At 40.8% G+C, this 57,842-nt stretch overlaps 1 non-coding gene and 1 pseudogene across 1 annotated transcript; both read left to right on the forward strand.

The window, feature by feature from the left end:
• The first annotated feature begins 14,816 nt into the window (after positions 1-14,816).
• Positions 14,817-15,189, forward strand: LOC102493016 (small nuclear ribonucleoprotein Sm D3 pseudogene; annotated as a pseudogene).
• A 4,079-nt stretch (positions 15,190-19,268) lies between these two features.
• On the forward strand, positions 19,269-19,431 carry LOC114006502 (U1 spliceosomal RNA). Its single transcript, XR_003548208.1, has one exon. It is a non-coding gene; the product is annotated as a U1 spliceosomal RNA (small nuclear RNA).
• The last annotated feature ends 38,411 nt before the right edge of the window (positions 19,432-57,842 follow it).

A 57,842-nucleotide genomic window follows, 5' to 3' on the forward strand; every position in this document is an offset into this window, starting at 1 on the left:
GCATTTTAGGCAATGTGTATGAGCACTCTAAATCTATCCCTATTGAATTGATAGGAGATTTTGACTATGACTGACAAACAGGAATTGATGCATGCTGTGCTATGGTAGTTTAAAAATTTGGTAATTATTAGATAAAGACAACATTGAACGGGCTAGGACGCATTAAGAGAATTTTCTGCCAGTCCGTGGCATGGTGGTTAAGGCAGCTGTATCCCACATGGCTGACTTTGCAGTTGAAGTCTGGATCCAGTGGCTTGAGAGACACATCAGAAATGAGAACATGTGTGCCCCAGATCCCGAATTGGGGGCTGGGAGGTTGTAGAGGGGAAGGGATTGCAGCATGACCATCCTCATGGGGGTTGCTTTTTCACTCTCCCCCTCCCATTCTAATGAGCATGTATGCCCTCTGGCAAAACTAAAAACAAAACAGAGGCTCTTTGCTTTGCTACCATCAAGCCCTCCAACCATTTCCACCTGATAACTTCACCTTAATATAACATATCCAGCAACTACCTTCTTCATGATGGTTTTCACTGCCTCTTTCTGTATCCTCTGTCCTAATCTAAACTTGGCAAACGTAATGAGGAAATCTAGAATGTCTTACATCATCAAGGATGTCTTGATTCACTGACAAAAACAGTTATTTTCTCTCTTTTTTTTAATTTGCCAGAAGGTGCATGTGCTCACTGGGGGGGAGAGAGAGAGAATGTAAGAAAGCACCCCCCCCCAATGCGGAGTCATGCCACAATCCCATCTCCTCCATCTTTCCCTCCTTTCAGGATTTTGGGCACGCACTCACAAACACTAGAGTATTTCTCAAGATTCAAACTGCACAGTCAACCATGTGTAACCTAGCTGCCTTAACCACCATGCTACTGGCTGGCCTTGTAAAACAATTCTTTTATTGACTGAGTCCCAGGCAGCTGCGGGTAGCCTGTGTCCTGCCACGCATAACAAATGCTTAATATCTAGCCAGATGTTTTGAGCATGCCAAGGATAAACATGTTCAGTCTGTAAGCACTCTTTATCTGTTGGGATGGGGGACCTCTAAGGGTATATTCAAAAACTAAACTAGTTGGACTCAAGAGGTGTAATCAATCTTCCCAAGGTAAAAACTTCGTATTTTGTGATCACCTGGGTCATGACTTTCAGTGCACCTGTACTGGCTAGGACATGATTTAAATCTCATTTCAGTTTGCTTATGCGAAATATATCTTTGACTTTCCTCAAAATCTCTGTTATCCAGATTATTATGGCTTTGTCTATGCTACGTATATTTGCTAAATATTTCTTACTTATTACCAAATAGCTGTTGTCTATCCCAGGCTGTATACTCCTTAAAGGCAAATATAACCAATTATTTTGTGTACAGAATTCTGCCAGAATAGATGTGTATAAAAATCCATTAAAACCTTGTGTACAAGTACTTTATAATCATAATTCAATTTAATTTAGCAAAATTGTATTGACTCCCTTCTGAAGGGCATACCTGTTTCTGCCTGGCACCTTTTCATTTAGGAACTCACCCTCCCTCACATGGCAGTGCTAATAGTCACATCCCCGAGGTGTGAGACATGGATGGACTCAGGCTGACCACTCAAAGCCTCCATTGGGATATACACCACCCTTTTGAGAGATACTGACTGAGAATGAAGCTGTGGACCAGCCACAGCCTGTGCAACCTAAAGAAAATCTGCTGGACATGATTCTAGAAACACTTCTAGGAAAGGAGTCAGTCACAGTCTTTCTTCCCCCAGACTTGAATGCAGGTTTTATGCTGGGAGTTCCAGCAGTCTTCTTGAGACCTTGAGGGAAATATCAAGAGAATTAGACATGTCAGTCCTGGTATCTTTAAGCCACCCACATAATAGCTATTAGTAGCAATTACCTTAGGGTTTGGCAAACTACAGCCCCATATCAGATCTGTGTTTGTATACTACAGGAGCATAGCACTGTGAGTCCTGGAGATTAAGACAGCATGTCCTCTGCCCCTACTTCCCTTTGCATTTGTCCCCTAGGCAAGTGGGCAACCATCCATGCCTGGAACCTACCTGGCTGCACCATTGCAGTAGGGATGTGTGATGACAACTACTGGGCACTGAGTAGTCCAGGAGTTGGTGACCCTGCCAGTTGCCTTGCCTCCCTGGCCAGCTGCCCAAGTTGATGTGGCTAGGCTTGCCAGAAGAAGGGAAGGGTGCACAGGACTCTGAATGTTACTGAAGCAGAGAAAGAAACTGACTGCAGAGGTTGCCATCTTCATTACCCACAAGCCGTCTGGTCCGCCCTCCTTGTCTGGTAAGCTCTGTCTTCCAAGACGGTCTCTTGCAGAAGGTAACTGAATATAAAGCATGCCCACTACCCAAGCAAATAGAGCAGGGCAAGAGTTTTCTTTTCTCTCTCTCTCTCTTTCTATTTTTTTTTTCTAGAGGATATATGCACTTCCCAGACAGAGACAGAAGAGGAGAAAGCACCCCCCCACCCCACCGCAACGTGGTGTAATCATGCCACAATCACTTCTGCTTCATTTGTCCATTCTTTTGGGACTTCAGGCATGCACGCACATATACCTGGTATGTTTTTCAACCTGTTAGAGTCAGGATTTGAACCACTCAGTTGGCCATGTAGGATCTGACTCCTTGAACCTCTAGGTAATGGGGCTAGATCAATTTTGTGTTATACAAGTGCCTACCTTTGACTTTATCTTCTGTTTACTTTTTTTAAGTTTTTGCCAGAAGGTATGTATGCTCACTAGGGACAGATGGAGAGAAAGTAAGAAAACAAACCCTATGGAGAATGGTCAAGCCACAAATCTTTCTTCTCCATTTCTCCCTCCTTCTGGTATTTTGGGCATGCACACACACTTGCCTCGTATGTTTCCCAAGCTGCCAGGTCTGGAACTCTCACTGCGCAGTTGACCATGTGTAATCCAGCACTCTTAGCCCACCAGGCTACTAGCTGGCCCAGAGTTTACCTCTTTACCTTGCAAAGTATAAAATGTTTACTCTCTGGGCCTTTATTCCAAACAATTTTATAGCAAAAGTCTGTTTACCTTTTTCTGGGTAATACCTGTTATGGTGGGAGGGAAAACCTTTTTAAAAAATTAAGATACTGTAGTTGAGTTTTCTGTAACTTGTAGCCAAACATATTCCTAACTTATACTAATAAGGAGGATTTTGCTGGACAGAGATATTTCAGGGAGATCATCTTTGGCACAAAGGACAGACTGAATGGGAGTACAGAAGTGGGGAGTTTACAAGCCATGTGCTTTTGAGGAAAGCCACATCTCAAGAGTATTTGACTACAATGTTGATATTAGTGAAGTCATTGCAGGCCATGCCCATTAGTGGGTCATGAAATCAATTTAGTGAGCTGAAACCTGTATTTGCTTAGCTTGGTTTTCTATATGCATTTTCATGGCAGCTTTACTCATAATAGCCCCCAAATGGAAATAATCCAAATGTCTTCCAACTGAGAACTGGCTAAATAAAATGTAGAACATCCATATCATGGAGTACTCCTCAGCAATAAAAAAAGAATGAATGATTGAAATGCGCCACAATGTGGATGGATCTTAAGGGAATCACACTGTGTGAAAAAAGGCAATCTCCAAAGATTACTTAATGAGTGATCTATTTATAGAGTGTCACTGAAATGGCAAAATTATAGAAATGGAAATCAGAATAATGGATGCTGAAGATTAGGGCAGGGAAAGGTCAGAAGGGGGCTGTGATTTTCAAAGGGTAGCACTATTAATCCTCACACTAGGATTTTCTGTATCTTGACTATGGTGGTGGTCACACCAATCTTCATCTGAGGGAAACTATACAGAACTATGTACACATACACACACAAATGTGCATATACAAAACCGGTGAATTTGAACAAGGTGGATGGATTTTATCAATGTCAATTTCCTGGGTGTGACTTTGTACTATGGTTATGCAATGTGTTACAATGAGGGGAAATTGGGTGAAGGGCTTATGAAATGTCTCTGTATTATTTACTACTGCATGTGCATCTACAAGTATCTCAAAAGAAAAAGTTAAAAATATATATATGAAAAAGAGGATGTCAGAGTAAACTTGGCAGAATCCATTGAAAATGGATATAAGATGTTAAAGATAGCGAAATGTGTTCATAACACATTGGAGAGCTGAGATTCAGAGCGCCGAGAATATGGATGTGTGGCAAGCCAGCTCCTTTCAACTGGAACTTGTTATATCAACATCATTGCAAACTTCCTTCCTATTTGCTTACTTCTATTTCAGTTATCTAAGGACCTGGTATATTTCAGGCAATTTGACAGAACATTTTCTACTAACTTCCTTTGAATTAAATTTAAAAATGAACTCTTCTCAGGAAAAACTTTGAAATGATCTTTACATTGATTTATGTAGAAAATGTTACTTATTTCCTGTTTACATACATAAAAGACAAAAAAAGACCATTCTTAAAATATTTAATAAAACTCACTAAACAGCTGCCTTGAAACAAAAGACAGAAGAGAAACCTTATTACCATCATGCATCCCAGGGTAAGATAAGAGTTCTTAATATTTTTCAACAATTGAACGTAAAAGGCCCTCCCTAGGTGTAGCCTCATTCTCTCCTGCCCAAAGACCTTCTGAATGTCCTGGTAAAGACAGAGTCCAGCAGTCTGAGATGTAGTCTCCCCTCTTCTTCACCTCCCCACTTTTACAAATATAGTGAACTTTGTCAAAAATCTGAATATCAATCCCAGTAAATGACTCTGAGAGTAGTCCCTGCTTTGGTCACAGCCCCCCCCACCCCCATTCCTTATTCTGAAAACTTATAAAAGGTTTCAGAGATTGGTTTTGGTTGGGAGCTATAGAATACCCATTTTAAAGTGCTTTAAATAATGAGGATGATGCAATACTTTTACCAAGAAGAATTTTCAAGGCAGGTTCACATAATGTTGGAGTCTCAGGTAGGTTTTCCTGCTATTCTCTTGACTTTCCCTTCAAGGGCAAGATGGCTGTTCCATTTCCAGGAATCAAACATAACAAAGTTAAGGACAGGAAGAAGCAAGTCCTCAATTTGCATCCATTTTTAGGAGGAAGAATGTCCCGGAAGTGTCCTAAATTTCACGGGATCAGATTCTATCATATGCATAGATTGGTATAGCCAGTCACTGGCTAGGCACATTGGATGAACCAGACTGGCTTGCACCTATCAACCTGCACCCTCTGAGGTTAGGGAGGTGCACCTGAAGTGCATAAGTACCCAATATCTAAAACACAATTAGTGTTCTAAAACAAAGAACAGGGAAAAAGAGTCAGGACATTTGCAACTCACCTATCTTTCAGGCCACGAGAATAAGACACATATTTGTTTTTTATTGCTGCATAAACGTTTACCATCAACTTAGTGACTTAAGACAAGATATGCTTCTTATCTCACAGTTTCCATCTGTTAAAAGTTTGGGCACAGTTTGACTGGATTCTCTGCAAGGCCAATATCAATAAATTGACTAATACTAGGTTTTCAATAGGTGGCTCAATGGGAAACAGGGTCTACTTCTAGGCTCACTCAGGTTGTTGGCAGAAATTATTTGCTTGCAATTGTAGGATTGAAGTCCCTGGCTTCTTGCTGCTATTGGCTGGAGGCTGCCTTCAACTCCTAGGGATTGTCTATTGTTCCTTGCCAAGTGGGCTTCCCAAAGTGGCCACTTATAGGAACAAGACAAGGATGCCCACTGTCTCCACTCCTTTTTAATATAGTACTGGAAGTCCTCGCCAACGCAATCAGAAAAGAGGAAAAAATAAAGGGCATTTGAATAGGAAAAGAAAAGGTGAAACTCTCTCTATTTGCAGACGACATGATTGTATAAATAGAAGACCCAATGGTCTCCATGGAAAAATTACTGGAAGTAATACATGATTACAGTAAAGTTGCAGGATATAAACTCAATATACAGAAGTCAATAGCATTTCTATATACGAATAACAGGCAGACTGAGATAGAACTGAAAAAAGTTATTCCATTTACCATAGCCACCAAAAGTATTCGATATTTAGGAATAAATCTAACCAAAGAAGTTAAAGACCTCCACAAGGAAAACTATGAGAAAAAAAAAAAAAGAAATTGAAAATGACACAAAAAAATAGAAGGATATTCCATGTTCATGGATTGGAAGAATTACTATAATCAAAATGGCAATTCTACCCAAATTAATCTACATATTTAATAGAATGCCAATCAAAGTACCAGACACATTCTTCACAGACCTAGAAAAGATAATCATAAAATTTGTCTGGAATCATAAAAGACCCCGTATTGCCAAAGCAATTCTACACAAGAGGAGTGGAGTGGACGGCATCTCACTCCCCGACCCAAAAATATACTACAAAGCTGTGGTAATCAAAACAGTATGGTACTGGCACAGAAACAGACAGGTGGACCAAAGTGGCTACTTATTTTATCAAATTATCAAGCAAAGTCTCTAGAGCAGGTCCTCTAGCAAGATTAGTCTTATAGGGACCAGTAGATGGTGTAATAGTTACATTGCTGGACTCCCACATAGTCAACCATGGTTTGAGTCCTGGACCTGGTGGCTTAAAATTCATGCTGGGCAATGTGTGTGAGTGCCCAAGATCCTGAGAGGAGACTGGAGGAGAAGGGATTGCAGCATGGCCATCCCCCTTGAGGGGTGGGTGCTTTCTGTCTCTCAGCTCTGAATGTCTCTCTGTCTCTCCAGCAAGAGCACACACCTATAGCAAAAATCTCTCTTAAAAAAAAGATGGGTCTTATATATTATAATATAATTATGGGAGAGACATCTTATCACCTTTGCTGGATAAAAAGCATAGGTGATGAGATGTCTCTCCCACCATTCACACTCAGGAAGAGAGGATCACACAAAGGCACGCACACCAGAAAGTGAGGATCACAGCAAGTCATCTCAGCATCTATCTGCCGCAGACACCACTAGTAGTCAGGCCTGGGTCATATTCCCAGCTCAGTTATCAGCAGAAGGAGGATGAGAGAGCTTTCTGAGAAATTAAAAATGTAGCTCTTTCAGTTCACATAAAAATGAAAAAGACATTCTGAAAATGGAATTGCTGTGACTTGGCAACCATTGAGTATGCTATAAGGAAGGGAGAAAATAAAGATGACTCAGGGCTTTAGAGCCAGTGACTGGAAAGGGGACAATGGAATTACTGATTTTGGGAACTCAAGCAGAATGAGAAAAGGGAGGAAGATGAAGAGATTCATTTGAAGTTCCCATAAGATATCCACATGGAACTGCCTACCTGGAGCTCAGAAAAGAGGCCTGAGACATAGATTTGGACATCATTTACCTAGAAGTAGATAGCTGTGGGAATGATGGCATATTTGTACATGTCGCAGTAGCCCATTTCTACAAAATCCTCTGAAAAAGCCTTTCAAATTGCCACTGAAATTCCATAACTTCCAAAGTCCTTCACGGTTTATGTTTATGTCTGGTCTCAGAAGCAGTGTCACTCTGCCCTTCCTCTGCAGTCTTATCTCTTGCCCCAAGACAAGCCAGGGTAGGTCACAGAAACCAGAGCCCCTATGCCCCAAAGCCAGGCAAAAAAGAGAAAAACATAATGCTCTAACTTCCCTCCACTTTTCTGTGTAAGAGTTGGCCATAAGGAAATTCTCTGATCCACCTTGTCTGGTATTAAATAATAAGACTGTCATTTCAGAGGGATCCTACCCCATTCCTGGGATGAAGGAATGGTTGGGAAAGCCAAAGAGAATCTAAACATACAGGCCTTGCTAATTTTAGCTACTCAGTCTATGTTCATTAGCTCAAACCCTCCTTGTCCAAGCACATTTCTGCATGGATGTCCCGACTTGAACAAACCTAAACATGAAATCAGATAGCTTCTTTTTATCTTTGGCTCTTCAGTCTGAAGGCTTCTGTGTACATATGTCTATGTTAAATCAATCTGTATGCCTTTTTCCTTATTAATCTGCCTATTGTCGGTGATGTTCAGCAAACCTTGAAGAGTAAATTCCTTCACCCATACATACACTTATCTCTCTAGATCCTTGATTGACTTTTTCCATAGAGCTCTATTAAACTCCTCCCAAAATGCCATGTGTTTGTCTATTTTCTCTGAGCCCTTTCTTACATTATTCCCCTACATTAAATGCTTTTTACCCCTCCTCTCATTATTGTCTGGCTATTTTTTTTTTCCTGGTGTCCAAGTAAATTCTACTCTTTGTAAAGTCTTCTGTAATTCCCTGATGCCAGTTTAGGTATCTCCTCTTCGTGTTTCTAGAGCATGTGTAGCCTCTTGCTGTAGTTTTAACCGCACTGTATGTCATCAGCTATTTCCTTTTCTTACTAATTTATATGGAGGAAGGCATGGGGTCTAGCTCACCATTATATTTCAAGTTCTTAGTACACAGGTGGTCAGTAAGCATTTATTGAGAGGAGAAGAGTAGATGTTAACGGATTTCTCTCTCAATTAAAATTCTTTTGCTTTTAAGTGTTAGAAAACCCAATCCAAATAGTGTAAGCAAAAGTGGGATTCAATGGTGCATGTGAGCAAAGATGTCTATATGTTATGTTGGTCTGGGGCTTGGCTTGCTTCAGGGGCCCAAAAGATGACAACAGGACTCATGTTTTCTTTCCTCATTTCTTGGTTCTACTCCCTTTGGTTTAGCTCGATTTTGGGCCTGGGTATTCTTCATGGTAGCAAGATGGCTATAGCGACTTCGGGTCTCACATCTTTAGACATGCAAGTCCAGTGAGGGGAAAATGCTTGCTTCACTCTGAGAAGCCTGAGCAAAAACCTCATGGAATGTCAGTGACTCTGAGAGGAGTCTTATGCCCTTCCTGGACCAATCACTATTTGTCCTGGAGAATCCAAGGCTCTGATTGGCCAGGTCTGGGTCACATGTCATTCCCAGATCTGCTCTACCTAAACCACTCACACTAGGGCTGAGGGATGGAGCTGGAGGTTAGGAAAGCATATACTCCACAAAGGGAAATCTTGGTCTTTCCCTGGAATTTGGTGAGAGAATTCTCAGTGACCTCCTTCCCCCCAAAAAAAGAAATTTCTATTAATTATGCCTATAATTCAAGGGGATATGGAAGACAACAAATCAGCAATGATATTCCAGGTTAAGCAATCAAAGAAATAGGTACAGAAACAAGAATGTGGGACCAGCAGTTGGTGTAATGGCTATTTTATTGGACTCCCACGTAGTTGACCATGGTTTGAGTCCCAGACCCAGTGGCTTAAACTCATGCTGGGTGTGTGTGTGTGTGTGCATGCCCAAGATCCCAAGATGCGAATGGAGGAGAAGAGATTGCAGTGTGGCCATCCCCCCTGGGGGTGATGTCTCACTTTCTGTCTCTCTGTCTCTCTCTCTCTTTCTGGTGAGCACACATGCCCTATAGCCAAAACCTCCCCAAAAATAGCAACAACAATGTGTAATATTGGGGCTGACAGGTGGTGTGGTGGTTGAAGGCAATGGACTCCCACATGGCTGACCCTGGTTCAAATCCCAGACCTGGTGGCTTGCTTTCTCACTTTTCCCCTCTCTCTTTCTTTCTGATCAAACTGGAAAATAATAATAATGATAATAGTATATAAGGATAAATAAAATAATTCTTAAAAAAAAAAGAATGTGTAATGTCATCAAAATAAAGATGAGTAGTATTTGTTCAGCATCTATCTCAAGGCAGAAATTTGTCATACAATATTTCATTTAATCCTCAGAATAATCCTGCTACATAGGCAGCTGAGAATTTTAGGGTAAACTGTGCTTCAGATTGAATATATGGCTTACCCAGGTCACATAGAAAGTGATTTAGCTGGAAAGGGGCTAGTGCTTCTTTGTCTCCATGAAACCATATCAGTAAGACTTGAGCAAGGTGTCAAATCCAGCGAGAAGGTAGATAAGGATGTGGCCAGACATTTGCCAACTGAGAAACCACAGCTGACTTTCATGATGGCTACTTCAGAAGAACTACAAGGGCTGAAGGCACTGAATAATGAACAGTGACTATTCTTCCAGAAAGTTTGATGATAAAAGGAGAAAGAGGACACCAAAATTTAAATGTGTCTCCTCAGCCACAAAGTTGGCTCCTCAAAGGCAAAGATCAAGGAGACCTTAGCTATTTATGTCTCCAGCACAGGATAGCATCTTGCTCATGGTGTCCATCACTACACATGGTTAAATGAGTGAGTGAATGATTGATTGTATGAATGAAAGATGAAGAACTCATATCCCAAGAGGAAAAATGAAGAGAGAAAGAGGGCCAGCTAGTGGCTTGATGATTAAGGTGGCTGAATCCCACATGGCCAGACTCAGTGGCTCAAAAAATGCTCCACATGCACATGCATCCATGCCCAAGGTCCCAGGAAGAGAATGGACTAGAGGGCCATCCCCCATGTGTGTGTAGGGGGGTGCTTTCTCACATCCTGTCTCTCTTTAGCTCTCTCCAGAGAGCACACTCACTCTATGCCAGATTAAAAAAAAAAAATTAGAAAAAATACCCCTGTAGGAATGGGTTAGATTTGAACCTGTTTTTAGGGCAAGTATAAAGAGGTTGACAAGGAAATAAAAGGCTGATGATGAAGCAAAGTCTCCTGTGAAGTTCAAATTCCAAGGAGAAAGAAGCCTTAAATAAAGATTTCACTTTTTTTCCCAAGACCAAGAGGGAGAGAGGACAATGTGGCCTGTGGTCTTTAGAGAGTCTGGGGTGGAGGGGAAGAAAACCAAAAGTACTCTTATCTATTGTCCTTGGTCTCTACTGTGAAAAAATAAAGCTTTTATTTCGACAGCTCTATTGAACGTACCTTCAAGGCAGACTCAATATTTTAATTCATGCCTTACGCCCACAGTTCCAGGCATAGAGAATATGCTAAAATAGATGTATACACTCACTAGGTCAAATTAAATAAAATCAAATGATCTTTTATAGAAATTGGAGCATGGCCCACAGAAAGGGCAGTTAGGATATTAGCAATATTGGGCAGCTTTCAGGGACTTTGGTAGGATGCTGTGGGAAGAGAGAGGAAGGCAATACCAAACAGCCATGTTATCTACTCTACAAAACCCCTTCTCTGGGTGAATAACTCCTGTCATTCTCTTTTTAAAATACAAGCTTACACCCTAGTTCTTCTGAACACCTGGGTTTGAAAAGTGATTACTAGGTTGAGCATTTGTAATAACAGGTCTGTCTTGGGAAATTATAGATGTAAGGTCTCAGAGGCTAGCAATCAGGAGGGATTTGCTAAGCCTCCCCTGGGCCGATACCAGGGCTGTCCCTTTGAGCAGACTGACTCAGCCAGCAATGCCACCTGAAATGCCACCTATTCAGCAGGTCACACGGCTTCTGCCCACATGCTCTATTCTGCCCACCCTCTAAGGGTCCTGACACCAGCCCAGTGAATAAAGCCTAGGGCTGCAGGGGGTGCTGTCAGCTGCAGAATACAGTCTGGTCTTGAATTCTAATAGGCTTTAAATCCTTGACTTCATAAAATGAGGTGCCTGGGAAGATAGATGACTGCTGATTAGAACAGTGTGAGCTAAAAATTTTTAAATAATCTGCAGTGAAAAACTCACTTGCCTGGCTGTATTTCATCTCTAACAAGAATAAGCATAAAATAAATGGACATGGTTAGGAGTGAGATAGAGTGGAGTGTTGATACCAGTGGGCTCCCTTTGGCCTTTATTGACGTGTTCCTCTGAGCTAGAACAACGAAAAGGACTAAAGAGAATGGAGCTTAAGGGGCTAGGCAGTGGCACAGAGATAGCACAGCTGGACCCATGTGGGAGTCTTGAGTTGATGTTCCTGGGCCTTCCTGTGCACGCTGGGTACATGTGTGCACATGATCTGGGCTGGCAGAGGCTGGGAGTGGATTGTGGTGTGGTGAGGGGACCCTTTGGGGAGTGCCTCTCTTTCTCTCTGTGTTGCTCTTGCTCTCTTTGTGTGTGTCTCTATCTGGAGGAAAAGAATAGGTAAGCTAAAAAAAATGAGTGGAGTTTAACTCCACTTCTTTGTGTTTATGGGGTGACCAGATGGGGATAGGGTGAGTGAATAATAAAGGACCTCACTTGTCTGCCTCCAGGGATTTTTTGTCTTGTGTGTAAACATAGGTTGTTTATTTCTAAGTAAGCTATCTTGGAGTCTTATTTTGCACAGTTTGTGCATGTTTTCAGTACAGGCCCAGAAGGGGGCAAGTGGGGAGGATCAGAGACTTTGGCCAGAATGAGATTTTTTTTTTAAGGGAGTTTTTTTGTTATAGGGTGCCTGTGCTTGCTGGAGAGAGACAGAGAAACAGAAAGCAGAAAAAATCACACACACACACACCCCGGGGGGGATGGCCATGCCACAATCCCTTCTCCATTTTCCTCTCAGGATTTTGGGCATGCATGCACACGCGCCTGGTGTGTTTTAAGTCACCCAGTCTAGGACTCAAACTTCAGTCAACTATGTGAGAGTCCAGTTACATAACCATTATGCCATCTGCTGGTCTGGTCCCCAGAATGAGATTTTTGATCTAGAAATTTTTTACCTCATTTCAAGCAATATATCTTTGGCTCTTTTTACCCATTTAATTTACCCAGTTCTACCAGGCAGAGTTTTCCTTTTCCAATACACATATATGTTAAACAATTGCCTGTACAGTGGAGCATCTATTGCTGTAATGAAGGCCAGGCCAAGCTGTGTGATGGTTGAAGTGCATCTTCAGCTTCACCACTTTCTCTTGACCCTGCCCTCCCCATGTCCTTAGCACAATCTAGCTGTCAAGGAACTCAGTGAACTTTTGGTTTAAGGTGTGACCTTCCTCATAGTATATTTTCATCCTAATAATAGATCTTAAATCTTGCTTTCCTGTACATGATATTATTTGACCAGTAAGTAACCTGTGAAAAAAAACAGTAATGGGCATTATCTTTCAAAAACTATCTTTTTAGGTTTCTTTCTTTCTTCCATGAGGGAGAGAGAGAGAGAGACAGAGAAGACAGTGAGAGAGAGAGAAAGAGAGAGCACAAGGCACCCCAACAGGGTCTTAAAGCTGTGATCCATTCCCAGCTGCAACCAACCCCAGATCATGGGTACTTGCATGGCTGGCATACTCAGGGAGATCTCTGGACATGAATCTGGATCTTCCCATGTGGGTTAGCCTCACAGAGTGTTGAGTCTTACTGCTATACCACTGCCTGGCCCAGCAAAAGGCATTGTTGACCACTTGTAAAACAAACTTTCATTTACTGGCTACTTTTTCTTTGCCAATCTTTGCCAATCTCTGCCAGGCCAGCCAGTGGCATGGCAATTAAGGCAGCTGGATCTTACATGGGTGACAGCGCAGTTCGAGTTCCAGATCTGGCAGCTAAAACAAACAAACAAACAAACAAACAAAAAAACAAACAAAAAAAAACACTTTGGGCACGTGTGCATGCATGCCAAAAATCTCTAGAGGGGACTGGAGAAGAGATTGTGAAATGGCCATTCCCCCTTGGGGGTGCTTTCTCAACCTCTCCCACTGTTTTCTCTCTCCAGCTAGCACACGCACCCAATAGGAAAACAATTTTTTTTTTTGGAGAGGTTTTTGCTATAGGGCGCGTGCGCTCGCCAGACAGACAGAGAGAAACAGAGAGACAGAAAGCGAGATATCACCCCACAGGGGGATGGCCACGCCGCAATCCCTTCTCCTCCATTCTCCTCTCGGGATCTTGGGCACACACACACATGCACCCGGAGTGAGTTTTAAGCCACCGGGTCTGGGACGCAAACCGTGGTGGACTACATGGGAGTCCAGCGACATAGCCATTACGCTAACTGCTAATCCCGGAAAACAAATTTTTAAAAAATCATAATTACTCTGTGAAGTTGATAATTTGTTTTGATCAATTATTTATTTATAAGAGGTTGATAATATTATCCCCATTTTACAGAGAAGAAAGCTAGGTATAATACCCAATGTCAAAAAGCTAACTGGGGGCAAAATCAGGATCAAGGCCTGGATCTGGCTAGGTCCAAATCCTCTGCTTTTAGCTTCTGTGCTATTATATAGTGTGCAGAAGGCAGGGTAGGTAGCAATTAGCATGCTCATTGCATAAAGATTTTTTAAATCTTTTACTGTTTTACAGAACAAATGGTACTGCTGGAGCTAGGGCCCTTTAAAGATAATGTTAGCATACAACTCCTGCACTTGGATTGGGCTGCCATGATGGATTTCTAGGCACAATAATAAGCAATAAAAAATTTTCTTGTACCTCTCAAATCATGTAGTTAGTACCTGACTCTTAAACTGAGTTAAAATAAAATGGAAGAATCTCAAGAATCTCCTCAGTATGGCTTCTTCCCCTACTATTCCATTGACATTGACCCTGTTAAAACTACCTGTGTCCTCTTGGCTGAGTCACCTTTACTTCCTGTTTACATCTGTCTTGGTCTCTGCAGCGTTTCATTGAAAATCTTATAGAAAAACCACTTATCAAACATCTTCCTCCCTTGACTTCAGAGTAGTAGTCTGTCCTAGTTTTACTTTTCTGGCTTCTTCTTGACCTCTTTTAAAGGCTTGCATTTCTCTATGTTGGCCATGGTTCTGGTGCCAGTACAGAACACACCTTAGTTAATTTGAGTGGAAAGAGAAAATTGCAAGGTATTCAATGGCTCACAGAATCAGTAGACGAGCTAGTTAACTCCAGGTTGAATTACCAGGGGTGCTGTTGCTTATGCGACAATTAATAAGTGCCTGTGAATAGGGCCCACCATTCGCTTGTGTCACACCTTCACAGCATTCGCCATGGTACCGTAGAGGAGGGAGTAGAGATCTGAGCTGCACTCTTCCTGGCAAGATGTCTATTGGTGTGCCAATCAAAGTCCTGCATGAGGCAGAGGGCCACACTGTGACATGTGAGACTTATACTGGTGAGGTATATTGGCAGAAGCTCACTGAAGGACAACAGGAACTGCCAAATGTCCAACATCACAGTCATATACAGAGACAGCCAGTGGCAGTTGGAATAGGTGTACATCCGTGGCAGCAAGATTTGCTTTCTCATTTTGTCTGATATGCTGAAGAATGCACCCATGTTAAAGAGCATGAAAAATAAGAACCAAGGCTCAGGGGCCGGCCAGGGAAAAGTTGCTATTCTAAAGGCCCGAGTGGGTGTGAGAGGAAGAGGATGTGGAATGGAACGTGGAAATAAACTCTGGAAGCGAAGATGATTTTTTCTGTTGAACAGAACTTTCAGCCCTTCTTTTTTCTTTTGGGTTATCTGGGTTCTTGGGGTTGGGCACTTGTGTGTATGTTATAGGTTTTCTTCTGACATCTTTCTCTTTAGATGAGAAGAAATGTTAAGCTAAATAAAGCTGGTTGTTTGGTTTTGGGAAAAAAAATTTAAAAGTAAGTGCCTGTGAAACTAGGAAACTGCCTTGCTATCTGTCACCTTGAGACCTAGAGTTACTGTACTCCATACTAGCAAAGTGGATGCTTCCTGCCCTGGCTAGCCTCTTGCTCATTCAGCTCTGTAACTGGAGAAGAAGGGAAGTTGCTAATAAACACCTCTATTCTCTTTAGATCTTAAGTGAGCTTTTCAGTTGGATCTAAGAACCAAACTGAGACATGTTAAAAGAAGAAAAGTATTGGGACCAGCAGATGGCATAATGGCTACGTCACTGGACTCCCATGTTCGATCATGGTTCTAGTCCTGGACCCGGTGGCTTAAATTCACACTAGGTGCATGTGTGTGCGTGCCCAAGATCCCAAGAGAATGAAGGACAAGGGATTGCAGTGTGCCCATCCCCCTGGGGGTGATTTCTCGCTTCTTTCTGTCTCTCTGTCTCTCTCTGTCTTTCTGGCAAGTGCACACGTCCTATAGCAAAAATCTCCCCCCCACCCCTAAAAAAGAAGAAAAGTATAGAAGTTTTACTAATTTTGCATGTACATGGAGACCCTCACAATAGAATGAAGATTTTAAAAAATGGCCAAAGCAAGATACTATTATACTTTTTAGACCAAGAACAATACATTTGTAAAGAAATGACAGGACAACGGGACCTCTAGGGCTAGCTGCAGTAAATTCTAGGGAAGTCACAGGACATACACAAGGGAATGAAAAGCTAGTGGAAGATAAGGGTTTCCTCATTGAGTTTCTTTATGTGGGCCAAACAGCCCAGTTTCCAGTCTCTGGGTAAGGAATATTTCCTTGCCCTCTTGCAGGAAAGACCCCTCCCAAAGGAATATTTATGGTCTGCTACATGTAGGAAGAAGCAAGTCAGATGGCCTGTTCTGCAGCCACAGTTTCTCCTATGTTTTCAGCATGGAATCATCAGTATGCCAAGCCTGCATATTTGAGTTAGCATGTTCTTATCTCCTTCAGAATCTTATGAGTTTGTCTAACTGGCAGAACCTAAATCACATCCTTGGATACCCTAGCTGTAAGGAGTCTGAGAAATGTAGTTTTTAGCTTTCCCGTTTTGCAGTACAAGTAAGGACATTAAACGGAGATTGCCACAGGCATTGAGTCACATATGTCCTTAATTTTTTTTTTTTTGGAGAGGTTTTTGTTATAGGGCATGTGCGCTCGCCAGATAGAGAGACAGAGAGACAGAAAGCGAGAAATCACCCCCCAGGGGGGGTGGCCACACCGCAATCCCTTCTCCTCCGTTCTCCTCTCGGGATCTTGGGCACCCACGCACATGTGCCCGGCGTGAGTTTTAAGCTACCGGATCTGGGATGCGACCTGTGGTCGACTACATGGGAGTCCAGCGACATAGCTATTACGCTAACTGCTGGTCTCCGTCCTTAAATTTTGATGTTCTTCAGGTTTACATTGTGAAGCCTTTTTCTTTTCTGGTGCTATCTCTGGCCAATTCATGGCTTTGGCCACCATCAGGATTATGACTAAACTAGATGTCTTGCCTGACCTTTTGACTTGAATGTATAGCTGGCTATGAGATAGATCCACTTCCTCTGAAATCAGCGTCCTCCTTCTGTAATTTCTATGTAAGTGAATGGCACCATCATCTACCCAGTAATCCAAACCTGAAACTGGGGATATTGCTCTGTTCCTCATCTGCCTCATGCAAATGGTATAGACTAGTCTATATTATCCAGCCTTCCTAAAATCAGAGCCACCTGACTACCTCCTGGCCAATATATTATGAACATGGGCGACATGAGCAAAGTCCTGATGAAACCCATGGAATCCCCTCATACATCATCTGTACCCTCTCCCCTCATACATCATCGTTACCCTCTTGCCCTATCTGCCAAATAAATGGAATATCAGGAGCCCAGAGGAGAACAGAGACATTGCTGTGAGGAGCCTGGATCCTTGAATGACTGAATGGAGCTTTGCAACACCCAGAACTAATTAATATTGTACTGTGATATGGGGTTATGGTGGTCAGAAAAATATGCTGCTCAGATCTCTTGCTAAAGGGAGCAAGATGTGTTATGCTACCCCACGGGATCTACCATTATGTTGGAGCCTAGACTACACTCTACCAGCCAATGACTGAGCATGGTGGTGGTACTAATTAATCCCCATTCTTGCAAAACACAAGTAACTTTGATGCATGGATTCTCCATTGGCCTCGTTGAACCTATCTTCACTATGCTGAAGTCCAAGGCTCTTTCTACCCAATTCTACCTGGTTTCCTGTCCTCCTTATTGCATTATACTATAGAGATTTTTGGATTGTTTGCAAATAGTAGTTGGTCTACCATAAGGTAATTATCAAGGTCTGAATATTTCCAAAAGTTGTTTTCTCTCCTCTTTGCAACTGTCTTAGTTTAGGCCTCCTGAGATAACGGCCCTAAGGCAATTTCTTAACATCTGTCTGGAAAGTAAAGCACACAGGCCACAGACTTTCCTTTCTCAGGGATGGAGCACAGTATTTATGAAAGCATATTGTAAACACATGAGTAAGTAAAGTGTCCATTTAATTATACAGATGTCCTATGCATTTTCATTTATACTTTATCTCCTTTTTAAACTAAAAATGTAATTGTTGGGAAAAAAAAGAAATAAAAAGGAAGTGGAAATAAAGATAAAGTATAAACAGGCAATACAACATTTTATTCTCCACTGATATTAGAGGTTGTATTAGGAAACTCTTAGAAGCTCGAACAACGACAAGATGGGATGTGAGTTATGCATGGTATAATATTCCCATGACTCTGGCATTAACTCCATTCAAAATAGCACATTTAAAAATAACTAGTGGGGGGACCAGCAGCTAGCGTAATGGCTATGTCGCTGGACTCCCATGTAGTCGACTGTGGTTGGAGTCCTGGACCCAGTGGCTTAAACTCAGGCCAGGCACGTGTGTATGCGTACCCACGATCCCAAGAGGAGAAAGGAGAAAAAGGGATTGCAGCGTGGCCACCCCCCTGGGGGGTGATTTTTTGCTTTCTGTCTCTTTGTCTCTCTCTGTCTTTCTGGTGAGCGCACATGCCCTATAGCAAAAACCTCTCCAAAAAAAAAAAAAGTAACTGAGGGGCCAGCCAGTGGTGTGGTGGTTATGGTGGCTGGATGTCACATGACCCACTATATGGTTCAAGTCCCAGACCCAGTGGCTTGAAAAAACATGCTGGGTACGTGTGCATGTATGCTCTAAATTCCAAAAAGAGGAAGAAATGAAGAAGGGATTGCAGTGTGACCATTCCCTGTGCAGGGAAGTGGGTGGGAGGGCATTTTCTAACTTTCTCTCTCTCCTGTGAGCATAAATGCCCTCAGGAAAAATTTTTTTTAAAAGAAAAAAGGAAGCAGCAGATGGTATAATGGTTACATCGCTGGACTCCCATGTAGTTGACCATGGCTTGAGTCCTGGACCCGGTGGCTTAAAACTCACCCTGGGCATATGGGTGTTTGTGCCCAAAGTCCCAAGAGGAGAATAGAGAAGGGATTGGGGTGTGGCCATCCCCCTGGGGGGTGATTTCTCAGTTTCTGTCTCTCTGTCTCTCTGGCGAGCGCACACGCCCAATTTAAAAAAAAAATCTCTTAAAAAAAGGGTCAGTCAGGATAGTGTTTAAAAAAAAAAAAGGCTAGATTCCACATGGCTGACTGTGAAGTTCGAGTCCTGGGCCCAGTTGCTTTAAAAAAACATGCTAAGCATGCATGCTGCATACATGCCCCAAATTCCAAGAGGAGAATGGAGGAAAATGGGTTGCAGTACAGGCATTCCCTCCCTCCCCCTAGAAGGTGATTTATACTTTCCCTCTCTGTGTCTCTCTGTCTCTTTCTGGTAAGCACATATGCCCTATAGCAATTTTTTTAAAATAAAAAAAAAAAAGGCAATCAGCATACCTGGTAGGGAAGATACTATGATGATGAAGGTAGTTTTCCCAGGGTGAGGCTTATTCATTACATGTAGGATGTGTTGGCTCTGCAGTTTCCCCAAATGTAGAAAACTTGACTGCACGATTTCTGGTAGTGGGGGACTGTGTTCATGCTTTCCCTTGATTTAAAATAAAGTAAAATATAAAATAAGATAAAAGCAAATGGCTGAGAGTGCTCTATTTTTTTTTGTTGTTGAGATTTTTGCTATAGGGTGTGTGCGCTCACCAGACAGACAGAGAGAGACAGAGACAGAAAGCGAGAAATCACCCCTCAGGGGGGATGGCCATGCTGCAATCCCTTTTCCTCCATTCTCCTCTCGGGATCTTGGGCATGCACGCACATGCGCCCGGTGTGAGTTTAAGCCACCGGGTCTGGGACTCGAACCGCGGTCGACTATGTGAGAGCCCAGCGACATAGCCATTACACTAACTGCTGGTCCCAAGAGAGTGCTCTATTTATCATTTATGTCAAGTGGCTGAGATTGTTTTGTATGTATTCGTGTGTGTATCTATATTCTGGTGCCTATTTAAATTTATAAAAAACCAAGTCATTCATAATTTCAATTCTTTATTATTATTTTCAAATATAAAATGCAATTTAAATATAATTACATTTAAATACAAATTAAATACAAGCAATTCCCACAGTTGAGTGTACACCTCCCATGCTATATGCAAGGCAAATTACACCATGTCCTACTAAAAAGATTTCTCAGAGGCTCTGGTCCCATTGAGATAAGGAGTAAACTCTTGAGAACAGCATTCCAGGCCCTCTGTGAACTATCCCTTGCTTCACTTCTTGTGATGTGTCAATATCTACAGTCAACTCCAGTCCTAGCAAATCAATTGCCATTTCTCCAATGCACCATGGCTCTCTCTTTCTTTAAAGTCTTTGCAAGCACTATTTGTTCCGGAGGGAGCATCTTTTCCCAACTCTTGTCTTCTTCTGAAAACTAAGACACAGTGTATGTGTCCTCTTCTCCAAGAAACTCTACCTGAAACCACTCTTAGTTCATTTCCAAATCCAGATTGGATTTGTGCCTTCCCCACTGCCACCCCCCCCTACCCCTTACTCCTCTTTCTTAAGGCTCCCACAGCATCCTCTGTCATAGCATGCTATTGAAATTGCTGTTTTACCTTTCAGTTCTCCCATGAACTAGTTAGAGTCTTAAAGTTGGGCATCAATTTCACATAAATATGTTTCTCCAAGTAATATTTAATGGATATTTATAAAATCATGCAAGACCCAAAAAAGTGAATGAAAAATAATGCTGAATTCTTTAGTACACAATCTATGTATTTTTTGTACAGTTTGTAAAGATCAGTCATTTGCTAATACCAAAATATTGATTTTTATATTCTGTTGTGGGCATGTAAGTGTATTGAGTTAGCCAAAATTTTAGGGTCAGAATTTCAGGAACGGAGTCAAGGAAGAAGACTAATTAATGAGATTAAGTAGGGCTTGCTCAGGGATCCATGGACTCACAAAAATTATATGCAAAATTATGTATGCATATATGCATAAGCTTATCTTCATGTGTTCTCATAGGAAAGTAAGCAAGGATTTTTTTAAAGGAAGAGTGGAAAGTAGTCAAGTTTAGTCAGAAAAAGCGCAACGGAAGCACTCTGGTAGACAGTGAGGAGAGAAGAGAGGACCTTGGAAATGAGATGGCAGTTCCAAAGAAGGGAATGTCTCTCACCATCAAACATCAAATGTGATTGGATTAAACTGTATATGCTTCCTTCCCCACATTCTGTTAAGAAGTCTATGTCTGCCTTTTGTTTTCTGTTGACCAGAATGAAAAAAGGGGAATTTCAAAAATGCAGTTCCATCATTGTATGGTGGGGATGCTCTGCTCAATGGAAACTGGATCCCACTTGGTGACTTGAGTTTGAGTCCCTGGCCAGGTCAGCCTGAGACACACCAGGCACACTTGTGTGAGTGAACATGATCTGATGGGTTGGAGGATTAGATGAAGGGAACAGCAGCAAGACTGGATCCTCTGAAGCGTGCTTTTCTCTCTCTCCTCTCTCTCTCACCCTATCATAAAGAGAATGATTACAGAGAAAGATGAATCTGATTTACATATAAAATGATTTGTAAATATACTTGTGAATAAATTCAGCAAGTGAAGAAAAAGGGAGACTTGAAGAGCAGCAGCTTAGATGAGTGGAACCCAGGAATGAGATGTCCAAACAGGACTTTTAGAAAGTATAATTTTTCTCAGTGAATGTGATAAAACTTCCTTCTTTCTCTTTCTTTCTTTCTTTCTTTTTCTTTTCTTTTTTTTTTTTTTTTGACCAAACTTTAGTAAAGACATAAGTTATTTTTCAAGCTCTTAGGAATCAGATTTGTTTTCTGATTTGTTTACGTGCCACATGACAACAGGGATTCAACTTACGGTAGAGGTGCAGGTCCCTACTTGTTTTGCTGTGGGGCAGCTTAGAGTTTACAGCCCGACACACCTATTTTTGGTCTGGGTTGAGTTGGTTGAAAGGAGGTGAGAGTCTAATTGACCTCTTATCAGCAGTTTCACTAATCAAGCCACTCCCGGATTTTTATTTGCTTTTTAGGAGGTTTGGGCCAGTCTTCAAGTGGGGAAACATACCTAGGACAAACTACTAAGTCTACACAAAGAACACAGACGGTGTTACCATGTTCTCCTGAGCGATTTTTTTTTTTTTTGAGAGGTTTTTGCTATAGGGCGTGTGCGCTCGCTGGACAGACAGAGACAGACAGAGAGACAGAAAGCAAGAAATCACACCACATCAGGGGATGGCCATGCTGCAATTCCTTCTCCTCCCTTCTCCTCTCAGGATATCGGGCATGCACGCATACACGCCTGGTGTGAGTTTAAGCCACTGGGTCCGGGACTTGAACCGTGGTCGACTACATAGGAGTCCAGTGACATAGCCATTACGCCAATTGCTGGTCCCATCCTGAGCAATTTTTTAAATGACTATTTCTTTTACTATTAAAATGCAATGGAGCCAGCTGAAGACAGTGGTTAGGGTGGCTAGATCCCCCATGGCTGATACAGCAATTGAAGTGCCAGACCTGGAGGTTTGAGAAATACACTGGACATGTGTATGTGCACAAGCCCACCCCAAACCTCCAAAGGAGGTAAAGAAAAAAAAGCATGACTAGTCCCCATAGGAGGTTGCTTTCTCACTTTCCTTCTCTCTCTGTCTCTCTTAGGCAAGCACATGTGCCCTTTGGCAAATTAACACAAAAGCAAAAATAAAAAAACACATTGCTGTTAAAATACAATTTTTAAATTGCAGTGGACACTGGTGTGTGCTGGCCAGATGAGCTGCTTCCTTTCCGGCCTGAAGTTCTCCTTCCTCCAGCTGTGGGAATGTTGACGGCAGACAGCTCCCAGCTAAGCCCTTCTCCCTGAAGTTACACTGAGATGAAAAGAGCCTCTTCATCCAAGGTTACTTCCCCTTCCCAGGGGCAGCACACATGCAATGCCTGGTCAGCCTGCCCAGTTTGGGAATGAGTCTTTAAGGCCATTCCAGTTCCAGAGATCCTCATGGAATCTGCTGCAGCCTTTGTTGTGAGGTTATCACAGTCACACTTTAGTCTGCTCAGTTCTGCTTCTTCACTACTCTTCTGATATTTACCCAAAAGCCCCCTCCTCTCCTACCTCCAATAAACCTCATGCATGTTAATTTTCCTCTGGAAGCAAAACATGCTTCCAAGAAAATCCAGCTTGTAACCTTGAGACAGTTGGTGGCAGAATTGGTGCAAGGAAATGTGGTAGGCAGTCAGCTAGTAATAAGCAAACAGCCCTAAGAAAATAGCAGAAGGACCCATGTCACATCAATCACAATTTATCAGGAGTTACAGCCAGACCCTCCATGAGATGCCTTCTTCCCACCCAGCTCCTGGCGCCGGGAAGGCGCAGCAAATACCATTGTTTTTCCTTGGTACCTGAGGAAGACACATAGGGATGATTGTAAATTGCCCTCTTATCTTTCCTCATAAATATAAAAAGACCTAATCAGACATTTTGGTCAACATCCTGATTCGGGGCAGTTAGGATACACTGCCCAATTAGGCATCCTGGTCACACTGGGCATACACAGTTAGATAATCAAATTCCTCAGATTCTTCACCTGTGAGAGAGATGCACGAACATAGGAGAAAGTCCGAGAGAATTCAAACAAAGGACATAAGTAATATGACAGACCTCCCACTGTTGTTATTATTATTATTATTTTGAGAAGTTTTTGCTACAGGGCGTATGTGCTCGCCAGACAGATAGAGAGACAGAAAGCGAGAAATCACCCCCAGGGGGATGGCCATGCCGCAATCCCTTCTCCTCCATTTTCCTCTCAGGATCATGGGCACACACGCACATGCGCCCGGCATGAGTTTAAGCCACTGGGTCCAGGACTCCAACCGCGGTTGACTACATGGGAGTCCAGCGATGTAGCCATTATACTAACTGCTGATCCCCCACTGTTAAATATTCATTATCACCTCTGATAATAAAAATAACACCTAACCAGTTCCTAATGCAGTTACTACCTGGCAACCTGCCCGCCCAAAGGTCATTTGGGTGTATTTCTTTTCTAAAATCTTTCTTTCCTATTAAATTATCTTTCCTTCTACTTTTATTGTGGTTGTGGCTTTATTTTTGCACCTAGGGACAGGTATCTAATTTTAGCGATCTGGACCCAAAGAACCAAAGACTTCACTATGCAGCTCAACACTCTCCCATCCTATGACAGAAACAGACACTAAAGCTGGTCACTCACCAACTGGTTGAGGATGAGGACATATTATGGGTGGTTGGTTAAGCATAGGTACAACAGGGCACATGGAAACAGTGTGATGTTGACGCATTCTGAGATGGCATACCTTTGGGAGGGAATGCACCAGCTAGGACAATGGAACCAGTATAGCCATGCCTTGTTTAACGAGAAATGTGTAGTTAGGCGATATCATCATTGTGTGAACATCACTGAGCATATTTACATGAACCTAGACGTACAGTTTACTGTATGTCTAGGCTACAGGTACAGCCTCTGCTGGTGACTGCATTTATCAACAGAAAGTATTAAAAAGACAATGAAATCAGAAGATTGTTGCTGGGAGCAAAAGATGTCCTGGGAGAAAAAAAAAAAAAAAAAAACAAGGAAAAGCTAAGGGTGATTAATCAGCCATTAAAGCAGATAAGTATCAAGACCGGAGGGCTCCCTTGGCAGAGTACAGTACAATGAGACTTGCAACTCCTTCAGCTAGAGAGTAGAGAAAGCTGAAGATCAGGCTAAGCACTTAAGTAGGAAAGTTGCAAAGTTCCAGGAAAAGCTGAATTCTTAGTGACAAAAGGAAGAAAGGGACTATACCCTGAAGGAGTTGCGGGACCTGGTCAATACGTGCCAAAAGGGCGTGTAAGGGATTATATTCTGAGAGTACTGATCGGGGGAAGAAGAACATAAAATTGGCTAAGGAGCTGTTGATAGACATGGAAGCATTCTCCTGGGATTTAGGATTTAATAATCTGTCATGAACTCCAGGACATACTGCTGGCACTTGGATAAAATGATGCCCACACTATGTGAGAAGTAAATACTAACTTCTGTCACAAACAGTGGAAAAGAAATCAAATATCTCACAGAAAGGGGCATGCCTGAGTGAATTTGTTATGTAATACTGGAAAACTCATCGGGTGACTCTTTTCTATAGTAAAACTCAGAAGACACTTCATTTATCAAAGCAATAAAGAAAGTTCTGTAAGAGGGACATTTATTTTGACTAGAAGTAACAGATATTCCAGTTCTGAGCTTGCCTTTTCTGCTTACAGAGTCCCACACAGCACCATTATCCCAGGGCTTACAAAGTGATCCACAATGAGAGGACCCTACAAAGAATCACCTTAGATAAGGGACACACTTGATAGTAAATGAGGTGTGACAATGAGAACACGATCATGAGTGTCATGAACCTATCCAATACTGCACCCACAGACAGAGCAATGGAAGGACTTTTTTGTTTTGTTTTTACTTATTTATTTATTTATATTTTTATTTTTATTATCATCATAATCTTCTTTATATTACAATGGATTACATATAACTTTACAGTGTATTACATTGCTTTTTCAAAAGGGAATGCCATGCATGTCAGTCAGTACAGAGACATTAATCTCCCTGCTTCAACATTCAGTATCTTTTCTATGATTTTCCTGATGATTATTATTATTCTAATTATTTTTTAAAACAGTCAATCACTATTTCTCATTTTGCTTGTAAAAAGACTTTACCCATCATGAAATACTTCTCAGACCAATCTAGTTGAGAATACTATACACGTCATCAACAGGTAATAAGCCATATCTGCTTCTCACAACGTCCTGCCTCTCTATTGTTCTCTTGCTATCTTTCTCTATCCTCTTCTCTTCTCCTCCTCCATTCCACATTGTCCTATTGTCGTTATGTACCTTCACTGCTTTTATGTCCTCCAATTTTTTGCTATCATAGAGTGCAGATAGTCGGTATATATTGAGTGGATAAATACAATATCTTTCTTTCATAGCCTGCCTTACTTCACTCAGCAATAGATCCTCCATATCTGACACTTTCTATCAAATGCCAGGGTCTTGTTATTTTTTATGACTTGAGTGTATTCCATCACAACATGGAGAAACCCTATCAAAAATCTCTTCCCCACACATAAAAAAAAAGAAAGAATAGTGTTTTGCCATTGAAGACTCATGCTTCACCTAGTAGATCCACATCCATGCCAGCACTTATCACTTTTTATATTCTTAATCTTAGCCCTTCTAACAGGGGTTAGGAGGTATCTCATTGTGGTTTTTATCTGCATCTCCCTTATGATGAGGGATGTCGAGCATTTCCTCATATGCTTTTTGGCTGTTCGTATGTTGGAAGGGCTTGTTGAGGTGCAACTGAACCTGGAACCCTGGGGTCGGCCATGAGGGATCCAGCCACCTTAACCACCACACCATAAGCTGGCCCAGCACTTCCATACATTATTACAGTCTGCACCATTACAATTCTTTTTCTTTTCTTTTTTTTTTTTTTGAGAGGTTTTTGCTATAGGGCATGTGTGCTTGCCAGAAAGAGAGACAGAAAGTGAGAAATCACCCCCAGGAGGGACGGCCATGCTGCAATCCCTTCTCTGTTCTTCTCTTGAGATCTTGGGAACGCATGCACACGCGCCCAGCGTGAGTTTAAACCACTGGGTCCGGGACTCAAACCCTAGTCGACTACTCAGGAGTTCAGTGACGTAGCCATTATGCCATCTGCTGGTCCCCACGATTACAATTTTAAAGAAAATTTCACCAGAGAGTGTGGTGTGCTTGCCAGAGAAAAACAAAGAGAAAGAAAGCGAGAGAGTACCCCCATGGGGAATGGTCACACAGCCATCCCTTCTCTTCTATTTCTCCTCCTTTGGGGATTAAGTCGACTACTCAGGAGTTCAGTGACGTAGCCATTATGCCATCTGCTGGTCCCCACGATTACAATTTTAAAGAAAATTTCACCAGAGAGTGTGGTGTGCTTGCCAGAGAAAAACAAAGAGAAAGAAAGCGAGAGAGTACCCCCATGGGGAATGGTCACACAGCCATCCCTTCTCTTCTATTTCTCCTCCTTTGGGGATTATGGGAGTACACATGTCCAGCATGTTTCGTTTCTTTTCTTTTCTTTCTTTCTTTTTTTTTTTTTTGAGAGGTTTTTGCTACAGGGCACGTACGCTAGCCAGCCAGACAGACAGAAAGCGAGAAATCACCCCCTGGGGGGATGGCCACGCCGCAATCTCTTCTCCTCCATTCCATTCTTGTCTTGGTATCTTGGGCACGCATATGCACACACGCCCAGCACGAATTTAAGCCACCGGGTCTGGGACGTGAACCGTGGTCGACTACATGGGAGTCCAGGGACATAGCCATTACGCTAACTGCTGGTCCCCAGCATGTTTCTCAAGCCACTGAACCCAGGACATGAACCACACAGTAGGCCATGTAGGATCTAGCTGCCCTAACTGCCCTAACCACCACGCTACTTGCTGGTCTTATCATTACAATTTTAATGTCAGTATAACATTTCCTTCAGGTAATGTACCATTTTGTTACGCCATTTTTCTATTACTGGGTAGTCAGTTTTATTTTTTATTATCAGCTTATTTATTTATTTGGATTTTAAAAATTTATTATCAGATTATTTATTTAGTCTTACGTTTATTTAAGAGTATATGTTACACAGAATTAACATCTTCCTGAAGAGGACCATCTTCTTCAATTGAATTCCTCCTTATATGAATTTGAGTAATAGAACCAGTGAGTAAAAGCGTAAGCACATCCTTAGATCTCTTGATATCTGTTACCAAATTGCATTCCAAAAATATTATAGTTTTAAACTGCTGCATTGAGGAGCATTTTGGCACAGTCTCCCCAACTTTAGAAATAATCACTATAGAATTTGTTGGTAGTTTAATAAATGTAAATTAACCTCATTTTGATGTTACTTTGTATTATTTTTCTGTAACTTCTAGTTGAAATGGTAATGTTTATTATTATTTGAATGTTCTCTTGTGTGTTCATGTTCTTTGGAATGCTTAACAAATTTGTCTTTTAATTGCCAGAGGATGCAAATATTTACAAATTAAAAAAAAAATCCTCTTCCCACCATTGCCAAATTAGAAAAGAACAGAAAACATCTCTGCTTGAGTAAAAACTCCAGTAGAAACAATTCGTTAATACATTGGAAGGAACACTAGTCTTGAAATCAGTGGATGTAACTTTAAGTTTTGGACGAATCAGTTGCTACTTGTGTTATTTTCAGATTATTTTAGATCACTAAGATAGGCCATGAATCTGGCCTACTCTGAGTCTCTTAGTATTTTTTAGTGATCTATTTAGATATCATTCTTTTCATTTCTTCATTTCTTTCTTTTTTTTCTTTTCTTCTTTCTTGCAGAGGTGAAACCAACAGAAACCAAGGTGAGAAGGATTTGAGTTTCTCTTTCTACAAAAATGCTATGTCAAGCTGTACCCAGAAGTACCCACATTACTTTTGTCCTCCATTGGGAGGTTAGGGTCTTCCACTCTCTGGGCTGTCCAAGGACTGGAGCTGACCAGCACCTTTCACTCAGCCTTGAGCAAAGGATTTTTGGTGACAGAGAAGTTACTGGGTATCTGAAGCAGACACTTGGTCAGCAAAAGCCAGAACTAGGCTGAAGTGAGAAGCTGTTCTGATCTAAAAAACCAACTTTTTCTTTACTTTCTTTAAAAATAAACTGTTTTTTTGAAGTTTTATTTATTTTGTTTAGGATAAAGAGTGCATGCACGTGCATGAGACAGAGAAGGAAAAAGAGAGAGAGAAGGACGCACCCTTAACCCATTCTGGCTACACAGTGATCTCTTTCTCTCAATCCTCCAGCTCATCAAGATTCAGGGCCACTGCGCCGACCCAGTTTATTTCAAGCTGGACAGGCCATGGATTCCAACCCATAGCTGGCCATGCGGCTTGCAGCACTGCAGTTTGGTATACTACTCACTGCACTACTAAGAATGGGTCAAAAACATTATTTTTATGTTCCATAGTATCAAGAAATTTAAGAGAAATAGGACTAGGACCAGCAGATGGCGTAATGGTTATGTCACTGGACTCCCATGTAGTTGACTGCAGTTCAAGTCCCAGATCCAGCGGCTTAAAACTTACGCCAGGTTGGGACCAGCAGTTAGCATAATGGCTATGTTGCTGGACTCCCATGTAGTCGACCACAGTTCGAGTCCTGGACCTGGTGGCTTAAACTCACGCCGGGCGCGTGTGCATGAGTGCCCAAGATCCCGAGAAGAGAATGGAGGAGAAGGGATTGCGGCATGGCCATCCCCCCCGGGGGGTGATTTCTCCCCTTCTGTCTGTCCGTTTTTCTTTTTCTGGCAAGCACACATGCCCTACAGCAAAAACCTCTTAAAAAAACAAACAAACAAACAAACAAAATTTATGTCAAGCACGTGTGCATGCCCAAGATTGCAAGAGGAGAATGGAGAAGGGATTGCCATGTGGTCATTCCTCTAGGGGGTTATTTCTCACTTTCTGTCTCTCTGTCTCTCTGACAAGCACACACACCCAGTAACAAAAATCCACCCCCCAAAAAAGAAAATAGTAATGTTCAACATTTATACCAGATGACATTAGTAGACATTATGCAAATTACGAACTATTTAAGTAAGACTAGACTATTTATTTTCCTTTAATTTTTCAACAAACATTGATTTTGGAAGTAAGCTAAGTGCTAGGGATATAAAGGTGAGTAAAAGTTCCTGCCTTCAAGGAAAAATCATAATTTAATTACGGAGATAGCACTTAAAAAATTATAACTACAATATGCAATTTTAACTATAAGACAGCATAGTAACCACAGCTGTAAAAATGGCTTTTTCAGGGCCTGCAGGTGGCATGGTGGTTAAGGGCACTGGACTCCCACATGGCTGATTGTGGTTCAAGTCCTGGACCCGGCAGCATACTTTCTGACTCTCTCTCTCCCCACCTGTATAATCAAATTAAAATAAATAAATAAAGTTAAATTTAAAAAATTCTTTAAAAATGGCTTTCTTCACTTGTCGTGAATTATGTGTTTTAGAATTTCAGTATTTTAAGATATTTTCTACTCAACTTAAGCAAAATTGAGAAATTAGAAGTTTAAAAACTAGAAAAGAGGGGGCAAAAACATCAATACCTATGATAGAATTGCATATTTGGTAACCAGAGGAGAATTAGCTAAAAAACTTTTATCAACAGGAAAATACAGTAAGGTGGTGGTATTCAAAATTAATGTACAGAAATAATGAATTTTCATATATACAGGCAACCAGAATGTATGCCAGAAATGTATAGAAAAGACCCCACTTAAAAAAGAAAAAAATTTAAATAAAATATTTAGATACAGATTTAACCAAAGATGCACAATACCTATCTAAATAAAATTTTAGAACACCAATGAGGAACACAAGAGATATTTTGAACAAATGGAAAAATCAAAGCATATTCTTGGTGAAGATGATGACTTAGTATCATATAGATGGCTATTCTCTTGGGTTAGGTGGCAGCTTAGTAGATAAGGGAGCCAGATCCCGCATGGCGGACCACAGTTTGAATCCTAGCCCCAGTGTTTTGAAAATGTCTGGCATGTGTATGAGAGCATGTGTGCCCAAGATATCCTGATGGGGAGGAAGAATGGAGGAAAAGGGTTTGTGTTGTGACCATGCCCCACTGAGGGGGTGATTTCCCTTTCTTTTTCTCTCTCTGGTGTGTGCACATGTCCTGCCTGCCTTCTGGGAAAAAAAAAAAAAAAAGAAAAAGAAGAAGAAAGAAAGGAAGGAGAAAAGGAAGAAAGAAGGAGAAAAAAAAGAAAAGCCTGCTTTCGCTAAATCATTTTATAAATTTGCCACAGCCCACTTAACCAGTAAGCTGGTCTAAAAGATGATATAGAAAAGTAAGAATAAACAGGACGGACCAGCAGTTGGTGTAATGGCTATGTTGTTGGACTCCCATGTAGTAGACTGTAGTTAGGCTCTCAGGGAGGTATCTGCACAAACAAGAAAATGTCCATGTGGGTCAGCCTCACAGAGAATTGCATTTTACCACTGTGCCTCTGTCGGCCCAAGACCACAATTTTCAGCACAGTACACCAATGACAGATGAAAAAATAGATAAACCGGGCACCAGCAGTTGGAGTAATGGCTATGTCGCTGGACTCCCATGTGGTCGACTGAGGTTTCAGTCCCGGACCTGGTGGCTTAAACTCATGCCAAGATCTCGAGAGGAGAACGGAGGACAGGGGATTGCAGTGTAGCCATCCCCCCTGAGGGGGGATTTCTCGCTTTCTGTCTGTCTCTCTCTTTCTAAAAAATAGATCAATAGAGCAGAATAGAGAAGTTTGGGATGGATCCAGATACATATAGAATTTTGTATGTTAAAAAAGTGGCTAAGAGTTTCATTCATAGATATGGAGACACACAGATGGCGTAGTGGATGCTGATGTATGTCATTCATCCCCCCATTTTGGGACCAAGGCACTGATGCCCCCTGCCAATAATGTGGTTTGCTGTAGACTCATGGTGAGTCACTGCTAAGACTTATGCTAGACTCACTGCTGAGAACTACATCTATTTTATCACAATAAAAATATGTAAATAGAATTATGCTTGGCAAAACCTCTGAAGTGAAAAGAATAAAAAATCAGAACAAAGAGTTCTGATTTTCCTTATTGCTTTATAGGGGGTCCTAGTAGAAAAATTGGGAAATGATAGGAATGGAGAATTCATAAAGAAATTAAAAATGTCCATTAAAATACTCTCAATTTTTCTTGTTTTGAAAGTGAAATTCAAGTAACATCGAAGTGTCATTTTTGCCTATTAGGTAAAAAAACACTGAAAAGCTTTTTCAATGATCTAGTGCAGGTTCTATAGTTTGAATGTACCCCAGAAAACATGCATTGAAAACTTAATCCCCAACCCAACAGTGTTGAATGATGGAACCTGACAGGACGTGTTTAGGTCATGAGGGCTCCACCCTTATGAATGGGTCAGTGAATATTATAAAAGAGTTTAAGGCTGTGAGTTTGATCTCTTGCTTGCTCTCACCCTCTCTCCACCCTTCCTCTGTGGGATGATAAAGTGATCTCTTGCAAATGCTGGCTCCTTGATCTGGGACTTCCCAGAGTCTGGAACTGTGATCCCAAACTTTAATATGGCTCATTGGTGAGGTACTATAATATGTTCTTACCAGAGCTTCCTAGAATCAACCACAGTACAAAAAAAATGATAGAAGTAAGCATTATTTGAGAAGTCTCTACACAATCTTTTCTGTAAGAAGAAAAACAACCTTGGACTAAAGGAATGTACGTCAGGAGTTCCACCCTTTCCAGGTGGCACCTGAGTTTCTAGTGATCTAAACTATGATGCGATTATTTCCTGGTTCAGGGAATTTGAGTCCTCTCTGGTCTGAAAATAAACTAAAGAAATAGGACTTTCATAGTTAGCATTAGAAATACTGACAGGACTATTAATTGTATTAACAAAGTTCCAATGATCCACACAAAGCCTTGCACACAAATGCTCAAGTGGCATTACTTATAATAGCCCCAAATTGGATTCCACCTAAATGCTCATTGATTGGTGAATTGGTAGATAAACTGATAAATTCACACAACAGGAAATACTTAGCATGGAAAAGGAATAAATAACTGCTTCCTTCATGGACTCGAACAGGTCAAGTCAACAATAAATGAATGAATTTTTAGTTTTAGCCTTCTTTTTTTTTTAAAGGAGTGAACTATAGATGAATCTCAAAAACCTTGTGCTCAGCGAGGGAAATCCGAGGTAAGAGACCACACAGCGTATGATTCCATTTATATGAAACATCCATAAAAAACAAAGCTACAGAAATAGCGATTTGATTTGTAGTGCTTTGGAAATTAGGAGATTGGGAGGAGAGGGAGGATAGGAATTAATAGCAAATGTGCGGGACCAACAGATGGTGTAATGGTTACATGGCTGAACTTCCACATACTTGACTGTGGTTCGAGTTCTGGTCCTGGTGGTTTAAAACATGCTGGGCACATGTGTGTGCATGTCCAAAATCCCAAGAGGAGAATGGAGAAAAAGGGATTATGGCATGGCCTCCCGTGTGTGTGTGTGTGTGTGTGTGTGTGTGTGTGTGTGATTTCTTGCTTTCTATCTTTCTGTTGCTCTCTGTTTTTCCAGGAGAGTGCACATGCCTACAGCAAAAATCTCTAAAAAAGGAATTTTTTTTTTTCTGCACATTTGCTTTTCTCCATTCTCCTCTTGGGATGCTGTGTGTCTGGGCTATTGTCCTAAATTTGGGAGCCAGAATAAAACTTTTGTTTCATTTACTTTTCTTCAGCCTTTTTTTTAGGTTGACACTGCAGTTTGCTTTCACCAGCTAGAACCAGATTTAAGAAGGACTGTGTGGGTCCAGAGAAAGGAGCAAAGAAGAGGGCAGGCCTTTTAGAGAATCTCCATTGCCAAAGATGCCTGTGCTCAAAGGAGAAATAAGAAGGGCAGGATTAGTGTAGGGTGGCCTGAGTCCAGGAAGGAAATCTTGGGGGCTAGAGAAAGAAGACCCTTCCTCTACCAGGCCTTGGGATTGCAGAGACTGAGGGCCCAGCAAGGAGTAAAAGCCTGAGCTGAGGCCAGAGGGGACTTCAGGGACTTCTACGAGATAAACAAGGAAGTAGATTCTGAATATGTCTTGGAGTTGGTGAAGTTTCCAGTCTAGTTCAGTCTTTCTGGTGTCCAGAGAGTGGGCTGGAGGAGCAGCTCAGGTCCCAGACCTGTAGAGGTAATGCACACTCATAGCATATGGCATTTACTCAGAGGGGGTGAAGTAGGAGATGGCAGAGGTCTCTAAGATAGTGCTTACTTCAATCATTTCATGATGTGGCTGGCTCTGTGACACTCCAGTAAGAATGGAGAGCCGTACTCACCAGGGAGATGTACTAAAAAGCAGAGTCCTGGGGTATTGCCATGGGATTCACAGGTGAGAGAGTTATGAAAGGGAGTGGAGGGTGTTGAAAGGCTGCAGTTCTTACTGGGAAAAATGCTAAGAAGGAAAAGTCAAGAATCCTACGGAAAAGTGCGAGGGCAGGTGGCTCAGATCACTGGCGTTGCCATCATCCAGACTGGATTCTAGTCTTAGGCCACCTCTCTCTATTTAAGTGACTGTACTTGGAGAATTTGCACAATCTTTCAGAACTTTGGTTTCCTCATTTGTAAATGGAGAAATGACACTGACTTCAAAGAATCTACAGGGGACTAAATAGATATAAAGCATCTAAGTGCTTGGTACAATCATAATACACGCTCAATCAATGCTGGAAATTAGTAATATGCTTACTATTCTCTGTTCTTGTCTAAAAAGTGGTGAGATTGTGCAATGGGGGAACATCAGTGTAGCATTTCCTCTTTCACACATGGCAAATAACTGTCAGACCACATTTCTAAGCGATGTCTGTATCCCTCCAAACAGCCTGAGAAACTGGTCCTAAAGGCCATGATCAAAACACATGTCAAAAGCACATCTATTCTTCATAAATTTAAAAAAAAAAAAAAGACCTGCTTTTTCTCACTCTGTCTCTCTAACCTTGAAACCAGCCAGAGTTAAGGGATCTTGGTGACTCATAACAATCATCTGCAGAGGGGACAAAGGTGCTTTCTTTCTGGTTGGAGGAAGAATTAACAAGCTGTTTTGTATTGCAGCTTTCTCAGTCAGAATGCCAGGGCTGGTTCCTTGCCTTATGACTGAACTGTCGCCAAGAATTCATTTTAACCCCTCTTAAGTTCTTAAAAGTGGCTTCAATGACTGTGAGAATTGGGGTGGTAGGGGATGGTGAAGAGACTTTCTGAGTCATAAATATGCACAAGTAAATTAAGTGGCTATTTAAGATTGGGCATGCTAATCTACATTTGTAATGCAACAGATAGAATATATGCATTATTTAAAATGTCCTGTGGTTTCAATTTTGTAAGATTTATGAGATAGTGGATGTGTTTGCACTTCAATTAGATTAGAAATTCTGGTCCTCATCTATCATGTAAACTTACTTTAGACTTTAAGGCCATTTTTTATAGTCAAGCATGTCTTTATCCCTCAAGGGTACACCAAGTTACCAAACTGTGACTTTGCTCAGCCAAGACATTTTGTTTCCAGTAGATAGTTCTACCTATAATTCTACAGAACTTTAACTTCCTTAGGAATGTCAGTTGTACAATGTGTCCTTCAGACAGGTGTTCACACCCTGGTAAGTTCTATAACTTTCCCAATATTTAATATGTAAGTCCTTTTTCTGCTTAAATTAGCTGTAGTTGGCTTCTGTCGCTTACTGCAGAGAACCCCAAATGACATACACTTTTCATGTATCAGTTTTCTCATGTAACTTGTGAGTTAACCTTAACTTGAGTAGTAAAATATTAAATAAGGATCTAAATATCTTTCTTGCAAATTATTGCCAAGAAAATTATTTCACGTTTAAAAATTATATTAGACCACTACATTCTTTTCATTATTCTATTTTCTTTCACATAAATGTACATAAATGTACAGGTTTTCTTTTTTTTTTCCTTTTTTTGGGAGAGGTTTTTGCTATAGGGTGCGTGCGCTCACCAGACAGAAAGCGAGAAATCACCCCCCAGAAGGGATGGCCATGCCGCAATTCCTTCTCCTCCATTCTCCTCTTGGGATCTTGGGCACACACGCACATGCGCCTGGCATGAGTTTAAGCCACTGGGTCCGGTACCCAAACCGTGGTCAAATTCATGGGAGTCCAGCGACATAACCATTATGCAAACTGCTGGTCCCATGTACAGGTTTTCTTCTTTTTCTTTTCTTTTCTTTCTTTTTGTTTTTTTTTTCATTGCTGGGGGACACATGTGTTCACCAGAAAGAGACAGAGGAACAGAGAGTACCTGTGGTCATGCTACAATCTCTTCTCTTATATAGAAGACAGGTATATTAAACATACACAGTGTAAAGGCTCAAAATAGAGAGTCAGTAAGTAAGCTTTATCAAAATGGAGTCATAATGGCTAAGTTTTTTTAAATTTTTTTTAGAGATTTTTTGCTATAGGTCTCCAGAGAGACATAGAGAGACAGAGAGAAATCACACCCCCTCTCCCCACCCGGAGGGATGGCCATGTTGCAATACCTTCTCCTCCATTCTCCTCTCGTGTATGCACCCACATGCACCTAGCACCTACATGTGCCCAGCGTGAGTTTTAAGCCGCCAGGTCTGGGACATGAACCATGGTCAACTATGTGGGAGTCCAGTGACATAACCATTACGCCATCTGCTCATCCCAACAATGACTAACTTTTATAGAACAAAGAGCTGGTTGAATTGGGGCTCAAACTGACTATAGCTAAGGACAACTGTTGCTAACTACATTCTAGCAAAAAGTACACATAGATATGGTCTGTTCATGCCACAAAGGATCAGGTAATAAATCACCCAGACCACCATCTAACTATTTTCAGAAGCCCACTTCCTTATCAGAGAGGCAGTCCATTGGTAGTACTGCTAGATAAAAACCACTTCTGGGGCCAGCGTGTGGCACTGTGGTTAAGGGTGCTAGATTCCCATATGGCTGACACAGTTTGAGTCACAGACCTGGTGGTTTGCTTTCTCTCACTTTTTCTCTCTGTCCCTCTCTAGTCAAATTAAAAAATAAATAAATAAAATAAAGTTAAATAAAATCATTCTCAAAGAAAAAACTGCCTCAGCTCCTTCTTGGCAGCCCATGTTCAGGACCTCCTCCCTGCTTAGGAGCTTGTTTTTTCTCAATAAAGTTCCCTTTACTATTCCCTCCTGTTGTCTGCCCTTCTTCTTCTTCATGATTGCAGGACATGAACTTGGCAGGCCCTAAATCCTGCAACACTGTTAGGATTTGAGGCACACATATGCACCCTACATGCTTTATCAAGCCTTTAGGGCCAGGATTTAAAATGTTTGACCATGTGGGATCTGACTCCTTTAACCATTAGGTATGGGGCTGGCCTACATTGCAGGTATTTGGTAAGCAAAAATAATGTCCTTGAGTGGGCTGGAAAAATAGTTGGGTTTTTAAAACAGCTGTAAAATATTTTGTTAAGAGAACATAATATCTTGAATACCATGGATACTGAAATTCTGATAAATAAAAGAGATATTATTTTGAAAATATATAAAATATTTTGACCTTCTGGAAGAAAGACTATATAAAATATAAGGTATTAGGGCCAGCCTGCAGTATAGTGGTTAAAATATAAGATATTCTAATTTATTTACTTTTTTAGAGAGTTTTGTTGTTGTTGTTATAGGGTGCGTGTGCTTTGCTGGAGAGACAGAGAGAGATGGAGAGACAGAAAGCAAACAATCATCCACCAGGGAGAGGGCCATCTTGCAATCCCTTCTCCTCCATTCTCCTCTTGGGACCTTGGGCACAGACGCACACATGCCCGGCATGAGTTTCAAACCTCCGGGGCCAGGACTCAAACTACAGTTGACTATGTGAGAGTCCAGCAACGTAACCATTATGTCATCTGCTGGTCCCAAAATATAAGATATTCTAATTCAAGCATCTTATCAAAGATATATAAAGGGGACTTGAGACGTACATCCAGTCATCTGCAAAAAACTGCAGGAAAGTCAGTCATGGATCCGAGGGCCGTGAAACCAGTCAGTCACTGGGGGTCGCATGATTTGGGCAAATAGAGAATGGACATGTGGCTCTCTGCAACATGGGTTTCTTCCACACCAAAAAATACAAGACATGTTGTTATTCTTAACAAATCATAGACCTTTTTATTGCACATTCTCCTTTAATTCAAAGTTGTTTTAGTATCAGCTTTTTGTTTTCCACAGACTAACCGCTTTTCTCACCTCATCAGATCTCTATTTCAAAGAGAAACTTTAAAAGAACTGGACAAGATGAGGAAATATATGGAGACACCCAGTCACTGAGGCCAGTGAGAGCCTCCATAATTAGTGATTAGTGCTCAGTAGGAACATAGTGCTGTATCAGGTAGCATGAGAAAAATGTCAGTAGTATTGGGGTAAGAAACAAAACATGGTCCTAATTTTTTCCCTCTCTGTTCCTATTTTCAACCTATGTGATGAAGATTGAAGGGTTGTTTTCTTGATTTAGAGATTAAAAATGTAAACTAAAGTCCTAATCATCTCAAATAATTGATAATAAAAAATAAAAAGAAATGAAGGGCCAGCAAGTTATGTGGTGGTTAAGGAGCTGGACTCTGACATAGCCAATTGTGGTTTGAGTCCCAGACTTGGCAGCTTGCTTTCTCACTTTCTCTCTCTCTGATGAGCACACATGCCCTCTAGCAAATTAAAAATAAAAACAATAGGGGCTAGCAGGGAGTGTGGTGGTTGGGGTGCTGGACTCCCACATGGTTGACCATGGTTTGGGTCCCAGATCTGGCAACTTGCTTTCTCACTTTCCCTCTCCCTCTGTTTCTCTCTGATCAAATTGAAACATGATAATAATTAATACAATTAAATGAATAATTCTTTTAAAAAAGAAATAAAATAAAATAAATAATTATTTAAAAAGTTAAATAAACATGGTTCAAATTATTTCAAAGTTTCAAAGGAAATGATGGTGTGTTCCCATTTCTTCCCAAGGATTGAAGCCCAAGGATTAAAACTCTTGTTTTCAAATAGACCTTACTGTCTCAACTACGGATAATTGCAAGGCTCTGCAAGCTGGCTCCATGAACACCATCTCTGTTCTTTGCTCAGTTTGTGATCTAACCTGCAGTGCGTCTCCCACAGTTTTTATTATGTCTCTCTGCTATTGTCAATGGCTCCTCATCACTGATAGGACAGCTTCCAAAGCCCCCCACATACGGCAAGAACCTCCCTGTCTAATTTGGTCTTCCACCATCTGAGAGGTGAACCAGGCAGCCAGACCAGTGTTTTAACTGTCCTTAGACCAGCAAACCTCTCTTCACAACCTGGCTTCTCCTCTGACTGGTCCTCCAACTCAGCATGCCCATGCCACTCTTCTGCCATCCAAATCCTATCCATTTCTTCTCTTTCTTGAAACTTTCCAACTTCTCCCTTATGTGTCTATGTCTTATTTCTGATTTCCTTCTAATTCTAGACATTTTTTTCTCAAGGCTCTTCATCCGCTCTAAGAGCCCTTTCTCACTCATAAACAGATGCTTACTGGATATATAACAGAGAACAAAACAGATCTGGTCTCTAGAGGCAAGATAGACGGTAAATAAACAAAAGTAATTCCCAATGTTCAGTGCTGGAAAGGCAAAACAAAAACAAAAACAAAAACAATTGGAGACCATGAAGAATAACAGATGTAATCTAAATTAGATGGGGTGGAAGGAGAAAGCAGGGTGTGGTCAGGGAAGGTCTCTGAAGAAGCCTCCTCTCCCTTTTTCTTTTCTCTTCTCTTCTTTTCTTTTCTTTTCTTCCTTTCTTTTTTTATTTTATTTTATTTAATTTGCCAGAGGGTGTGTGTAATCATCAGAGAGAGACAGAGAGAAAGGGGAAAATGAGAAAGCATCCCCCAGGGGATATGGTCCCACTGCAATCCTTTCTCCATTTCTTCCTCCATTCAAGAGTTTGGGCATGCCATTGGCTGGCCTGGAAATCCCGTTTAAACAGATAACTGATGGATGGATAGGAGTTAGGAAGTCAAGCAAAGGGTAACAGGAAGAGTATTCTAAGAAACTATCTGCAGAGGCCCTGACGTTGGAAGGAAGAAGCTTAGTGAATTTGAGGAACCAAAAGAAGCCAGGATGGCAAAGAAGAAGTGAGGGAAAGATGCTTTTTTTGCCAAGTAGGCCTTAACTTCTTTTCTTTCTTTTTCTTCCTTTTTTAAGAAAAATTCCCTATAGGGTGCATGTGCTTGCTGGAGAGAGACAGAAAAGGAGAGAGAAAGGGAAAGTGAGAAAGTACCCTCCAGGGGGGATGACCATGATGAAATCTGAGAAGGGATCCTTTTCTTGGCTCCTCTTGGGATTTTGGGCACACACATGCCTCATATGATTTTTCAAACAGCAGCATCGGGGACTCAAATCACAGAGTTGGCCAAATGGGATTCAGCTTCCTTAACCATCATGCCACCTGACTGGGCCAGACTTTGAATTTCTTTAATCCAGGAACTCCATTTTATTTTCTGCTTTACCCTTCTCTTTCACTCTAAATAGTGAGCACAGTACTTAAAACATATCAACAGTAGATAAACCAATATGCTGAGGGTTCTGGCTAGCTATTGATTGACGATATTAGTGAGACATCAAGAGTACATGAAAATAAGAATAAAGTATGAAATAACACATAATCAAGCAGAGCTGTTTTAAGACTCAAGTAAGTCCCAGGCATTCTTATACTCAGGGGCTCTCCTAGCCCACACCTGTATGAAACATGTTAAAATGAACCCACAGGGGACCAGCAGTTTGGTATAATGGCTATGTCTCTGGACTCCCATGTAGTCCACCGTGGTTTGAGTCCCAGACCCGGTGGCTTAAATTCATTCTGGGCGTGTGTGTGTGTGCGTGCCCAAGATCCCAAGAGGAGACTGGAGAAGGGATTGTGGTGGGGCCATCCTCGGGGGGTGATTTTGCGCTTTCTGTCTCTCTGTCTCTCTCTGTCTTTCTGGTGAGCGCATGTGCCCTATAGCAAAAACCTCTCAAAAAAAAAAACAAAAACAAAAACAAAACATGAATTTACAGTTCACATTGAACATTCATTAAATTACCATCTAACAGTATAAGTGATTGCAGTTAAGTGGTTTTCATAATTCTTTTCTTCCTTTCTTTTTTTATTTTATTTTATTTAATTTGCCAGAGGGTGTGTGTAATCATCAGAGAGAGACAGAGAGAAAGGGGAAAATGAGAAAGCATCCCCCAGGGGATATGGTCCCACTGCAATCCTTTCTCCATTTCTTCCTCCATTCAAGAGTTTGGGCATGCCATTGGCTGGCCTGGAAATCCCGTTTAAACAGATAACTGATGGATGGATAGGAGTTAGGAAGTCAAGCAAAGGGTAACAGGAAGAGTATTCTAAGAAACTATCTGCAGAGGCCCTGACGTTGGAAGGAAGAAGCTTAGTGAATTTGAGGAACCAAAAGAAGCCAGGATGGCAAAGAAGAAGTGAGGGAAAGATGCTTTTTTTGCCAAGTAGGCCTTAACTTCTTTTCTTTATTTTTCTTCCTTTTTTAAGAAAAATTCCCTATAGGGTGCATGTGCTTGCTGGAGAGAGACAGAAAAGGAGAGAGAAAGGGAAAGTGAGAAAGTACCCTCCAGGGGGGATGACCATGATGAAATCTGAGAAGGGATCCTTTTCTTGGCTCCTCTTGGGATTTTGGGCACACACATGCCTCATATGATTTTTCAAACAGCAGCATCGGGGACTCAAATCACAGAGTTGGCCAAATGGGATTCAGCTTCCTTAACCATCATGCCACCTGACTGGGCCAGACTTTGAATTTCTTTAATCCAGGAACTCCATTTTATTTTCTGCTTTACCCTTCTCTTTCACTCTAAATAGTGAGCACAGTACTTAAAACATATCAACAGTAGATAAACCAATATGCTGAGGGTTCTGGCTAGCTATTGATTGACGATATTAGTGAGACATCAAGAGTACATGAAAATAAGAATAAAGTATGAAATAACACATAATCAAGCAGAGCTGTTTTAAGACTCAAGTAAGTCCCAGGCATTCTTATACTCAGGGGCTCTCCTAGCCCACACCTGTATGAAACATGTTAAAATGAACCCACAGGGGACCAGCAGTTTGGTATAATGGCTATGTCTCTGGACTCCCATGTAGTCCACCGTGGTTTGAGTCCCAGTCCCGGTGGCTTAAATTCATTCTGGGCGTGTGTGTGTGTGCGTGCCCAAGATCCCAAGAGGAGACTGGAGAAGGGATTGTGGTGGGGCCATCTTCGGGGGGTGATTTTGCGCTTTCTGTCTCTCTGTCTCTCTCTGTCTTTCTGGTGAGCGCATGTGCCCTATAGCAAAAACCTCTCAAAAAAAAAAACAAAAACAAAAACAAAACATGAATTTACAGTTCACATTGAACATTCATTAAATTACCATCTAACAGTATAAGTGATTGCAGTTAAGTGGTTTTCATAATGTAAACTTTGTGGATGTTTAAAGATACATATATTAATGTTAATTTTGCAAGTTTTTTTAAGTTATTTTTTTCCCCATTTCTGAAACATTTTTGTAGAAGCTAGAAAAAACTGTAGATTCTGAACACTTTGCCCAATGGGTGCAAGGCCCTGTAATCAAGGGCTGGAATGAGCAGAATAAACAAATGCTTGAGGGATTCAAAGAAAAGAGACATGAGCAGTAGCAAGAAGGCTCACATGCCATATCTGGTAACCTGGTGATCTGCCTGCCAGCCACCGTAGTTCCTTCAGTCAGAGGATGTAAGAGGACACTGCTAGTTTGGGCCTTACTTGGACCTCAGAGCAGACACTAGTAGGTCAATTTGAAGGGCTAGGAGGCTTGGTTAAAAAAGTATCTATGTCTTTTTAAGGTTTAGAGTATCCAAGAGTGGACACGGTCAGGCTTCACAAAGGCAAATGTCAAATCTTTCAGGAAGAAGAAAAAGATCTGATTACATAGCCTGAGACACTAAACAGGAGGATGCTTTCAGAGGCTATGAGAACTGTCAGAAAACAAGCACGGAAGATGCAATGAACAATGGGGAAGGCAGAGACTGAGAGCTGGAGAGATGGATAGGGATGAAATGTGAGCTCATTAATCAGTCCAGGTTTTTAAAATACCACGTTGGGAAAAGGAGAACATGCATAGAATAAAGGTGTTAGTCTGCTCATGCTGCCTTAACAAAATACTGCAGACCAGATAGTTTTACAACAGATATTTATTTATCACAGAGCATTTTTTTCTTTCAAGCTATCATAATGGATAAAGCCAAGAATGAGCTGTTTGAGAAAACAAACATAATTCTTTTTTTTTTTTTTTTGGAGAGGTTTTTGCTATAGGGCACATGCTCTTGCCAGAAAGACAGAGAGACAGACAGAGAGACAGAAAGCGAGAAATCAATCCCAAGGGGGGATGGCCATACCACAATCCTTTCTCTTCCATTTCCTTCCCAGGATCTTGGGTACGAACGCACATGTGCCCGGGTCCAGGACTCGAACCGTGTCATCTACATGGGCGTCCAGCAACATAGCCATTATGCTAACTGCTGGTCCTAATAATTCTTTTTAACATTTATTTCCTTTATGAGAGTGGGAGACGTGGAGAGATAGGGAGAGATGCAGGCACTCTCAACAGGGTGCGTGCCACTGTTCTTTTCCCGGCCTTCCTAGCCAGCCAGGATCATGCGTGTGTGCACTCAGAATGTACAGGTTGACCTGGGAACCAAACCTGTGATCCTCCATATGGGACCAGCATTCGTTGAGCAGCACATTGCTGCTATGCCAGCTGGTCAATCCAGCACAACTCTTCTTTTTTTTTTTTTTTTTTAAGACAGTGCAATAGTGCAGAAAAAGAACAGGGGCTTTGGATTCAGATATACCAGGCCTGAATCATGTTTATTGGCCATGTAGGCTTGGAAAAGTTGCTTAACCTCTCTGAGCCTCAGTTTTACAGCTATAAAATGGAGTTTAAAGTGTTTGCATTAATATGTTGGTGTAAAGATGAATGAGATAGAGTGTTTACAAGTATGTGACAAGGAAAAAAGTTCTTTTAAAGTTTAGATGGAGCATGGAAGGTATAGGCATATTGCTCAGGAGAGGAAGTGGCAAAGGTCATGGGTGACAGAGAGGAGTGGCTTCATGCTGAATTTCACTGTTTCGTGTCTACTGCTCTCATTGAGTAGGAGGTAAGACTGGGACCTTCCAACTCTGAAATTCTATAAATCCATGTGTCTGTGAGGAAGTAAATCTGTTCATTTCACCTGCTTTTGTTACTATTAATTCATGCTCAACACGCTTACAAATACCCACCATATTCAATCTTCGCTACAACCCAACAATCTAATAATTACAATAGCTAATATTATTCCCATCTTACAGATGAACAAACTAAATTCAATGAATTGGGTAATGTAGCCCAAGATCATACTCTAGAGAATGGCAGAAGCAGGATTTGCATTCAGGACTTCCTGGCTTCTACCTTCAAACACCAGCTTCCTTGTTCCAACTTTTTGAAGTTGAATGTTCTTTACACAAAATAACAGTGGAACACATTAAAGTACCAAATGAGTGGGGTATTGTAAGAGAATGCCTAGCTTTGAATGAGCTTATGTCTTCAAGTTTGGACAAATGCCGGCTAGGATACCAGTAGAATTTATATATGAGAGGACTGTTGGCAGTTTTACAGGGACTGTGGAGCCAGGGAGAGATGCCAGAGACTAGCTGGGTACACACTGTTCCAGTCTGTGAAAAGGGGAAGAAAGTCGATTGTGCAAACCATGGATGTCAGTCTTGGGCAAAGTTCTTGAAGGGCAATCTATGAACACAAAAAAGAGAAATAACTGCTAGATGCCAGAAAGTTTTCACTGAGAAGAGATTATTTCAAATGAACTTCATTTTTCTTATTGAGAAGGCAAAAGACGTGCATATCTTTTATTTAGAAGAGGCACTTGGCTCATTACAATAAACAAGTAGGAAAGTGTAGGCATGTGTATTCAAAACAAGTTAACATTATTTTTTTAAATTAAAAATTAATAAATGTGATAGTTTCCATAAAAATAGAATTTTGGGGTTATTTACTTTTTAAATTGAGATTATTTCAGCTTTACATGTAATCATCATAAATGACACAGAAAGACCTCCTGTACACTTTGCCCAGTTTCCTTGAGTGGTTATATTTTGTAAAACTGTACTATAGTAGGGGCTGGCTCAGTGATACTGTGCTGCTCCAGAGCAGTTGACTCCCACATGGTAATTGTGGTTCAAATTCCCAGCCTGGCTGGCCTGAATCATGTCAGCCTATGTACAAGTGCCCATGATCAAATAGGCTGGAGGACTGGAGAAGTGGGAGATTGTAGCATAACCAGACCTCTGGGGGGGGAGGGGCTCCTCTCCTTCTCTTTCATGTGCATACACACGAGCTCTATAAAGAAAAGAAATTTAAAAACCAAAATAACCTCTAATATGAAAGGACAGTCTTTTGTCATTGACACAGTCAACCAATTTCATTCAGATTTCCCGTTTTATGTGTTCTAGTGTGCGCATGTGTGTGTATCGTCTGTACAATTTTATTCCCTGTGAGGTATTACTTATCCACCACTGCAGTCAAGATACTGAACATCTCCAACTGAAGAATCTCTCGCTTTTATTTACTAAAATAAAAAGAGGGAGGGAGGAAGAGAGAGAGAGAGACCCTGTAGTTTTGACAGGGTCTTGGTATACTGTGCGTTTAAGTTGGTTTGGATCTAAACCTGGACCTTCCATGAGGTTCTGGCATGGCAGAGCAGCACTCTTTCATTTGCATTACTGTATCTGGGCCTGAAGAATCATTTTCAATGGGGGAGATGGGACTTTAAACCTTGAAGGACCAAATGGGAAAGATACCTTAGGTGAGAGGAGAGCAATAAGAAAGTCAGTGGCATGGATGTATACTGGTTGTAGGAGGGGGCACTGGTTCTAGTAAAGGGAAGGATTGCTAAATTATAGAGGGGTGATTAGGTTAGGTAAGATGCACAGGCCTTGAACATCAGTGGCCATACTAACATTTTAAAGAATTATTATTATTATTTTATTTTTAACTTTATTTTTAAAAATTTATTTATTTATTTTAATTTGACTAGAGCGGTACAAAGAAAGAGAGAGAAACTGAGAAAGCAAGCCGCCAAGTCTGGGACTTGAACTGCAGTCAGCCATGTGGGAGTCCAGCACCCTTTACCACCATGCCACCTGCCAGCCCAATACTATTTACAGTCATGATACATTTTTGCATAGAAAAATACATCATGACTTTCCCAACACTCAATAAAAATATTACACCACATAACTCTTGGAAGCAATCCAGATGTTCATCCCTGTGGCCAATGAAACAAAGAAGTATCAGTGTTTTTGTATTTGCTGTTCCCTCTGCATAGAATACTCTCCTCCAGATACTCAACAGTCCAGCTCTATTTCACTATCCAGATATCAGCTTAAAAGTCACCTCCACAGGGAAGTCTTCCCTGATCACCTATTGTAAAGTGCTACCTCTACCATAGTACCCTAATTTATATCTTCCATAAAAATTACCATTTTAAAAATAATATGTATGTATTTACTTATTATTTCTCTTTCCCCACAGTGTGTTTCAAGAGAAAAGAATTCTTGACTATTGGATTCTTGACTATTGGGTGGTTGGAAAACTCATGACATATTTTTTCTGTGCAAAAATGTGTCACGACTTTTACAATTACTCAATATTTTGCTTACTACTGTACCCAATGCCAGGTGCAGCACCAGCACACAGTAAGGGATTAATAGTTGTTTAATGAATAAACAGGCTATCTGTAGACATAGTATATCCCACTTTGAAATTTCCTTGGTCTTGAATCGTTTTATTTTTCTTTTCTATTCTCCCAGAATTTGAATAAAATAAACAGAATGAACAAAAATAAAACAGGAAGATCCACCATGACTTCTATATAGGCTTCCCAAATTGTACAAACTGTACAACAGCATGTTGCTGAGCAGAGAAAGGACAGGAGAATATTATTCATGTGCGATGTGATCAGATTCCCCAAAAGGCCATTCATTGATTTACAAGCTTTGTGTCCATATTACATACTAGGCAGTAGCTGAAAGATTTGTCCTCTAAAGCTCAGCCTATTCTAGGAGACAGACATATAGAGTTACAGTACCGTGTGAATAGCACAATACTCAAGAGATGTGTTGGGTGCAGTGCCAGGAGAAACAAGAGTAGGCATCAACCAGAACTAGAAAAGCACTGAAACACGGAGAAGCTTTACATATCCTGGAACACGGAGAAGCTTTACATATCTTCTCCCACCTGTACTCATTCATTCTACCCTTCAGTCAGTCAGTAGGTTTTGAGCATCTATATCTGGGGATACACAAAAAGGCAAGCTCATTTCCCTGACCAGCTTTCATACAGTAGTTGGAAAAGTAACGTGCAGGCATCCACTCTGGAATCAGATTACTGGGTTCAAATCCCAGATCCCCTCACTTTGGTACCTTGAAAGAACCTTGACCTTTGTCATTCTCAGCTTTCTGATCCATCAAATGGAGATGATGAAAGTATTTGCCTCGCAGCCTTGCATACAATAAGTGTTCAATAAATATAGTTATTGGGATTAGAAGTTAACATAATGGCTACATGGCTGGACCCCCAGTTGACTGTGGTTTGAGTCCCAATCAGGTAGTTTAAAACTTACTGTGTGTGTGTGTGTGTGTGTGTGCATGCCCCAAATCCTGAGCGAATGGAGGAGAAAGGATCGCAGCATGGCCACCCCCTACCCCCGTGGGTGATTTTTTGCTTTCTGTCTCTCTGGCATCACATGTGCCCTATAGCAAAAATTTCTCTAAAAATAAATAGATGTAGTTATTATTTTCTTTCTTTTTATCACCAGAGGATGCATGTATTGAGACAAGGGATGTCTGATGACACAATATTTGCCAGAAACAGAGAAGAGAGAGCAATAGAAATTAAAGCAAATTCCAATGGGACATGGTCACACTGCAATCCCTTTTCCTTCTCATCAGGATTTGGGGCATCCATGTGTACATTGTATTTTTCTTCTTTCTTTCTTTCTTTCTTTCTTTCTTTCTTTCTTTCTCTCTCTCTCTCTCTCTCTCTCTCTCTCTCTCTCTTTCTTTCTTTCTTTCTTTGCTTTTTTCTTTCTTTTTAGCTTTGTCACAGGGTGTTTGCACTCAGTGGAGAAAGAGAGAAAGTGAGGCATGGTCATGCTGCAATCCCTTCTCTTTGTTTCCCCCTCCTGTTGGGATTTTGGGTCTGCACACATATATGTGATTTTCAAGCTGCTGTCTGGGAATCAAACCATGTAGTCAGCCATGTGGGATCTAGCTTCCTTAACCATCATGCCATTGACTGGCCCTCCCCCCGCCCATTATGTTTTTCAAGCCACCACGGCCAGGACTCTAACTGCAGTTGGCCATATGGGATCTGGTTCCCAGTGCATAGTACTTAACCACTGTGCTGCAGGGCTGGTCCTGTTATTTATTTATTTTTTCAATAAACTATTAAGAACTGTGGGACTAGAGAAGAGGAAAAGAAGGAAGTATGGATTCCCATACTTCATGACCATATCCCTACACAGGTCTTTTGATAATCTTTTATCAGCTCCTTTCTATTGGTGATGACACAGACATTTATTTTTTTATTTTTTTATTTTATTATTTTATTGAACTTTATTTATTTATGTATCTATTTATTTTAATTTGACCAGAGAGGGATAGAGAGAAAGAGAGAAACAAAGTGAGACAGCAAGTCGCCAGGTCCCAGATTTGAACCTCGGTCGACCACGTGGGAGTCCAGCACCCTTAACCACCACGCCACCTGCCAGCCCCAACATTTACTTGTTTAATTTTCTAGTATCATTTCCTTCTCTGTCAATCAGTTTCCAAAGGTTTTATATCAGTTGAGGGTTTCAACTCAGCTTCCCAAGATACTTTCTCATACTTAGGAGAGGCAGATCAGAGTTCTGAAGAGTACCTGTGAGACTAAGGGGGGAAGATGAAAGGCCTCCTTTTTGAAGGAAGCTATCACGAATTAGACCTGTGGTAGAGCAGAGTCCCACAGTCAATGTCTATGGGGCTAGAAGGTAATGATGCATGAATCTGGCTGGGTAAAAACTGTGTCAATGTGTCAAAGAACTGTTTTTGCTAATATATGGGAAATATAGGTCCAGTGTTGACAAAACGTATGAGTTTTTTTCCCAAAAAGTTGAAACCCAGATTTATTTTTTTGAGAGGTTTCTGCTATAGGACGCATGCGCTCTCCAGAAAGAGAAAGAGAAAGTGAGAAATCATTCCTCAGGGGGGATAGACACACCGCAATCCCTTCTCCTCCATTCTCCTCTGGGGATCTTGGGCACACACACATAGGTCCCTGGTGTGAGTTAAAGCCACCGGGTTCGGGACTCAAACCACGGTCGATTACATGGGAGTCCAGCGACATAGCCATTACATCAATTGCTGGTCCCAAAAGTTGGAAACCCAGATTTTCATAAGAAATTTAATATTTTAATTTTAGCAATCTATTTGTTAAAATTAAAACAAAACAGGTCCCCAGGCCATGAGCTTGGGTTCTGAGTGTTCAATGTTGCAGGTACAAATGGCCTACCAGTCCACACCCTCCCTTTCAAAAAAAGAAGACTCCAGAGGTAACACAGCCAGGTGTAGAAGCAACAGGACAAGAACTCTGCTGACAAACCATAGAAATCCTGTTGCTACAGGTTGAATTGAAGAATTTGTTTCTATATCAAAGTTCTCCAACAGCCATCTTCTCAAATCAAAAGCTATCCTATCTGTGAATTCTGTTTTGTAATCATCCAGGGAAATCTTCACTGGAATGAGAGGAATTTTTTTTTTTTTTTTTTTTTTTAAGTTTGGGTGCTCATTTTCTTTCTCTCTTCCCTTTAGTTTTTTTTTTTTAAATTAAAAAATTTTTGTCTGTCTTTTTCGTTTTAGCTATCTTTGGTAAGAGCCAAGTTTGCAAATGCAGAATCCCACTCAAGTGGCAACCTGCCAGGTGGACACGCATCACCTTGCTCCTATCCTCACAGACCAACTCTCCTTCACCACAAGGCTATGCTTGCAGCTGAGTCAATGTGGAATAAGTGGGACCAACGAGTTCATATCAAGCACTAATAGCAGCAAGGTCAGTAGCCCAGGCGCGTGTTACCTCCTCTGAAGGACAGTTGTAGTTTACTGTTCTTTAACTCCAAAGTCAATTTTCCATCCCTGGAAGTACGAGGCCCTCAAGGGCTGATGGGAGAGATCCTTTGGGTGTCCTGGGGAATGAAAGGAACTTCCCAGAGAGAAAAGCCTTCCAAATATGGGGTGAAAGGAAAGAGTTGGTGAATCTGTGTAAGGGCAGCGGGTAGTTCCTTGAATTCTCAAAAGTTCTGTAAACTGGAAGCCATTTGAAAAATAATAGTAGTGAGTAAAAGTAGCTAAAAAGGAGTTAAAGCCGACTTGGTGGAAAAGGGGGAAAGAAAAGGTTAAGAGGGAGGTTATGTGGGGAGTGGGAGAAAGGCATGTGGAGGATGCCAAAGCTCCCACTCCACTTTCTGTGGGCGGTGCTGTCTGTTTATCTATCTGTCCAGCCATCCATCCATCAGACTGCCGGTCCATCAGGAATGTGGGATGTGTGAGGCATGGTGGGGGATACACCTGGTATACCCCCAGCTCACGTTTTCTTTGTGTGTGTGTGTGTGTGTGTGTGTGGAGGTGCCAGCAGCTTTGACACTCAAACCCAAATGAGAAAAACAAAGTTCTCAAACTGCACTCATTTTTATTTTCCTTCCTTCCTTCCTTGCTTCCTTCCTTCCTTTTCTTCTTCTCCGTCTCCTCTTCCTCTGCCTCCTCCTTTTTTTTTTTTTTTTTGGGGGGGTTTTTGCTATAGGAAGCATGCGATTGCTGGAAATACAGAGAGAGACTTAAGGCAAGAAATCAACCCCCAGAGGGGATGGCAGGTGGATGGCCACGTCCTTCTCCTCCATTCTCCTCTCAGGATCTTGGGCACACACATACACACGCCTAGCATGAGTTTAAGCCACGGGGTCTGGGACTCGAACTGTGGTCGACTACATGGGAGTCCAGAGACATAGCCATTATGCCAACTGCTGGTCCCCCTTCTTCTTTTAAGGTGTTTGTGTGGATTGAGGAGCAAAGGATAGGGACTAGGAGCCCTAATTTTTCTTTCTCTTCTTACCAACCAATTAATAGAAAGCCTCTTTTTTTTTTCTCTTATTTATTTATTTATTATGATCATAATCTTGTTTATATTACACTGAATCACATATAACTTTACAGTGTATTACATATCTTTTTCCAAAAGGAATACTATGCATATCAGTCAATACAAAGACATTAAAATCCCCATCATCATCAAATAGTTTTTCATTATTTTTTTCGAGATTATTATTATTATTGTTTCAATTATTTTTTTTTACCATTCAGTCGCTATTTATCACTTTGCTTGTAAAAAGACTTTAACCAACGTGAAATACTTCTCAGACCAGTCCAGTTGAGAATACTATACAGTCATCATTAATAGGTAATAAACCATTTTTGTGTCCCACTAATGTCATGCCTCTCTATTTGTTCTCTTGCTATCCTTCTCCATACTCTTCTCTTTTACTGCCCTGTTCCACACTGTCTTCATCATTGCTAACTATTTTCATTGCTTTTATGCCCTCCAATATTTTTATCTCTACCATAAAGTACAGATAGTCAGTATATATTAAGTGGATATGTACAATATCTTTCTTTCATATCCTGGCTTGCTTCACTAAGCAATAGACCCTCTATATCTGACCACTTTCTATCAAATGCCAGGGTCTTGTTGTTTTTTATGGTTGAGTAGTATTCCATATGTGCCACACTTTTTCAGTCCATTCATTAGTTTGTGGACATTTGGGTTGTTCCATGTCTTAGAGATCGTGAATAATGCTGCAATAAACATTGATGTGCAAGTGCTTTTCTGACTGAGCATTCTCCTGTCCTTCGGGTAGATACTCACAAGTGGGATTGCTGGATCAAATGGTAGTTCTATCTGTAGATCTTTGAGGAACCTCCATATTGTTCTCCACAGTAGCTGAACCAGTTTACATTCCCACCAACAGTGTAGGAGAGTTCGCTTTTCACCACATCTCTGCCAACACTTACCACTTTTTGTATTTTTAATCTTTGCCATTCTGACAGGTGGTTTTTCATTGTGGTTTTAATCTGCATCTCCCTTATGATGACGGATGTTGAGCATTTCCTCCTATGCTTTTTGGCTGTTCATATGTCTTCCTTATAGATTTTTTGTTCAGCTCATTTTCCCATCTTTTAATTGGTTTAATCTTTTCTTTCTTTCTTTCTTTCTTTCTTTTTTTTTTCATGTAAGGTGCTTGAGTTCTCTGTGTATTCTGGTTATCAGTTCCTTGTCTGAGGCATATTTTACAATATTCTCCCATTCTGAGGGTTTTCAATTCACACTTGTTACTGTGTCCTTTGCTGTACAGAAACTTCTTAGTCTGATATAATCCTACCTGTCTATTTTAAAGATTATTGCCTTTGCTCTGGGAGTCTTATTTAAGAAGTCTTTGCCTACTCCAATGTCTCCCAGAGTTCCCACAGCATTTTCTACCAGTAGTTTTATAGTTTGAGGTCTTAGGTTCAGATCTTTGATCCATTTTGAGTTGACTTTTGTTCATGGTGAAATATGAGGGTTCAGTTTCATCTTTCTGCAGGTGGATACCCAGTTTTTCCAGCACCATTTACTAAAGAGGTTTTCCTTTTACCAATGGATTGACTGGTATCTTTTGTCAAAAAACAGTTGGCTGTAAGCTTTGGGGTCATTTCTGGGGTCTCTATTCTATTCCATTGGTCCACATGTCTGGGTTTTTTTTGCCAATACCATGCTGTTTTGATTATCACAGCTTTATGTATATCTTGGGATCAGGGCGTGATATGCTTCCCACTCCACTTTTCGTGTGCAGGACTGCTTTGGCAATACGAAGTCTTTTACAATTCCAGACAAATTCTATGATTGCCTTTTCTAGATCTGTGAAGAATATCTCTGGTATTTTGATTGGAATTGCAATAAATATGTAGATTAATTTGGGTAGAATTGTCGTTTTTTTATTTCACTTTTTTTATACATTCAATCACATTTTTTAGCTTACAAAGTGAATATTTCAATGTGAACATTTCTCCCTAGTCCAGTTGATTAAACTATAAAATATCTTCAACATTTTGATTATGTTAATTCTTCCAATCCAGGAACATGGGATGTCCTTTCACTTTTTTATGACCTTATCAATATCATTTTTAAGATGTTCATAGTTTTCTTTGTAAAGGTCTTTGACTTCCTTGGGTTTATCCCTGGGTATCTTATACATTTTGTGACTATGGTAAAAGGTATTCCTTTCTTCAGCTCTACTTTCTTCAACTTCTTGTTCATATATAGAAATGCTATAGATTTTTAGATATTGATTTTATATCCTGCCACTTTACTGTATTCACTTATTACTTTGGGAGGTTTTTTCATGGAAACCTTTGGGTCTTCTAAGTATACCATCATGTCATCTGCAAATAAAGATATTTTCAACTCTTTTTGCCTATTTGAATGCCTTTTATATTCTTCTCTTTTCTAATTGCATTAGCTAAGACTTCCAGGATTACATTAAAAAGAAGTGGAGAAAGGGAACCAGCAGTTAGCGTAATGGCTATGTCGCTGGACTCCCACATAGTCGACCGCGGTTCGTGTCCTGGACCCGGTGGCTTAAAACTCACGCCGGGCGCGTGTGCATGCGTGCCCAAGATCCCGAGAGGAGAATGGAGGAGAATGGATTGCGGCATGACCATCCCCCCGGGGGGTGATTCTCGCTTTCTGTCTCTATGTCTCTCTCTGTCTGGCGAGCGCATGCGCCCTACAGTGAAAATCTCTCCAAAAAAAAAAAAAAAAAGTGGAGAAAGTGGGCAGCTTTAACTAGTACATTTTTAGTGGAAAAGCTTTTAGCTTTTCCCTATTCAGTACAATGTTAGCTGTAGGTTTTTCTTAGATGGATTTTATTGTGTTGAGAAATGATGCTTCTATACCAATCTTACTGAGGGTCTTAATCATGAAAGGATGTTGTATTTTATCAAATGCTTTCTCTGCATCAATTGAAATGATCAAATGGTTATCTTTCTTTCTGTTAATATGGTGTATTATATGTATGGTCTTGTGTACATTGAACCACCCTTGCATCCCTGGAATAAAACCTACCTAGTCGTGATGAATAATCTTTGTCATATGTTGTTGCAAGTTACATGTTGTTAACAATTTGCGAGTCTTGGGACCAGCAGTTGGCATAATAGCTATGTCGCTGGACTCCCTCATAAGTTGACTGTGGTTCGCGTCCCAGACCCGGTGGCTTAAAACTCACACTGGGCACGTGTGCGTGTGTGCCCAAGATCCCAAGAGGAGAATGAAGGAGAAGGGATTGCAGCGTGGCCATCCCTGCTGGGGGGTGATTTCTCGCTTTCTGTCTCTCTGTCTCTCTATGTCTGTCTGGTGAGCGCACACGCCCTATAGTAAAAACCTCTCAAAAAAAAATTTGCGAGTCTCTTGTTGAGAATTTTTGCATCTATATTTATCAATGATACTGGTCTGTAGTTTTCCTTTTTTGTCATGTCCTTATCTGTTTTGGGAATGAGAATAATGGAGGCTTTATAAAATGAATTTGGAAGGTTTCCCTCCTTTTGAATCTTTAGAAATAATTTGAGTAGGATAGGGATTAATTCTTCCTTAAAAGTTTTGTAGAATTCAGAAGTGAAGCCATCCAGACCTGGGCTTTTCTTTGTTGTGTGCGACTTATTACTGATTCAATTTCCTGTCTTGTTATGGGTCTATTCAGGTTTTTTATGTCCTCCTGATTCAATCTTGGTAGATTATATGCATCCACGAATTTGTCCATCTCCTCCAACTTCTCTTGTTTGTTGGCATATAGTTATTCATAGTATCCTCTAATAATATTTTCTATTTCTATTATGTCTATTGTAATGTTGCCTGCTTCATCACGTATTTGATTTATCTCGTTTTCTTCTTTCTTCTTTATCAGTCTAGCCAATGATGTGTTGATCTTGTTAATCTTTTCAAAGAACCAGTTTTTGCTTTCATTTATTTTCTGTATGGTTCGTTTATTTTCTATTTCATTTATTTCTGCTCAAACCTTTATTATTTCTTTTCACCTGACATTTTTTTTCCAATTCCCTGAAGCATGATGTTAGGTTATCTATTTTCTACCTTTCCATCTTTTTCTTATGCTCACTAATTGCTATGAATTTCCCTCTTATGACTGCTTTTGCCATGTCCCATAGATTATGGAAACTTGTGTACTCATTATCATTTGTTTCCATAAATTTTTTGATTTCAGGCTTAATTTCTTCAGCAGTTGAGAAGTCATTCAGAAGTAGGTTGTTCAGTTTCCATGTGTTTGTGTATTTTTGAGAATGTTTCTTGAAATTAATATCGAGTTTAATTCCATCATGGTCAGAGAAAATGCTGGATATAGTGTCTATGCCTTTGAATCGGTAAGGGCTTGATTTGTGTTCTATCATATGGTCAGTCTTTGAAAAGGTTCCATGCTGGGGTGAGAAAAATGCATTATTTTTTTTGTTTGTTCTTAGGTTGGAAAGTTCTATAGCTATCTATCAAGCCCATTAGATTTATAGTATCATTTAGGTCCTGTATCTATTTATTTTTTGCCTAGAAGATCTGTCTAAAGGAGATAATGGGGTGTTCAGATTCCCAGCAATTATAGTGTTGTTCCCTATCACTCCTTTTAGCTCCAGCAATCTTTCCTTCACATATTTAGGTGATCCTGAGTTGGGTGCATAGATATTTATAAGTGTTATGTCTTCTTGCTGTATTACCCCATTTACTATTATATAATGCCCTTCTTTGTCTCTTCTTACAGTCTTTGTCTTGAAGCCTGTTTGTCTGAAATCAATATCACAACTTCAGCCCTTTTCTAATTTCCATTTGCATGGAATATCTTTTTCCAGCCCTTCACTTTTAGTCTATATATGTCTTTATCCATAAGGCGTGTTTCTTGTAGGCAACAGAGAGTTTCTGTTTTTTTTTAATCCATTCGGCCAGTCTGTTTCTCTTAATTGGAGAATTTAATCCATTGACATTCAACGTTAATATTGATATTTCTGGACCTGTTCTTATCATTAAGTGAGCCATTTTCTTAGTTGCCTTTTATTCTCTTTTAACTGTCCATCTGACTTTTTAGTTTTCCTGGTATAGCACTCCCTTCAGAACCTCTTGAAGACCTGGTCTGGAGTTGGTAAACTCCTTCAGATTTTGTTTATCAGAGAATGTTTTTATCTTTTTTTTTTTTCATAGGAAAGATAATCTTCCCGGGTATAGTATTCTTGGTTTAAATTGTTTTTCATTCAACACTTTGACTATATTTCCCTATTCTTTCCTTGCCTTCATTGTTTCCACTGAGAGGTCCAATGTTAGCCTGATGGGGTGACCTTTGTAAGTAACTTGACGTTTCCCTCTTGCCAACTTTAGTATCTCATTTTTGTCTGTTGTTTTTGCCAGTCTGGTTATGATGTGCCTTGGAGAGGATCTTCTTGAGTCGATTCTATTTGGGGTCCTATGTATTTCTTGGGTCTGGATATTTGAATGCCTCTCTAGTTTTGGAAAGTTTTCTTCCAGGATTTCATGGAATAAATGATCAATACCCTTATTATTTTCTTCCTCTTTTGGGATACCAATTATCCAGATGTTTGGACACTTGATAGCATCTAGTATTTTCCAGTATTCCTTGTATGTTATCCTCATTTTTCTTGGTTGTTTTCTCAATCTTATTGATACTTTTTTCTAGGTCAGATGTTTTGTCTTCTATATTTGTAATTCAATCTTCCACCTGATCTAACCCACTTTTAATACTTCTGAGGGAAGTTTTGATTTCCTGTATCACATTCTTCAACCCTAGAAGTTATGCCTGGTTCTTTTTTAAGGTATCTATTTCTTCTTTCAAATCACAAAAGGACTTCTTCATCTTCTGAAGCTCATTGTCTCTTTTCTCTCCCATCTCAGTTAGTTTCATCACTACAAATATTCTGAATTGCTTATCCGACATGTCCACAACATCCATTGTATTGACTGTGGGTGATGTGGGCTTGACAATTTCCCTTGGGGGAGAAGCATTTTGTTGGTTGCTCATATTTCTTGAGCCTCTGCGATTGTTCCTAGTCATCTGGTGATCTATACATTCCTTCCTAACATATTCAAGGTATCTCTGAGTCTTAAAAGGTGTGCAGGATTAGAAAATTGGCACTCTCTCTTCTGGTCTGCCTCCCATGTTTTGTTGGTTATTGAATCGGCAGCCTAGAGAAAAGATGAAGAACTGTTGATCATCAGTACCATGCACTGTTGTCACTGGTCCTGGGTGACCCAAAGTCCTCTCTATTTCTCTCTATTTCTAAGGAGTTGTGAGCCTACAACTGAGTTAATAAGCTTCACCACAGGAGTAAAGAAAAAATTGTGTGGAGTGCAAGTTCTGAGAGTCCAAAGGCAAGTGGGAAAGAGGTGGAGGATGAGCAATGGGCCCGGCCCTTAGGGCCTACAGCCGCAGGCAGCCTGGTTTTCGGCAATGCCACTGTCTTGAACCAGTCTCTGGATGGGGGGGGGGGTGGGGCAAGTTCACCCTAAAGTCCCAAGAAACACACCTGATGTCTAGAAATGAGTAGGGGTGGGGATGAGCGTCGGGTCCTGGCCATTAGGGCCTGCAGCCACAGGCAGCCTGGTGTCCAGCCTAGAAAGCATCTTAACAGAAGGTCTTGCTCATAGGTAGACAATAGGATGGGGGCAGAAATCAGCTAGAAAATCCCCTTCACCTCCATCTGTCCTCTTGTAGTCCAATTTAAAACTGCTGAGAGGAACTCTATGGCTTTGTGAAAAGACCAGACATTGAAGATGCTAATTTGAGTTGATAACAACAAAGGAGGATGCAAATTAATTCAAGCACAGAGTTGTGAAGGTGATTAGGAGAAGGAATTATTAACTACTGGTCATAAAAATGTCTTATGCCAAAGGAAATCACAAGGCAAAGAAAGTAGAACAGAAACTCACATTTCCTCTTGGTCAGTGATGATTGGATAACATCGTTTTCAAGCTGAATATTCCAAAAAAGTCTAGTAATGGTGTACTTTTCCAGTCAGTTGTATAAGGGTATACTAGCAGTGACTAATAAACTCCTTTCAACCTACAGAGTTTTAGAAAATTATCTAATAACTACATGAAAGGATTTATCTAAATTACTGAAGTCCTGGGTGC

This window comes from Tupaia chinensis, unplaced genomic scaffold (genome assembly GCF_000334495.1).
Source record: "Tupaia chinensis unplaced genomic scaffold, TupChi_1.0 Scaffold148470_1, whole genome shotgun sequence".
NCBI lineage: Eukaryota > Metazoa > Chordata > Mammalia > Scandentia > Tupaiidae > Tupaia > Tupaia belangeri.